Source organism: Xenopus laevis, chromosome 6L (assembly GCF_017654675.1).
Source record: "Xenopus laevis strain J_2021 chromosome 6L, Xenopus_laevis_v10.1, whole genome shotgun sequence".
Taxonomy (NCBI): domain Eukaryota; kingdom Metazoa; phylum Chordata; class Amphibia; order Anura; family Pipidae; genus Xenopus; species Xenopus laevis.
In genome coordinates this window covers 50406111-50478199 of record NC_054381.1, presented here as the reverse complement: position 1 = coordinate 50478199, position 72089 = coordinate 50406111, and the positions used below count along the sequence as shown (strand labels likewise).

At 37.8% G+C, this 72089-nt stretch overlaps 1 protein-coding gene and 1 long non-coding RNA gene across 10 annotated transcripts; both read left to right on the top strand.

Annotated features, from left to right (window-relative positions):
- Positions 1 to 39605: 39605 nt before the first annotated feature.
- Positions 39606 to 54863, top strand: LOC108718932 (P2X purinoceptor 7-like). 8 transcript variants are annotated; one of them, XR_005961806.1, is made up of 7 exons: positions 39606 to 40079; positions 43199 to 43270; positions 44870 to 45110; positions 47349 to 47480; positions 48366 to 48445; positions 49290 to 49373; positions 54530 to 54863. XR_005961806.1 is itself a non-coding variant. In XM_041566019.1 (2 exons), the coding sequence occupies exons 1-2, from the start codon at positions 53095 to 53097 to the stop codon at positions 54720 to 54722; spliced, it is 423 nt and encodes a 140-aa protein (XP_041421953.1). In that variant the 5' UTR covers positions 52307 to 53094; the 3' UTR covers positions 54723 to 54863. The 8 variants fall into 8 exon arrangements, 1 of the variants encoding a protein (XP_041421953.1); XR_005961803.1 differs by having other exon boundaries at positions 39615 to 41970; XR_005961805.1 differs by lacking the exon at positions 54530 to 54863 and adding an exon at positions 53003 to 54523 and having other exon boundaries at positions 39615 to 41970.
- Positions 54864 to 57374: 2511 nt separating this feature from the next.
- LOC108717599 lies at positions 57375 to 60673 on the top strand. 2 transcript variants are annotated; one of them, XR_005961801.1, is made up of 3 exons: positions 57375 to 58355; positions 60010 to 60090; positions 60512 to 60673. It is a non-coding gene; the product is annotated as an uncharacterized LOC108717599 (long non-coding RNA). The 2 variants fall into 2 exon arrangements; XR_005961802.1 differs by lacking the exon at positions 57375 to 58355 and adding an exon at positions 58907 to 59244.
- Positions 60674 to 72089: the final 11416 nt, after the last annotated feature.

The following is a 72089-nucleotide window of genomic DNA, read 5'->3' as shown; positions in this document are numbered from 1 at the left end:
ATAAAATCTTCTAAAATGACCAACTTGTGTTAAAATATATGATGATAAATATATTAAATATACTATAAAAAGTGTTGCAACAACATAGTGCATAAAGTGCTACTATTTAAAAAAGTGCTAATCATTTTAAAACCAATTTAGCTTCCTCATGGAGTAACAAATTACCCATAATCCTAGTCCAACTGACTTATTTACTTAAACATATATTTTGCGCATCAAGTCAAAAACTATTGACATATACTGCATTCCCAAATATTATTATGTTTCTCTAATGCCAAATGTATATTACATGGGACTATGGCACTACTGTCGGGTGAACCGCATATATCTTCAATGAATAGTTGCAGTACTGGGGGGTTCTTATCTGTTCGTTAGAAAACAGTTCAGTTGAAGTGAAGTATTGAGACCTTTCGGGGCCACACATCCCAATTCATACGTCCAAAACGCTTCTTTGCGGCGTAACATTTGGTCCATGTCCCCACCTCTCCGTGGGGTTTTTACACAGTCAATGGGCATACATTTAAATGCAGAAATAGGGTGCCTCGCATTGAACCAATGCTGTGCAATGGGTTGTTTTGATATATCTTGTTTGACTTTTCTTTTATCATAATTTATATCCAATGCCGCCCGTATCGTGGAACGGTGCATACTTATTCGTTCCCTTAATTCACGGGTGGTCTTGCCACAGTATAGTAGCCCACAGGGGCATTTGATCAAGTACACTACATACTGTGAGCGGCATGTAAGTCTATGTTTAATGCAGTATGTTTTTCCAGTATGGGGATGGTAGAATTTGTCACCCAGTATCAAAGTGTTGCACATAACACAATTGTTACATTTAAATACTCCACTTTTTAACATACCCCCTCCAGTAGTTTGGACATATTTGCTTGCCGGATCCGCTGGTGTGAGAAACTCCCTCACATTTCTATTCCGCTTGTATCCAAATTTCATTTTCTTCTGTATCAATTTGGACATTTCTGGATCCGTGCTCAGTAAAGGCCAATACTGCAAAAGAGACTTTTTATTAAAGGAGTACAAGGTCCATATGTGTTAATGTAAAACAAATCATCCTGATTTTTTGGTCTAACATCTCGATTTTTACCAAATAATGTTGTCCTATCCAAATTTAGGGCCCATTCTTTGGCTTCATTAATAATGTGTGTAGGGTAACACCTTTCACTGAATCTGGCCGACATAGCCTCGAGGCTTTTCATTCGTTCCTCAGGTGCACTCGTGATCCTAACCACACGAAGCATTTGGGATCTAGGTAATGAATTTAGGAGATGTTTCGGGTGACTGCTCCTGTAGTGTAATAATGTGTTTCTATCTGTTGCCTTCTGAAACAACTTAGTTTGTAGTGTATTGTTGGCTTTATCTTTATAGACTGTGACATCCAGATAGTTGATAGCCTCTGAGTCATAATGCATTGTTAATTTGACTGGCAGGGGCAATGCATTCAACTCTTCTGTAAATTTTGTCAGATCTTCCAGTCCACCAAACCAAATAAAAAACAGGTCATCAATGTAGCGCCTATAGTATCCCCCAAATTGACGAAACAGGGGGTGGTTCAGTATGTGCTCATACTCATAGTTATACATATATGTGTTGGCATAAGTAGGCGCTACATTTGACCCCATTGCTGTTCCTGATACCTGTATGTAAAATTGATCCTCAAATTTGAAATAGTTATTATGCAGGATGAACTCAAGGAGGGATATTATAAATTCTGTTGGGGGACCATTGTATTGTTCGCAATTGGTCAGGAGTTCTCTCACTGCCTCAAGTCCTTGGGTATGTGGGATACAGGTATACAAACTTTGTACATCCATGGTCACAAAGTAAAAATCCCAATTGCTAAAACGCATGCTGTTGACCACCTGTAAAAAATCATTGGTATCTCTTAGGTATGTACTTAAGCCCCGCACCATAGGTTGTAATATTGCATCCACATATTTAGCTAAATGTTCTCCCAACGATCCCCTTGCCGAAATTATTGGCCTCCCAGATGGCTGCGTAAGGTTTTTGTGTACCTTCGGTAATGTATACAAAACTGGCCTTACCGGTTGTGCCACATATAGATAATCTCTGACTTCCTCCGAAATCCAGCGATGAGTCACTGCTTGTTCTAAAATATTCTTGATCTGCAATTGAAATTTGTGAGTTGGATCAAAAAGCAGTTGTCGATAACAGGTGGTGTCCGAAAGCTGATGTAAAATTTCTTGTCTATAATAATGGTAATCTAACACAACTACTGCTCCACCCTTATCCGCAGCTTTAATAATGATATCCCGATTATTGCTCAGATCTTTAAGTGCTTGTCTCTCATCCAATGTGAGGTTATCTCTGTATGTTACTTCCCTCAATGCGTTATGGATTTGTTCATTAACCACTTGGGTGAAAGCCTTAAGGGAGACATTATTAGACATAGGATCAAAGTCACTTTTTAACTTGAACTTATTATGTACAGAGTCCTGTCCGGTTGCCTCCTTTGTTTTAATGTTTTTTGCAAAGTGTTCCTTTAGCCGGAGCCCACGTGTAAATTTGTAACTTTCCACCATTACATCAAATTCCCGTCCTTTATTAGTGGGAACATAGGTAAGCCCCTTAGATAACACGCTTACCTCAGATTGTGTCAATTGATGCCCTGAAAGGTTTATTACTGTTTGGTCCTGGTGGTGCGCCCGCCCCGACGGGGTGGCTTGCCTGTCACCGCTTTTGCATTTGTGCTTTCTGCCGCCGCGCCGCTTTCCTCTCCTCCTGGTTCTCTCTGAATATTATCGAGAAAAGAAAATCCCAAGGGGATTCCGCATTAATAATACCCCAACAATTGGATGCTCTAATAACGAGTTTTGCAATAGATGGTGTGCGGCTTTGGACCGCTGTTCGCTTGAATTAATGCTGCTGGTTATAGAGGAAACGGGACGTGATTTAAAATCATTAAGAGCTGACATGCACAAGTTTGAAACAGAGAATCTAACCACCATGTTGAGTGACAAGGACACCGAATGGCTCAAAAGATTACAAGATCAAGTATCCCAATATAGAACAGATATACTTGCCTTCAAAAGATCTAAACTCCTACGCGTCACACAGGATTACCGCGAGAACACAGTGTATCGATGGCGACACGGGGGAACTTCCGGCGCACAGAGACGGAGACCAGCGGTGCGCAGGGTACGGAAGCCTGCGGGATACCAATCCAGCAGCGGTGAATCGGAAGGTGAGGTTGAACGGCCACCGCAACAAACACAGCGTACGTTGGATTTTTTAGAGCGGCAGAGCGTGGAGGCATGGGAACCAGGAGGAGAGGAAAGCGGCGCGGCGGCAGAAAGCACAAATGCAAAAGCGGTGACAGGCAAGCCACCCCGTCGGGGCGGGCGCACCACCAGGACCAAACAGTAATAAACCTTTCAGGGCATCAATTGACACAATCTGAGGTAAGCGTGTTATCTAAGGGGCTTACCTATGTTCCCACTAATAAAGGACGGGAATTTGATGTAATGGTGGAAAGTTACAAATTTACACGTGGGCTCCGGCTAAAGGAACACTTTGCAAAAAACATTAAAACAAAGGAGGCAACCGGACAGGACTCTGTACATAATAAGTTCAAGTTAAAAAGTGACTTTGATCCTATGTCTAATAATGTCTCCCTTAAGGCTTTCACCCAAGTGGTTAATGAACAAATCCATAACGCATTGAGGGAAGTAACATACAGAGATAACCTCACATTGGATGAGAGACAAGCACTTAAAGATCTGAGCAATAATCGGGATATCATTATTAAAGCTGCGGATAAGGGTGGAGCAGTAGTTGTGTTAGATTACCATTATTATAGACAAGAAATTTTACATCAGCTTTCGGACACCACCTGTTATCGACAACTGCTTTTTGATCCAACTCACAAATTTCAATTGCAGATCAAGAATATTTTAGAACAAGCAGTGACTCATCGCTGGATTTCGGAGGAAGTCAGAGATTATCTATATGTGGCACAACCGGTAAGGCCAGTTTTGTATACATTACCGAAGGTACACAAAAACCTTACGCAGCCACCTGGGAGGCCATTAATTTCGGCAAGGGGATCGTTGGGAGAACATTTAGCTAAATATGTGGATGCAATATTACAACCTATGGTGCGGGGCTTAAGTACATACCTAAGAGATACCAATGATTTTTTACAGGTGGTCAACAGCATGCGTTTTAGCAATTGGGATTTTTACTTTGTGACCATGGATGTACAAAGTTTGTATACCTGTATCCCACATACCCAAGGACTTGAGGCAGTGAGAGAACTCCTGACCAATTGCGAACAATACAATGGTCCCCCAACAGAATTTATAATATCCCTCCTTGAGTTCATCCTGCATAATAACTATTTCAAATTTGAGGATCAATTTTACATACAGGTATCAGGAACAGCAATGGGGTCAAATGTAGCGCCTACTTATGCCAACACATATATGTATAACTATGAGTATGAGCACATACTGAACCACCCCCTGTTTCGTCAATTTGGGGATACTATAGGCGCTACATTGATGACCTGTTTTTTATTTGGTTTGGTGGACTGGAAGATCTGACAAAATTTACAGAAGAGTTGAATGCATTGCCCCTGCCAGTCAAATTAACAATGCATTATGACTCAGAGGCTATCAACTATCTGGATGTCACAGTCTATAAAGATAAAGCCAACAATACACTACAAACTAAGTTGTTTCAGAAGGCAACAGATAGAAACACATTATTACACTACAGGAGCAGTCACCCGAAACATCTCCTAAATTCATTACCTAGATCCCAAATGCTTCGTGTGGTTAGGATCACGAGTGCACCTGAGGAACGAATGAAAAGCCTCGAGGCTATGTCGGCCAGATTCAGTGAAAGGTGTTACCCTACACACATTATTAATGAAGCCAAAGAATGGGCCCTAAATTTGGATAGGACAACATTATTTGGTAAAAATCGAGATGTTAGACCAAAAAATCAGGATGATTTGTTTTACATTAACACATATGGACCTTGTACTCCTTTAATAAAAAAGTCTCTTTTGCAGTATTGGCCTTTACTGAGCACAGATCCAGAAATGTCCAAATTGATACAGAAGAAAATGAAATTTGGATACAAGCGGAATAGAAATGTGAGGGAGTTTCTCACACCAGCGGATCCGGCAAGCAAATATGTCCAAACTACTGGAGGGGGTATGTTAAAAAGTGGAGTATTTAAATGTAACAATTGTGTTATGTGCAACACTTTGATACTGGGTGACAAATTCTACCATCCCCATACTGGAAAAACATACTGCATTAAACATAGACTTACATGCCGCTCACAGTATGTAGTGTACTTGATCAAATGCCCCTGTGGGCTACTATACTGTGGCAAGACCACCCGTGAATTAAGGGAACGAATAAGTATGCACCGTTCCACGATACGGGCGGCATTGGATATAAATTATGATAAAAGAAAAGTCAAACAAGATATATCAAAACAACCCATTGCACAGCATTGGTTCAATGCGAGGCACCCTATTTCTGCATTTAAATGTATGCCCATTGACTGTGTAAAAACCCCACGGAGAGGTGGGGACATGGACCAAATGTTACGCCGCAAAGAAGCGTTTTGGACGTATGAATTGGGATGTGTGGCCCCGAAAGGTCTCAATACTTCACTTCAACTGAACTGTTTTCTAACGAACAGATAAGAACCCCCCAGTACTGCAACTATTCATTGAAGATATATGCGGTTCACCCGACAGTAGTGCCATAGTCCCATGTAATATACATTTGGCATTAGAGAAACATAATAATATTTGGGAATGCAGTATATGTCAATAGTTTTTGACTTGATGCGCAAAATATATGTTTAAGTAAATAAATCAGTTGGACTAGGATTATGGGTAATTTGTTACTCCATGAGGAAGCTAAATTGGTTTTAAAATGATTAGCACTTTTTTAAATAGTAGCACTTTATGCACTATGTTGTTGCAACACTTTTTATAGTATATTTAATATATTTATCATCATATATTTTAACACAAGTTGGTCATTTTAGAAGATTTTATTGCTATACAGCCATACAAAGGGTTAAAATAATTTATGCACATGATGTCACGAGCACCTCCTTGCCTTGTGGGTGGAGGCTATTTAAACAAGATTTTTGTATGTATTATTCACCTTGATAAAGGTCCCGATGAGGACCGAAACGTCGGTTTTGCATACTATGTAACAATACAATATTTTCATCACTGGAAGACCCTTGGTGCTGGTTTTTGTTCATTTGTCTACACATATACCGCCGTGCACAGGGGCAGCTACAAGGTAGCTAATTGGGAAAGCTGGTGCTGTCCACAGACCTGTTTATATATATATATATATATGTGTATATATATATATATATATATATATATATATATATATATATATATATATATATATATATATATATATATATATATATATATATATATATAGGGTAAGGCATTTTTACAAAATGTCTGTCTTAATTATATTTTTACAGACTCCACATTTCAGAAAAGACATTTGATGTTCCTGTCCTATGCATTTTTCCATGGTTTATGCATGTCATAATGTGTGTTCTTTTTTTATCAACCATTTGTGTGCGAGCAGGCACTCAATGGGGCAAATTCACAAAAGGGCGAACTTCCGTTAGCGTTACTTCGGCAGTGTTCATTTCTGCCTAGCGAAACTTCGTTAGTACGCTTAGGTCAATTTGAATAAGATGGGTACAATAAAGTTGTGCGGACATCTTTATTAGTGATGTTGGTGCAAATGTTTAAAGTGGCCACTTTTTATTAAAAATGTCCAAGGAACCTTAATAAAGATAGAACAGATCCTTTAATGCCCTACACATGAGCCCACCCTAAAACAAATGTGACATACTGCTTAAATGTGTGGAAAAAAAATGCAAAAACACAAAAATAGAAATAGTTCAGACTTTTGAAAGCAATTCCGCTTTAAAAAAAGTAAAAGTCGCCAGCGTTTTTTACAACTCTAATGAATTTCTGACATACAGGATATGATGTCACTGACATAAGATTTAGGAAGATCTAGCTAATTTTATCAGTTTGCCTGGTCTGAGGTGGTGAAGTAAACGCTGGCGAAAAAGGTAACATTCAGTAAAATTCGCATCTTAGTGAATTTGCAGAATAACGACCATTCGCCAGAACGAAAAGTCTCCTGGTGATAGTTCTAATATGTATGTATGAAGTTGTTCATTTAATTAGCAGTTTGTAGTTGAAATAGATATCAGATTCAAATGCAATTCTGACGTGTGGCCGATGGCTGTTTTTAATACAGTGCACACATAAATCAATGATAGGTGCTTATTTGGTGCATCATTGCAAGTGCATTACATGGATATTTTATACATTTAGTAAATCATCTTTAAAATAACAGCATTGTCCCTGTTTCTTAAATCTTTTCACAGGATAAGCAATATATGTTGTTTAAGAGATGTGATTTTTAAAGCCTAATATAGGCACTTTTTGCTAATGTGTGGTGAATAGCATTTTCCTCTGCATGCACATAGCACTTTTTTGGAGGATAAAAAGCACAGCTGTTTTACTCTATAGACACTGATAATAGAATTGGTGGCACTTCTTTGTATTTCTTAAATATATATGTATCTTGCAATATTGCTCTAGGCCTTGTATTTGTGTGACTATTGTTATTGGAGAAGCTACACTGGTGACTGTGAATAAAGTTGATCCTGTGCTCATCTGCAAGATCGTGTAACCTCCAGTTTATTCTCCTCTAAGTGTGCAACTACAAGTCCCCTTTGTTCTGTGACAGTGGTGTGTACCCTAAGGAGTTTTTTCAGCCAATTTTTACTCAGTGTTAGTGTGCCAATGGTGCACTTTCAAACACAAACTTCTCCACCATAAACTATGGTTCCAACCACTCTTCCTGGTTGCTGAGACAAAGGCATGCTTAATGTACAGTAGTTGATATGCAACAGAGGGTGCTATAAAAAAAGTGCTCGAATATTTATGTGTTGCTGGGTAGTGATGGGCGAATTTATTCGACAGGTGCAAGTTTGCGGCGAATTTGCGCAATTAGCGCCAGCGAATAAATTCGCGTAACGCCCGCGAAAATGTGCCTCGGAAAAAAACGGCCGCCGGCGACAAAAAAGGGCACTGCCGTCAAAAACGTTTCGCTAATTTTTCACCATTTCGCGCAAAATTCTAGAATATTCCGGCGAAACGGTGCAAATTCGCCCATCACTATTGCTGCGACTTGCAGGAAACCAGGAGCACTTCTGTTCTTAGTCAGGATCAGGAAAGACCCTGCTGCTAAATTAAAGAAGACACACTTAACAAGATATAATTGAATAAGCAATTGTGCCAGGATGAATTGATCTACAAATACTGGTATCTGATTGCAACCCTAGCTCTTTCAGGAATGACAGCTATGTTCTGTAAAAGCAAAGAACCATAGAATCCAACTGCAGAAATGAAAGAATGATCTATGACCAGATCCTGAAGACCCACAGCATATTAAGGCATTAAAAAAAAATCAGTTCCCCGCTCCAACTTTAAATATGGTGACAAATAGAAAAGAACATTTGATTTTGCAATAAGTTCCTCAGATTCCTTTCAGAACTAATTTAAGGCATAAAATAAAATAACTACATTGTGACTATTCCATATAACATTTTAACAGTGACAGAAATAACCTTGTGCGCCGCATTAACATTCAGGATTTGGTACTGAGTGCGATTAGTAAGCAGGGGATGAATTCAAATGCTTTCATTCCTCATAATCAACATTCAAATGCCGTCTCATTTTAGTTTTATATTTTTTCATAATTTATATTTAGCACTAGACATACATTATATTTTATTGTGAGGTCTTGGTTTGCATACACCTATGTTTACACACCAGTAAGCTAGACTTAATCAGTAAAGCATAACTATGCAATTTCTGAAGCAGCACTTTTTTAACTTCTGCCATTTAAAGGCAATATACAGTGTGGTGCACTGAGAGATGCACATATTAATTGGAACTGTCTACTGTATGGCCCCAAAAATCCTACAATATATTATCAGAAGATTAGTGGGTACTGAGAGTGACATATACAGGTGTCTTAGAGGAATGGTAAATATCCTAGAAACTATAAACTATAAGTTTTTTTTTTTAACTTTAATCCTTTTTAAAATGATGTTTTGCTTCTGGTTTTATTGAGATTAAGTACATTCATTTTAACCAAAGACAATTATAAACAAAGTTAACCTTAGATTTACCTCTATTTACCTCTATTTAAGCCAAAACGATCAAAATGCCATATTCAATTACAGAGACATCATCTAATCCCATTATTAGGGATTAGGTTTTAAAAAAATCTAGAACTTGGATTAATATAGAATTGGTTGGCATTTCTGCATGTAAACTATGGAAAATTCTGCAGCTGACTTGAATTTTTTTTTTTTTTAACAATTTTATTGAAGCTAAAAAAAGGAAAATAAAGATGTTTAAACATAATAAAGCAAAAGTAGGGAAAAGAAAGGAAAGAAAAAAGAAGGGAGTAAGGCAATTGGATATCTTAGAATACACTATACAATGTAAGTATCACACCATGATTGTTAAATCGTGTTGAAAAAAGACAAAGTCCATCAAGTTTAACCCCTCCAAATGAAAACCCATCCTCCATACACACACCCCTCCCTACTTTCACATAAATTATATATACTCATATCTAAACTAACTATAGAGTTTAGTATCACAATAGCCTTTAATGATAAAATGTCACTGGAAATATTTGGCGATTAGCAGTTACAATTAAAGCGTTACCATATGTAATCATCAAGGATTGAGATTTTAGGGGTAATCCCTTATTCATATCATCCCTTATATATTCATATAATCCCTGTTGGGAGACTTAATGTTTGACCACATGATGTAAAAGGTGGGATCCAAACCAGGCTGAAGAGCAGGATTTTTGAGGTACTGTATATTGCATTCAGGGACCATTTAGAGGCTAATTTGTGTTTGTATTTTAACATTTTCCAAATGCCTAAAGTTAATTGTGTGTAGATAGCAGCTTGGGAGGGTTTTTGGTGTGGTCATGTGAAGTCCAGATAAGTGAGTTTATGTGGATGTTGTCTGCTACAGCGCTTTCAATAAGGCCCCATATAGTGCAGGGGGTCCAGTGACAGATTTGTGCGCTTCATAATACCTTCTTAGTGATGGAACTCCCAATCCTCCAGACTGCGTCATGGTTGTTAATATTGATTGAGGGATCCGATGTCTGAGTTGGTTCCATATAAAGTTTCATATAAATATAAATATTTTGGAAGGACACACATCTTAATTGCTGCAATTCTTCCAAACCATGAGATGGAGCCCAAAGACCATTTTTGCAATATTGTTTTGGTAGATTTATCAGAGGTTTAAAGTTGCAATTTTATAGATGGTGTGGGTCTGCTGAGATTTGAGATTTGAATTGTTTAAGCTCTTTTAAGGCCAAGTATCATTTTGTAATGCCATGCAAGCCTTTGGCATTAATTGAAATTATATTAACCATAGTAAAGTTGGAGTTGATAGACTGATGAAGGTATAATTATAAATGAGAGTCTCCTGAGGTTGAGCGCCCCCTAATGAAAATAACATCTATTACAAACACCATAAACCATGGGTCTGTCATATCTTCCTATAACTGCATTCTGTGCATACATTGTCTATTAATATCACAGGATAGGAAGGAGAAAATTAATAAGAGAAAGACATAAGTAACGTAAAAGTGTGTTATAGAGTAATCTAAGTAATTTTACAATTTATTTCAGTTCACCAAGGTGGGGTTGAAAGTAATAGAACTAACTAGGATTATATTCAAGTATAACAAAATGGAAAAGGCTCAGTTATGGGTATCTGAGTCCAAATTGAACAAAACAGGCTCCATTATACTGGGGGTATAATGGTTGAAACCATAGCAGAAAAACAACAGAGGTATAAGGTTGTTGTGCAGATCTCCTCAAGGGACCCATTTTAAACTGTTGGGTGTAAAAATGGAGATTCCATCAAGGCTCTCGTCATGGGTGTGAAGGGCTGAGTTGTAGCCTGGAGGTCTGAGGATTATCCCTGATCTTACTCCATTGTGGTGTTAGTGGAGGAGAGCGTTTTTATATAGGGGCAAAGTGTTGAATTTGCGGTCAGTCCTAGAGCTTTGAGAAATTTATAGCCATCTTGGGGATGTAGTAGGACGTGAGTTTGGCCCAACCGATTGACTATTAATTTAAATGGGTATCCCCATCGGTAGGGGATTTTGAGTCCACAAAGTTTCTGAGTGACAGGTCTTAACCCTCTCCTTTTTGCTTTTTGATCGGCGATATTTGTACTTTATGATTACGGAACTTAATGGAGATGGAATTCCGTGTTTTCACCAAAATAGCTTCCTTGTATTCAAAATAATGAAAACACACAATTATCACAAGGGGTTTTGTTCCCACGGGCTTGGGGGCAAGTGAGTCTGATGGAAGTTCTGGACATATAGTTGAAACTAGATCTTTCAGGTATGATAAAATGTTCCATTGTAGTTACTTCCCATGGAACTCCTCTTATTCTAAGGTTCTGCTGTTTGGATCTATTTTCCTGATCCTCACATAAATTTCAGAGTTGTATTATTTCCTCTTTAAGATAGGCATTTCTTTACTCAAGGTTAGCCATGCGATGTATGATATAGTCGGTAACTTGTCGTTTGCTCCCATACGTCGATAATGTCTTAAAGGTTTTTATTTTGCATTTTAAACAAAAACAAAACAACACAAATATGCTTGATACTTACTTGGCTAATCCAGAATAAATGTTCCTCCCTAACAGATCAAAATGTCTGTAGAAGAAACAGGTTACAAGTCTAAGGAATTTTCCCTTGTGCTATTTTGCTATTTTGATGGTCACAACAGGAATCCACCCCCTTAATTTGGTAAAGGGTCCTGGAACTGAGTTTTCTGCATCAAGATGACCCTAAACCTTTCTACAATTTGCAAATGGAATGGTTTTATTCCTTTGATTCTTTATATTGTACTCAAAAGATGACCTCAAGACTATATTGTTAAATTGAATCTACAATTAGTACAATTACTAAGTGGGCTTATGAGGGTATCTGTAATTCGGGTCTGTCTTTGATTTACTGTTTTACCTGTACCCCCAAAAGTGCAAGAACATAAAGAGATTTTTAAAAAGGGCAAATAAAGCACTGAATTAACAATCCCTTGTATCATATTTATATTGGGATATACAGTACGGCAACTCCCCACTTTGCTTGCTCTAGAACTGCTCTCCCCTACTTAGTCACTGATATTTTTATTTTGTGATTCTGTAACCATTTAATTCATATTTGATTAACAACATAACAACTGTACAATGCCTACTTTACAGTTTAAAATACAGGTATGGGATTTGTTATCCAGTAACCTCTGAATTACGGGATAGCCATTTTTAATTGAATAACTCAGAATTTTAAACCGTATCTCCTTTTTTTCTGTAACAATAAAACAGTACCTTGTATTTGATTCCAATTAATAATTTACTATAATTAATCCTTATTGAAGGTAAATCAAATCCGATTTAATGGTTGACTGATTTTTTAGTAGCCCTTTATTCATATTTTTTGCAGATCATTGCATGAGGAGAATTAAAGTATCCTCCATGAGCTAAATGCTGTATATGTATAGAAACAGGGTCAGACTGGGGGGCCCGGGGCCCACCGGGACTGCTGGTCCAGGGCCCCCCGCCCCCCTACTGCGACTGTGCTTATGCGCCGCTCGAACGACGCCATGCGCATGCGAGAGTGGTGCTTCTTGGTGCGCATGCGCGATCGGCGACGCGCATAGCCGAAAACTTTTTATTTATACATTTTTATATTGGTAGAGGGGGTCTGGGGGGTCTTCTATCAGACATTAGCTGTTTGCTCCTGCCCTGCACATGCATCCACATAAACTTTACACGTAATGATACACAGAGATGTACTGGGTGTCTGCAGCAGTCCCCGATTTGTGGTGAGGCCACAAAGGCAGGGCCTAGATGGCAAATTTAGCCTCATAGCTAAGGAGCACTGGGGACTTAAAGTTCCCCAGTGCTCCAGTGCTTGACAGCACGCTCACAAACATGGAGGAAGGTTTGTGCACAGTTTTTCTTCGGTGCTAGGACCATGTGGTGGCAGGGGGAAGCATGCTACACGAACCCTGGCTCTCCGATTATGGAGCCTTGGGGCGCCGCACTATCAAACCCAGCCCTGGTCTGCAGCAGAACAGTGTCGGTATCTTATATTATAATGTGACTCAAATGTGTGACCCTTTTTCTGGTTACCACTATGTTACACTATGTATAACACGCCTGAGACTCTGTTTACTAATGAGGCAACCTGCTATGGGAACTTGGATACTTTCATCCAAACATACTCCTGCACTTCTACATGGTAGCCAATGCATTCATCTTACTTCTTCTGGTGAATGGTGCACAACTTTGAATAATGACACTTGGGATCCCTGAAAGGGGTGGTTCACCTTTAAATGAAATTTTAGTATATTATAGAATGCCTAATTCTAAGCAACTTTTCCATTGGCCTTCATTTTTTATAGTTTTTGAATAATTTGCATTCTTGTTCTGGCTCTTTCTAGCTTTCAAATGGGGGTCAATGAAACCATCTAAAAACAAATTCTCTCTAAGGCTACAAATTTGTTGCTATTGCTACTTTTTACTACTCATCTTTGTATTCAGGCATCTCTCATATTCATATTTCAGTCTCTTATTCAAATCAATGCATGGTTGCTAGGGTAATTTGGACCCTAGCAACCAGATTACTGAAATTGCAAACTGCAGAGCTGCTGAATAAAAAGCTAAATAACTCAAAAACCACAAATGCTAAAAAATTCAAATCATTGCAAAATGTCTGAGAACATCACTCTCTACATCATACTAAAATCATACTAAAAGTTAATTTTAGTTTAAAGTTAATACGGTGAACAACTCCTTGAAGCTATCACCAACCTGGATCTGGTTGTAGCTCCAGGGTTTCCCAGTTTCCATAGTCACAGTTGTGCACTAGTAATGTGTTGAACCCTAACCCTCAAAACCTTAACCCACACCCAACCCTAACCCACAAAATGTTGCCATTATAGAACCAGCATCCAGCCCGTACCTTCGTCTCTGTACTCTGTACGTTACTTACACTGCCACTACAGTGTGCAGACCTGTCTCCACGTCAGGGAGTCTTCGGGAGAAGTGCACTTCGCCAGTCTGACCTGCACCCTACCCTAACCTGGGCACCCAAATTTCAACATGAAACTGTCCAACTGGCAGTAAACCCACAGGGTTTCTGTGGGTTTCAGGGTCGACCCGCACATCATTACTGTGCACTATTTAGCAAAAGAGGTTGGATGGATGCATGGGCTACCATGTGAAAGTGCAGCAGGGTGTTTGGAAGCTTGGGCCTTAAAGGAGAATTCAACCTGTGGGGAAAAAACCCGTACCTCCCACCCCAGGTAGACCCCCCCCCCGGGAAATACCCCATACCTCGGCACAGATTATTCCAGCAAAGTTGCACGCATCCATCTTCCGCCTCCTCAGTAAGCTGACTGAGAGATCAGCAATTTCCGTGTAATTCTGTGCATGCGCAGTTGTCACAAACCAGCAAACTACTCCAACTGCAGGGCCCCCCGGCAGCTCGCGCGCATGCAGAAAACAGCGTACGGAGGGGGTGGGGGGCCCAGCAGCACGTCCGGCGCCAGGGCCAGCCCCCCTCTAGTTACGTTACTGGAGGGAGGTCTACCTGGGGTGGGGGGTATGGGTTTTTTCACCACAGGTTGAATTCTCCTTTAATGAAGTGTGTCAATGTTGATTGTAAAGTCATGCACCTGGGATGTAAAAATGTCCAAGCAACTTATACCCTTAATGGGACTGCACTAGGCAAATCCATTATGGAGAAGGACCCTGGAGTCCTTGTAGATAATAAACTTGGCCGTAGCAAGCTGGAGAAGAGGCGCTTAAGGGGTGATATGATAAGTATATATAAATATATAAGGGGATCATATAATAATCTCTCTAATGCTTTATTTACCAGTAGGTCTTTCCAGCTGACACAAGGTCACCCATTCAGATTAGAAGAAAAGAGGTTCTGCCTAAATATTCGGAAGGGGTTTTTTTGAGTGAGAGCTGTGAAGATGTGGAATTCTCTCCCTGAATCAGTTGTACAGGCTTGATACATGGTTACCCAGACCTTTATATTATCGCACAGTGCCATCTACTGCCACTGTGCAGGGGCAGGGGCATCGTTTAAGGCAGAATAGGGAATTAGGTCCCCATCCTAACTGTATTAGGACCCAGTTAGGCATCTATAGCACTGGGGATTTGCCTGCCAATATTATTAAGGGTGGCTAATTTATTTACCAGACCCCTACATATATATAATAATATATATAGGTATGGGATCGGTTATTTGGAAATCCATTATTCAGAAAGCTCCAAATTACATAGTAACATAGAAACATAGTAAGTAAGGTTGAAAAAAGACACATGTCCATCGAGTTCAACCTTTTTTTTTTTTTTTATTAACTACCTATCTGCCAGTTGATCCAGAGGAAGGCAAAAAAACCCATCTGAAGCCTCTCTAATTTGCCTTAGAGGGGGGAAAATTCCTTCCTGACTCCAAAATGGCAATCGAACTAGTCCCTGGATCAACTTGGAGCTATTTCCCATAACCCTGTATTCCCTTACTTGCTAAAAAGCTATCCAACCCCTTCTTAAAGCTATCTAATTAGGGAATGGTTGTCCCATAGACTCCATTTTATCCAAATAATCCACATTTTTTTAAAATGATTTCCTTTTTCTCTGTAAAAATAAAGAAATCCTTGTACTTGATCCAAACCAAGATATAATTAATCCTTATTGGAAGCAAAACCAGCCTATCGGGTTAATTTCATGTTTACATGATTTTCTAGTAGACTTAAAAGTTTGAAGATCCAAATTACGGAAATATTCATTATCCAGAAAACTACAGATCCTAAGCATTCAACATAACAGGTCCCATACCTGTGTATAAAACAACAATAATTATAGTTTAAAATATATAAAGTGTTTGTGAATTGTTACCCAACATTAAAAGTTAAAGGGAAATGGGAAAAGGTTGGTGTTCGCTTTCTGAAAGCACTTTACTGTTATTCTTAGGTGAAAGCGCCATCTTCTGGCAAATAGTTATCTGCACAGTAGAGCATAACCAAATTGTTTTAATGTCAAATATATTTATAACAGTTTTATACCTGAAATATTTCAAACAATTTGAGGCAGTAGGTTAATGCAGTTAGATGCCCTCCAGTTATTCAGGTAACTTTGTGTTCAGTAGAAATTATTCCATATTTATAACTGGGATTATTTTTACTTAATTTTTCTAAATAGTGTGTTTGTTACTGGCCAAAAAGCCACTGATAAACACTCAAATACTTATTCAAACCTGCACACCCCTTGGTACTAACCTACCCACTCTTTTGAAGCCCTGTCAGTCATGCACAGTACCTCCGTTAATATACACATACAGCCAAACATTGCATTCCTTCCTTTAAATCCTTACCCTTACTGAAATTGTCATGCTACAGAGAAAAAGGATAGAAAAAAACTTGATAGATATATAGACAGAGCAAGAGATAGATCATGCTCTAAGGTAAAATAAGTATATACAAAGTTTACTGTTACTATGTTTTTCACTGTTATTATGGTATGGTAATCTCAAATTTAATATGGTTTGGTAAAATCTCAAATAAAAATAATTGCACATAACAATGAGATGTTAGTTATTATATACCTTTTGGGCCAAAGCAGTGGTATAACTATAGAAGGAGATCCAGTGGCAATGGGTACCGGTTCTGCTTCCTCTACAAGAAGTGAGAGAGGGTCCACTGGACCTATTTATTTACTATTGGTCACCTGCGGGAGCCCAGGAAAAAAACATTTGTGGGGGGGGCAGGGTAGTATAGTTACTCCCCTGGACCAGAGATTATAAAATATAGCACTACAATTATCAATTAAAAATGCAGGCTTAAAGATAACAATTTTAAGGATTATTTATAATATAACACAAAATATATTTTGAGGCATCCATAAGAAATAGGTACTGTACTATTTCTAGGAACAGCACTGTAACTTAAAAAAAAGACATCACACTATCGATTTAGACTTTAAATTGTCCATTACAGTTTCTATGCATTCCCCAGTGCTGACTTTTAATGTAATGTAATGTAGTCTTCATCTGAGTAATACCCTGAATGTCTGCTTTCCATCTTTAAAGGTAGCTTAACGGCTATGTCACACACAGCACACGCTCTGTCAGTGGAGAAAACACACCAAATGGAAAGTTTTGTAGCTGAAAAATACACCATTTTGCCATGTGAGACATCACCAGCTCTGTGAAGTGCAGTACCCCATGAGCAAAATATCATGGGTGGCACCAATATTATCATACAAAACTAATTTTCGCGTGATTTTTGGTGCGTGTATGGTGGGAGATGAGCAGACCGATATTGGCAGAAGGCTTGGCTATCGGCCCAGGAAGATAATTTAGATCGGGTACATTTAAAAGGTACCTGTCTGTGTTTAATGCTGAATCGTCAGATACAGGTAGAAATTGTTTCTGATGATTCAGCTCTACACGTGTGTTGAAACAAACAATCTTTCTTGGAAAGATATTTTCCAGGACAGATCGTAATTGTAGCGTGTATGGCCACCTTTAGTACAAAAGAGGTTCACAGCAGCTGGTAGCTGAACAATGTTTACTCATGATAAAACATGGCTGAACTGCCAACAAGTTGGGAGGAAGGAATAGATAGAGAGGCAGATGCTAGGGAACCAATTACCAGAAGATCAGAATGACACATATCAGTTTAACATGTAACAGCGCTATCTACTGATCTTACATTAACAGTCAATACATAACCGCATTAGCACCTGGTCCCAGGGTGGACTTGAGTGTTTTTAATAGACAGCTTTATGCAGGGCTGTATTCTGGTCCAGGGCTGGTTCTGTACCAGACCTCTTTGCACCCATTGGTGCATGCTTGCTACATATCTTTTGTTGCGACCAACACCTGATATCCCCTACTCTGCCACCAGATTTCATGGGAATACAGTATATCCCACAGCAGGGGAAGAGTTTTTTTTACATTTTTTGCAAAAATGTATTCATCATACAGGCATGAGAGGGCCACCTCCTTAAAGTTGCCCTCCCCAAAGTTGCCGCCCTAGGCACAGGCCCTCAAATCCCCATATGGTACATACAATACGAACCTGGGTTTATGAAAAGGTTGGGCATAGTGCACTGGTTTAACTTTTTAAACCAATCACATTGACCTTGAAATATTTTTTTAGTCCCTTCTAAGGGGCAGATTTATTAAACACACATCACCAGGCTTCATTGTTTAAAAAAACTTTTTTTAATGTGTTTTTTTTCTGCCAGAACTTACTTACATAGATCTGAAATAATGTAAAATAATGATGGCAAATCTGGTAAAATCCTTCGACTTAGCGCTATTCCTATGATCGAACGATTCGAAGTATTTTAATCCATTGATTGAAGGATATTCCTTCGATCAGAAAATTGTTAGGAAGCTTACGGGGACCTTCCCCATAGGCTAACATTGACCTCGGTAGGTTTTAGTTGGCGAACTAGGGGGTCAAAGAATTTTTTAAGGACACAGTACTTCGACTATCGAATGGTCGGATAGTGGAACGATTTTTAGTTCGAATCGTTCGATTCGAAGTCAAAGGTAGTAGTCGAAGGTCGAAGTAGCCCATTCGATGGTCGAAGTAGCCAAATAAACCATTCGAAATTCAAACTATTTTTCCTCTATTCCTTCACTCGAGCTAAGTAAATGGGCCCCATAGTGTAAAATAAAACACACCTGGATAAATTCACCATTTATTTTACACAGCCTTTTACACAATTTTTTAAATTGAATTTCATTTTATACATCATTATAAATATGCCCCTAAGGATTTGTAGCAAGGTCAAGCATTTGGCAATGACAACAGTTAAGGGTACATAGTTACATAGTTAAATCGGTTGAAAAAAGACAAACTCTATCAAGTTCAACCCCTCCAAATGAAACCCAGCCTCCATACACACACCCCTCCATACTTTTCACATTAACTGAATCAGCCATCACAACATCATCCAGCAGTGCATTCAACAACCTCACTGTCCTGACTGTGAAGAACCCCCTACGTTGCTTCAAATGAAAGTTCTTTTCTTCTAGTCTAAAGGAGTGGCCTCTGGTGTAGTGATCCTCTTTATGTGTAAAAAGGTCCCCTGCTATTTGTCTATTATATCTTCTATTTCCCCTCACCTTTTCTCCAAAGAAAACAACCTCATCCATGACAGTCTACCCTCATAATTTGTATTCCATCCCCCTAACCAGTTTATTTGTACATCTCTGCACTCCCTCCAGCTCATTTAAATCCATCTTAAAGGAGAATTCAATCTGTGGAGAAAAAAAACAGTGCACATTCACCACCCCAAGTGCAGTTTACCTTGAAAGTGTAATTCAATTTTAGTATAACCTCAACAGTAATATTCAGAGAAATGCTACAACTGATTTTATTTATTTAAAGGGATTGTTCACCTTCAAATAACTAGTTGTTTTCAGATACAGTAGATCACCAGAAATAGTGACTTTTTCCAATTACTCTCTATTTTCTATGTCACAGTTTTTCTAATATTGAAGTGTAACGTGTCATTTTTCGCCGACCCTGTAAACTGTTCTAAATTGATACATTTCGTTGATACATTTGTTATCTTTGTCCCTGCTGAGCAGAATCTCTGGGTTTCATTACAGGCAGCTGAATTGATACAATAGTTGCTAATACTCTAGAGATGCTGCTGAGAAACTAAATGTTGCAAAATTGTAACAGTTTAGAGTCTGCACCTGAATTACTGAGCTGTCAGATTCAAACACCAGAGACAGGAACATTCAATTTTAAACTTACAGTAGATTTTGGAAAAAAGTCTTTATTTCTGGGCAACAGTCTGAAAACAACTGAACCAAAAAAAGTGTTCGGAAGGTGAACAACCCCTTTAATCTAACTTTATTTGGTTTTGGTTGTGCATTCTCTGCAGCCAGGCAGTGCATTGAATGAAAAATAAATATGAGAAGGGCTGACCAGAATGATAAATGATAATCAGTTTTAAAGGGAGTTCACTTTCAAATTAACTTTTAGTATGTTATGGAACACTACAACATTGAAGCACCATTCACTGGTATGAAAGTGTAGTGGCTGATGGTACTTCATAATGAACCAAGGCCACTGTAACTAAAATATCCAAAAAAGACACTGGAACACTAACAATAACACTGGAAGAATCTGCAATTGGACTCTTAACCTTCAACCATGGACAAGGCTAGAATCAAAAAAGTTAAGAGTGTTTTTGAACGTTGTTAATCATTAAAAAAAACTTCCAAACTAAGAACTTGGATTCTTGTGCAAGAAGTTGCTCAGTAAGTAAGATGCAACATGGGGGGCCCAGCAGGCGGAATGGTGATTAAATCAAATGCCTATAACACATAGCATACAGGGTTATGCTATGTGTACAAGGATAAAGGCCCCAATGCCGGCCGAAACGTTGGAGGCACTGTGATGTTATAATACAATTTTGCAAAAAATGAGGTGCTGGTCCCTTTCGAATTTTCATATACATGAAATTGACCAAGCACCTGGAAAGTGAAAGCTGGTGATGGTGTGCAGGTACCATCAGAATTATAATTTTATATATATATACATACATATATATATACATATACAGTATATATATATATATATATATATATATATATATATATATATATATATATATATATATATATATACACCTAAACAATGCACCATTTATTCATAATTATCAGGATGAATTCAGTTTTGCTCCAGAAGGTGGCAACAAAGTATAGCGTTTGAGCTTGAGTAAATACAGCAATTATTTATATATACAGTAAATAAACTCTTGTTCAGCATTGAGCACACAGTACAGTAACAACAGATTTGCCAAAGGGTTTCCGTGAATGCAAACATACAACAATCCTTACTTTTCCTTTACAGTTATGGATTGCATTTTGTAATGCTGACTGTTTTGTATAGTATTAACCTTCTAATGGGATACAGACAACCATGTGTAAGAGTCTCCTCTACATGCTGTTTATATAAGTTGACAGAAATGTATGCAGCTTAGTCAATTTTATATGTGGTGGCCTTTTGGAAAGCCTGGAAGTTATGGCTAATTTTATTGGTGTTAATTAATGTATCTTCCACAGAATGAATAACCCAATTTAACAGTTTTTTAAATTTGGTATTATTATAATATTTGCAGAACCAGACTTGGGTGAACATGAAATTAGTTTACAAGTGTGACAAAACCAAGAATAATATGTCAGACAGTAAAGGGAACATAGCCCATTAAAGCATATAAGGGGTCATGTTCTTATAAAGTCATGTTTCTTTGTGTTCGTTCTCACAACACTTGCAGCAGGGACATATTTAAACTTTGCACCTCATGCCAATGAAAAGTAGACAACATTGAATTCATTTTGGCATTGACAAGGGTATGTTATGCTGGGCGTGTGAATGTGCAATATTTAATGCATTCAACCCCCAAAAGTCTGTATTTGTTATTTAATGTAGTAGACAGTTGAGATATTGAGTATTGTTTATTGCCCAGGAATGAAGTGAATAAGTATAAACATTGGCAGCGTGCATTAGTGCCCTTTAAAGGGGTTGTTCAGCTTTCTGTTCAGTTGTTTTCATATAGTTCAGAAATATTTTTTTCAATTGTTATTTTCTATTTGTGACTGTTTTTAAATTTAATGTTTCACCTTATGTATTTCTAAAACAGCTCTGTGAGGGGCTCAGACTCTGCAAACTGTTGTTGTAAATTGATACATTAGTTGATATATTTCTTATCATTGGCCCTGCTGAGCAGAATCCTTGAGTTTCATGAAAGGCAACAGATAGTTGCTAATATTCCCACAGATGCTGCTGAGAAATGTATCAACTCATGTAGCAAACTGTAACACTTAACCGATTCTGCACCTGGATTACTGAAATGCCAGACAGGACATTAAAGGGGACCTGCTGCTTTAAGAAATAGTTCCCAATTCATTTTTACTGTTTGCCAAGCAAAATCAACTTTACTTAAACTATTTAAATCCTGTTTCCTTCAGTTCCTTCACAATCACAGCAAGCAGGCAGGTCCCATTTCATGAACACTGTTATTAAGGCAATATCTTATGTGCCATATGGCCATGCACAGGCTAAATTTGCCTGATAGATAGCTGCCAATTTTAACAAAAAATCATTAAAAAATGACAACCGAATATCAGCAAATTGTCTCAGAATATCACTCTACATAAAACTATAAGTTAAAGATCAACAACCCTTTAAGCAAACAATTCCTATATTACTTAATTCAAAGCAAAGCATGTTTTCTAGGGTAATCTGGACCCTAGCAGATTCATATTTCTGAAATTGAAAACTAGAGAGCTGCAGAATTAAAAGCTAAATACTAAAAAACCATAGTTAATAAAAATTGAAAACCAATTGTAAATTATCTCAAATTGTCACTCTCTACATCATACTAAAAGTTAAGTCAAATGTCAACAATCCCTTTAATTATCTGAAACCTTGACTCACACCTTGTTTATTGGATACATGTCTGTGTGTTTGTGTGTCAGGGCACCTTCAACCTTCTTTCTCCCCAGAGCCATTGGCTCCAGGAAGGGAATATACAGCCATGTGGCTTTGATGAATAAGATAAATAAGAAGAAAACAGATGTGTTTTTTTACTCAGCCCTGACTGACCATTTGCATTTTAATTTTCCCTAATAGAAGGGCCATTTACTAACAATCAAATTTTATTTGCCCATGAATCTCTAAAAATTTATGGTTTTCCTATTTCTTGAAAAAAGCTCTAAAAAATCAAGATTAAGTGGGCTATATACATATATATATTGGACCATTTTAAATCGATTCAGACTTTTAGACATTTTCAGATTTTTTTTTCACTAGGAATTTTCTGAAAAACTTAAATTTTTAGAGCTTTTAGAGGTATTTATTTGTTTTAGCTTATTTTTTTTTCATTCATACTGCTTGTAATTGAATTTTTTAATAGATTACATGCCATTCATAGTTTTACAGTTTATGAGCTTAGTCGTGGTTTCAAAAACCTGACCTTTGATAAATAGAACTCTTGATGTATGTGTCCTACTGCTGTGAGAGTTACCCCTCCAAAGACTTCAATAAAGAACAATGTTAACAATGTTAACAATGTTAAGACTGCCTATTACATTTGCAGTGTCTATTGGGAGCAGTAACACTACTAGCTAATAAACTGGAAAACAGGGAAAAGCAAACACATATTTAAACGCTTCTGAGGAAATCAGCATAAAAAATAGACCAAAAGTGTGAATCAAAGGAACAGAAAAACACATCATAAAGGCTATAATTATTCAGGCCAGTTTTATTATGTATTTTAAGTTTGGTCAAACAAGTAATACCCTTGTTAAACAAGTTTAAACCTTAACATACAATACAGTGTGGAATCTACAGAGTTCCATACTTTATTATTATCCCTCGGCACAGTTTCAGGCATCCAAGTTCCACGCAGCCATCTTCCGGGTTTTTGTCTTCCGGCAATTTTTAATTGAATTTTCATGAGTTTCAGAGTATGTGCAGTTGTCACAAACCGGCAAATTGCAGCAACTGCACATGTACTGTCATCGGATGCCAGAAACGGCGCAGAGGGATAAATATAAAGTATGGAGCATTATCCTGGGGAGGCAGTTAGGCTGGGGAGAAGAGGAAGGGGGGTATACGTGCAGGGGAGGGTACAGGTTTTTTTTGTTAATGGGTTGAATTCTCCTGTAAAATCCTATATATATGGTACTGAACTCCAGCTAAAATACACACTGTACACCCTAATGCTCCCAAACGCTGCTAAAAGAACTGTGAAGAACGAGATCCCCTACTACAACATATATCAATGATAACTAATAATGAAATCACTCCACAACTGAAAATTGCTCCACACAGCTACTAAGATTTCTTTTAAAAAAGACCAATGATCCATCTCTCTTTTTATTATATTTATTTTTATTATTTTCATTTTACTAAGCCAGTCTATATGGATGGCTGACTTTACCACCCAGACTGGTTGTGGGATTGATTTCAGGTTTGGGGTTGGGATGGGGGTGTGGGATTGACCTCCCTAAAACTAACCTAACACTGTCCCTATACTTAGTCAGTACAGGATGGCACGGTCACACACCCAGACTGACTGGAAGTCAATCCATGGCAGCACAAGGACCGCCAGATTGACCTCCCGATACATGGCATCACATTGGCTAGAGGAGCACACCAGCACCCTATACAAACATTTTCTAATCAATACATGGGAAAAATGATAAGAAAACATGATATGGGTATGTTTTTGCAAAAAACTTTTTGGCATAAGACAGTTATATCAACAGATGATTTCAACACAAGAATCAAAATGTTGAATATTTTTGGTAATGTGTAAAAAAAAGAAAAAGATGCGGCTGTTGACAAAGCGCAACACTATTTAAAGTCAAAAGTAAAAAAATTACCAGCGGGTCCCTTCACTTTGCTCCAGGATAATCCTAGAGCAAAGAAAGGGCAATGGAATGACCTGTGCACCAACCAAATGCTGCAGGCACACGGGTTGCCCCCGCCGATGCCACCCCTCTCCTCCCCTATATGTGCAATAAGACTTTAAATCAATAAATGGGACAAACAATAAGAAAACCTGATATGCAATAACCTTTTTTGCAAAAACATACCCATGAGACAGTTATATCAAAAAATATATCAAAGACAATAATTAAAACATTCAATATATTTGGTCATGTGTAAAAAAAGATGTGGATGTAGACAAGGCGCAAAACTATTTAAAGTCAGCAGTAAAAAAATCGCCAGTGGGTACCTTCACTTTGCTCCAGGATGAACCTAGAGCAAGCAAGAGGGCAATGGAGCGACCTGTGTGCCAAGAAATTGAAGCAGGCACACGGGTCGCACCCGCCGACGCCTCCCCTCTCCTCCCCTATATGTGCAATAAGACTCTAAACTTGCCAATTTGCACCTATGTCTATACCGCATCGAGTTCGGATGACCAATACAAGAACATAAATAACTATAGAAACCGCAAAAGCATACACTCTGCATCTAAAAGCATTTTTAGTGAACATAAATATACTTACTTTGAAATTTTTATCTAAAGAGAAAGAAAATTAATTATTGGGGAGTGAAAAGTGTGCGTGACTCCAGTCAATTTTGATGCCATGCCCCTAACACTGTCCCTATTCTAGTCCCTACCTCTAAGCCAGTCTTTACGGATGGCTGGCTTCACCACCCAGACTGGCTGTGGGATTGGAATTGTTTTCAGGTTTGGGGTTGGGATGGGGGTGTGGGATTGACCTCCCTAAAACTAACCTAACACTGTCCCTATACTTAGTCAGTACAGGATGGCACGGTCACACACCCAGACTGACTGGCAGTCAATCCATGGCAGCACAAGGACCGCCAGATTGACCTCCCGATACATGGCATCACATTGGCTAGAGGAGCACACCAGCACCCTATACAAACATTTTCTAATCAATACATGGGAAAAATGATAAGAAAACATGATATGGGTATGTTTTTGCAAAAAGCTTTTTGGCATAAGACAGTTATATCAACAGATGATTTCAACACAAGAATCAAAATGTTGAATATTTTTGGTTATGTGTAAAAAAAAATAGATGCGGCTGTAGAAAAAGCGCAACACTATTTAAAGTCAAAAGTGAAAAAAATTACCAGCGGGTCCCTTCACTTTGCTCCAGGATGATCCTAGAGCAAAGAAAGGGCAATGGAGTGACCTGTGCACCAACCAAATGCTGCAGGCACACGGGTTGCCCCCGCCGATGCCACCCCTCTCCTCCCCTATATGTGCAATAAGACTTTAAATCAATAAATGGGACAAACAATAAGAAAACCTGATATGCAATAACCTTTTTTGCAAAAACATACCCATAAGACAGTTATATCAAAAAATATATCAAAGACAATAATTAAAACATTCAATATATTTGGTCATGTGTAAAAAAAGATGTGGATGTAGACAAGGCGCAAAACTATTTAAAGTCAGCAGTAAAAAAATCGCCAGTGGGTACCTTCACTTTGCTCCAGGATGAACCTAGAGCAAGCAAGAGGGCAATGGAGCGACCTGTGTGCCAAGAAATTGAAGCAGGCACACGGGTCGTACCCGCCGACGCCTCCCCTCTCCTCCCCTATATGTGCAATAAGACTCTAAACTTGCCAATTTGCACCTATGTCTATACCGCATCGAGTTCGGATGACCAATACAAGAACATAAATAACTATAGAAACCGCAAAAGCATACACTCTGCATCTAAAAGCATTTTTAGTGAACATAAATATACTTACTTTGAAATTTTTATCTAAAGAGAAAGAAAATTAATTATTGGGGAGTGAAAAGTGTGCGTGACTCCAGTCAATTTTGATGCCATGCCCCTAACACTGTCCCTATTCTAGTCCCTACCTCTAAGCCAGTCTTTACGGATGGCTGGCTTCACCACCCAGACTGGCTGTGGGATTGGAATTGTTTTCAGGTTTGGGGTTGGGATGGGGGTGTGGGATTGACCTCCCTAAAACTAACCTAACACTGTCCCTATACTTAGTCAGTACAGGATGGCACGGTCACACACCCAGACTGACTGGCAAGTCAATCCATGGCAGCACAAGGACCGCCAGATTGACCTCCCGATACATGGCATCACATTGGCTAGAGGAGCACACCAGCACCCTATACAAACATTTTCTAATCAATACATGGGAAAAATGATAAGAAAACATGATATGGGTATGTTTTTGCAAAAAGCTTTTTGGCATAAGACAGTTATATCAACAGATGATTTCAACACAAGAATCAAAATGTTGAATATTTTTGGTTATGTGTAAAAAAAAATAGATGCGGCTGTAGAAAAAGCGCAACACTATTTAAAGTCAAAAGTGAAAAAAATTACCAGCGGGTCCCTTCACTTTGCTCCAGGATGATCCTAGAGCAAAGAAAGGGCAATGGAGTGACCTGTGCACCAACCAAATGCTGCAGGCACACGGGTTGCCCCCGCCGATGCCACCCCTCTCCTCCCCTATATGTGCAATAAGACTTTAAATCAATAAATGGGACAAACAATAAGAAAACCTGATATGCAATAACCTTTTTTGCAAAAACATACCCATAAGACAGTTATATCAAAAAATATATCAAAGACAATAATTAAAACATTCAATATATTTGGTCATGTGTAAAAAAAGATGTGGATGTAGACAAGGCGCAAAACTATTTAAAGTCAGCAGTAAAAAAATCGCCAGTGGGTACCTTCACTTTGCTCCAGGATGAACCTAGAGCAATCAAGAGGGCAATGGAGCGACCTGTGTGCCAAGAAATTGAAGCAGGCACACGGGTCGTACCCGCCGACGCCTCCCCTCCCCTATATGTGCAATAAGACTCTAAACTTGCCAATTTGCACCTATGTCTATACCACATCGAGTTCGGATGACCAATACAAGAACATAAATAACTATAGAAACCGCAAAAGCATACACTCTGCATCTAAAAGCATTTTTAGTGAACATAAATATACTTACTTTGAAATTTTTATCTAAAGAGAAAGAAAATTAATTATTGGGGAGTGAAAAGTGTGCGTGACTCCAGTCAATTTTGATGCCATGCCCCTAACACTGTCCCTATTCTAGTCCCTACCTCTAAGCCAGTCTTTACGGATGGCTGGCTTCACCACCCAGACTGGCTGTGGGATTGGAATTGTTTTCAGGTTTGGGGTTGGGATGGGGGTGTGGGATTGACCTCCCTAAAACTAACCTAACACTGTCCCTATACTTAGTCAGTACAGGATGGCACGGTCACACCCAGACTGACTGGCAGTCAATCCATGGCAGCACAAGGACCGCCAGATTGACCTTTCCGATACATGGCATCACATTGGCTAGAGGAGCACACCAGCACCCTATACAAACATTTTCTAATCAATACATGGGAAAAATGATAAGAAAACATGATATGGGTATGTTTTTGCAAAAAGCTTTTTGGCATAAGACAGTTATATCAACAGATGATTTCAACACAAGAATCAAAATGTTGAATATTTTTGGTTATGTGTAAAAAAAAATAGATGCGGCTGTAGAAAAAGCGCAACACTATTTAAAGTCAAAAGTGAAAAAAATTACCAGCGAGTCCCTTCACTTTGCTCCAGGATGATCCTAGAGCAAAGAAAGGGCAATGGAGTGACCTGTGCACCAACCAAATGCTGCAGGCACACGGGTTGCCCCCGCCGATGCCACCCCTCTCCTCCCCTATATGTGCAATAAGACTTTAAATCAATAAATGGGACAAACAATAAGAAAACCTGATATGCAATAACCTTTTTTGCAAAAACATACCCATAAGACAGTTATATCAAAAAATATATCAAAGACAATAATTAAAACATTCAATATATTTGGTCATGTGTAAAAAAAGATGTGGATGTAGACAAGGCGCAAAACTATTTAAAGTCAGCAGTAAAAAAATCGCCAGTGGGTACCTTCACTTTGCTCCAGGATGAACCTAGAGCAAGCAAGAGGGCAATGGAGCGACCTGTGTGCCAAGAAATTGAAGCAGGCACACGGGTCGTACCCGCCGACGCCTCCCCTCTCCTCCCCTATATGTGCAATAAGACTCTAAACTTGCCAATTTGCACCTATGTCTATACCGCATCGAGTTCGGATGACCAATACAAGAACATAAATAACTATAGAAACCGCAAAAGCATACACTCTGCATCTAAAAGCATTTTTAGTGAACATAAATATACTTACTTTGAAATTTTTATCTAAAGAGAAAGAAAATTAATTATTGGGGAGTGAAAAGTGTGCGTGACTCCAGTCAATTTTGATGCCATGCCCCTAACACTGTCCCTATTCTAGTCCCTACCTCTAAGCCAGTCTTTACGGATGGCTGGCTTCACCACCCAGACTGGCTGTGGGATTGGAATTGTTTTCAGGTTTGGGGTTGGGATGGGGGTGTGGGATTGACCTCCCTAAAACTAACCTAACACTGTCCCTATACTTAGTCAGTACAGGATGGCACGGTCACACACCCAGACTGACTGGCAAGTCAATCCATGGCAGCACAAGGACCGCCAGATTGACCTCCCGATACATGGCATCACATTGGCTAGAGGAGCACACCAGCACCCTATACAAACATTTTCTAATCAATACATGGGAAAAATGATAAGAAAACATGATATGGGTATGTTTTTGCAAAAAGCTTTTTGGCATAAGACAGTTATATCAACAGATGATTTCAACACAAGAATCAAAATGTTGAATATTTTTGGTTATGTGTAAAAAAACAATAGATGCGGCTGTAGAAAAAGCGCAACACTATTTAAAGTCAAAAGTGAAAACAATTACCAGCGGGTCCCTTCACTTTGCTCCAGGATGATCCTAGAGCAAAGAAAGGGCAATGGAGTGACCTGTGCACCAACCAAATGCTGCAGGCACACGGGTTGCCCCCGCCGATGCCACCCCTCTCCTCCCCTATATGTGCAATAAGACTTTAAATCAATAAATGGGACAAACAATAAGAAAACCTGATATGCAGTACCCTTTTTTGCAAAAACATACCCATAAGACAGTTATATCAAAAAATATATCAAAGACAATAATTAAAACATTTAAATATATTTGGTCATGTGTAAAAAAAGATGTGGATGTAGACAAGGCGCAAAACTATTTAAAGTCAGCAGTAAAAAAATCGCCAGTGGGTACCTTCACTTTGCTCCAGGATGAACCTAGAGCAAGCAAGAGGGCAATGGAGCGACCTGTGTGCCAAGAAATTGAAGCAGGCACACGGGTCATACCCGCCGACGCCTCCCCTCTCCTCCCCTATATGTGCAATAAGACTCTAAACTTGCCAATTTGCACCTATGTCTATACCGCATCGAGTTCGGATGACCAATACAAGAACATAAATAACTATAGAAACCGCAAAAGCATACACTCTGCATCTAAAAGCATTTTTAGTGAACATAAATATACTTACTTTGAAATTTTTATCTAAAGAGAAAGAAAATTAATTATTGGGGAGTGAAAAGTGTGCGTGACTCCAGTCAATTTTGATGCCATGCCCCTAACACTGTCCCTATTCTAGTCCCTACCTCTAAGCCAGTCTTTACGGATGGCTGGCTTCACCACCCAGACTGGCTGTGGGATTGGAATTGTTTTCAGGTTTGGGGTTGGGATGGGGGTGTGGGATTGACCTCCCTAAAACTAACCTAACACTGTCCCTATACTTAGTCAGTACAGGATGGCACGGTCACACACCCAGACTGACTGGAAGTCAATCCATGGCAGCACAAGGACCGCCAGATTGACCTCCCGATACATGGCATCACATTGGCTAGAGGAGCACACCAGCACCCTATACAAACATTTTCTAATCAATACATGGGAAAAATGATAAGAAAACATGATATGGGTATGTTTTTGCAAAAAGCTTTTTGGCATAAGACAGTTATATCAACAGATGATTTCAACACAAGAATCAAAATGTTGAATATTTTTGGTTATGTGTAAAAAAAAACATAGATGCGGCTGTAGAAAAAGCGCAACACTATTTAAAGTCAAAAGTGAAAAAAATTACCAGCGGGTCCCTTCACTTTGCTCCAGGATGATCCTAGAGCAAAGAAAGGGCAATGGAGTGACCTGTGCACCAACCAAATGCTGCAGGCACACGGGTTGCCCCCGCCGATGCCACCCCTCTCCTCCCCTATATGTGCAATAAGACTTTAAATCAATAAATGGGACAAACAATAAGAAAACCTGATATGCAATAACCTTTTTTGCAAAAACATACCCATAAGACAGTTATATCAAAAAATATATCAAAGACAATATTTAAAACATTCAATATATTTGGTCATGTGTAAAAAAAGATGTGGAAGGAGACAAGGCGCAAAACTATTTAAAGTCAGCAGTAAAAAAATCGCCAGTGGGTACCTTCACTTTGCTCCAGGATGAACCTAGAGCAAGCAAGAGGGCAATGGAGTGACCTGTGTGCCAAGAAAGTGAAGCAGGCACACGGGTCGCACCCGCCGACGCCTCCCCTCTCCTCCCCTATATGTGCAATAAGACTCTAAACTTGCCAATTTGCACCTATGTCTATACCGCATCGAGTTCGGATGACCAATACAAGAACATAAAAAACTATAGAAACCGCAAAAGCATACACTCTGCATCTAAAAGCATTTTTAGTGAACATAAATATACTTACTTTTAAATTTTTATCTAAAGAGAAAGAAAATTAATTATTGGGGAGTGAAAAGTGTGCGTGACTCCAGTCAATTTTGATGCCATGCCCCTAACACTGTCCCTAATTTAGTCCCTACCTCTAAGCCAGTCTTTACGGATGGCTGGCTTCACCACCCAGACTGGCTGTCGGATTGGGATTGTTTTAAGGATTGTGGTTGGGATGGGGGTGTGGTATTGATCTCCCTAACACTAACCCAGCACTGTCCCTATACTTAGTCAGTACAGGATGGCACGGTCACACACAGACTAACTGGCTGTCAATCCATGGTAGCATGAGGACCACCAGATTGACATGGCATCAAATCGGCTACAGGAACATACCAGCACACTCTCTGTACTTTTTTAAATCAATAAATGGGACAAACAATAACCTTTTTTGCACAAACATACCCATAAGACAGTTATATCAAAAGATAATAATTAAAATATTCAATATATTCGGTCATGTGTAAAATAAGATGTGGATGTAGCCAAAGTGCAACACTAGTTCAAGTCAGAAGTAAAAAAAAGTTGCCAGCGGGTCCCTTCACTTTCCCCTCTGTACGGCCGCATATGCCTGCATTCTCAGCGGCGAACGGACTCCCGGGGGGGCCCTGAGGGGGGTGCGGGCCCTGGCCAGCTCGCACCACCTGCTCCCCCGGTAGTTCCGCCACTGACTATTAAAACATATATAAAGAAAGATATAAACACCACAGATAATCTGTATTACATCAACAGAAATGCAGAACTGCAAGATCAAACAATGTACAGAAGCCGCATCTACACAGTTCAGCAGTATTGCCCCCTCCAAGGGTATAAAGTGACCCATAAAAAATCCGTAAACGTTGACAAGTCCATTCAGTTACTACACCCCTATGCGCTAATGCTCTATATATAAAGAATAAACATACCTACAGTTTATGCATAAAAAACACTAACAACAACTACATCATAAACTTTACTATCATAAACCTGCTACCACCACTAACGTTATTAAATAGGAATGATTTTGCAGGACAGATATTCCTGCAGTTGAATACATCATCCCGGGGGGTATGCGTGGGTGTTCTGACACACATAAACATCTTTCCTTGCCAATACCATTCCTCGCTGCTCTCAATTTTCTTTAAAGATGCTCCTCAAATAGCCTAATTTTCAACAAAATAAAGTATCCAATATTTGTGAATATATAGACAATGCACTGATATTGCCCCCACATCTAAACAGAAACAAAATCACAACTAAACCAATGAGGCAAGTTGAGAAACTTGCCTCAGGCTGAAACTTACCGCTCTTGGTAACTTTAAGAGCCAGTTTTCAAGCCAGAAATGTGGCTCTTCTAGCACATTGAGCACAATTAAGTTTCTGCGCTAGTATCATGGCCACTCCGGGCACCCCTCCAGCGCTAGAGGGGAGAGAGGCAGCGGCAGCAGCAAGCCACCTCAGAATTGCCCTTGAGCACTATTTATGGTAAACAAGATGCCCACTCACTTAAAAGAGTTGTGTATAAATCTCACAAGTAAGGTTGTACACTGATTAAGTCAGTATAAAGAACTAGCAATTTAGAGAGTCATAGGGATAAATATAATAAAGCATAAAAATAAAGCTTGCCACAGATCACTAGTTCTCTTTTCACTATTATATAGGATTTTTAGGAACTTACATATCAAGGGGTTAAAACAAAGTTTACTCTATTCCCCCGTTTCAAAAATATACCCCTAAAAGAATAGAGAACGGGAGTGTTCCCTTCTGGTGAACTAAGGTAAATTGTATTTATTATTTGATAAATATAACCATAATGTGTTTTTAAATCAATTTAGGAGCAAATAGAATACATCACAGTTCGCCAGAAAGGAACTTCCCAGCTCTCTATTTACCTGTGCAGGATTATGATGAGATATGCTCTGTATTAAATATGCTCATTAAAATGTAAACAAGCGAATAAAGAGCTGTGTATTCCATCTGGAAAACTAGGTTGAGCTCTGATTTTTACTATTTGTTAAAGGTTCCCAATTGTATCCCTATTCAGAGAACATAATAAACTTCATTTAGGGGTATGTACAGATGGTCATTAGTTCCTAGAGAACACGCAACTTGAAAATGAAGCAAAAGGGGTTCAATTCACAGAAATGGCAGGCACTTTAAATGCTAGTACAGCACTAAGGCCCTTAGCATTTGTTCTCAGGGAAGAGCACTGGCAGACAAATGCCCCTCATCACCTGTCACTGCTCTTAAGGGCATGGACACACATGCAGATCTTTGCCATGTTTTCGGCATGGTTCGCCCATGGTTTATAAACAAAAGCGACTGCTGCAAAGTTACCACTAGCAGTTTAAGCTTAGGTAATGGTAACTTACCCTAGCGTATTTAAGTGGTGGTCAGATATTTTAAAATCCCCGGCAAAGATCAGCATGTGTGTCCATGCCCTAATACTAATGTCAAGCCTGTAACTGAACACAGATTAACCCTAGGAAACTAGGTTTTTGGAAAGAAAAGATTCTGACTAATACATAATGGGTAAATATGTCTTTCGACTACAGAAGTTGCAGTTCTTTTCTAAAATTATCAGCTTTTTTAAAAAATATCCTTAAAGTTTCCAATTTACAATATCCTTTCTTATACAGGTGATTAAGTAACCAGATTAAACATCCTAAATATGAATGCATGGGGTTCACTGAACAGTTTAATACCCAATTTGCATAGGTTATTCAAAGTATGGGGCATGTAAAGACTCCATAATAGAAATATTCAGGTAGGAATTAATGCATAGGCTAGCCTAGATATTAGCAGTTAGGGGGGATAATCTGATGCATTCAACTGTCTATAATGTCTGTTAAACTCCCCTGCATTCAACTCATTACTAACCCATGTTTTTAATCAGTCCTTTTGGAGAAAACTGTGGTGTGGGGAACACTGGATCCACTTTTAGCACAATACCTAAGTGGTGTGAATGGCCATGATGCCCTCATGTATATAAAATCTCATAAAAATATGAAAATATTGAAGGTCTCTTACCTGCACATCTGCACTCTTCAGCTTCCTCTCTCACACTGACACAACTGAAAGATACCAGATATTGTTTAACTGGAGCAAGCATTATGACATCAATGTCATCATTATGACATCATTGTTGTTAATCTGCAGTGACCATTATGACATCAGTGGTCACATGATCCCGCATTGAGTAAGCCAGTTGTTTATCTGAAGTGACCATAATGACATCAGTGGTCACATGATCAATTATAGAAAAAGCCGGTAGGAAAATAGTAGAATGTATCTAATCAAAACAGTTATAAACCATATACTTGTTTTGGGCATATCAAGGAATATTATCGATCAGTGCTTCTTCATAAAGGAAAGGGCCACAAATCCTCTAGCATTAGAATTATTATATAAATTCATATATATATATATATATATATATATATATATATATATATATATATATATATATATATATATATATATATATATATATATATATATATATATTCTTTTGTTTTGTTCTTTGTTATATGAACTCATTTCTTAAGATTTCCATTAAAAAGCTTCCACAAGTTTAAGCAAGGCTTAAATCCTGGGATTAGCACCTCTTCAAAAATGGACCATCCCAAAGCTTTTCAGCTAAGTTTGCTGCCTATTCTCAGCCCCTTTCCTGCTCCTGTCCTTCTGCTACCTCTTTATTTCTGCTTTATGCCCACCTTTGCCTATTCCTCCCCTCAATGTAAGTAATATACTATCATGCCTTCTATTTGGATCTTTTAACCCTTGGCCTTCTAAACCACCACACTTCTCTGGTAATAATGCAGCTTTCCCCTAGCTAACAGAATGCTTAAACATAAATTCTACACTTTTGTCATTATGTTAACCCCTTTGCCAGCCACCTATAAAGTAGGTTGTTGGCAGCCAAAGTAAAGGAATTTGTTGTACACATCTTCCTGCTACTTTAAAAAGTTTGTCCACTCTCAGTCCACAGGAAAATTTTTATTTCTCTTGAATGTAAGGCACTGCTTTGGTTATACACAGACTAGCAAACTGGCTATTTTATCTGATGGACTGACTCACCTTACTAAATGTACATGCCATAGTAGTAAATGTATATGCCAGAGAGAGCAGACACCCTTGACCCTTCCTAGGCTGGGGTTTCAAAAAATACCCTTTAAATTATAGACTGTTAGGAAATAACACAAAATAACCTTGTAAACTGTATGTTGTTTGGTCTCTTATTCAAATCCTGTGAATGCACAACTGAATACAGTTACGCTGGCCATACACTGCAATATCCGCTCACTAGGAGTGGTCACTGAATGAGCATATCTAAGCCTGATTAGGCCACCCACATGCTGGGCCAAATAGGAATGATCAAATTAATGGTAAAGTGTCAGTAACAGAATTACTACATGGTCCCAAATAATCACAGACATAGCAAACAGAAGCACGAAACTTGCCATGCTGGGGAAGGTTTCTACCCCAAGAGGTTACCTTCCCAGACAGTTAAACAAGACATGGTGATTTCTACTTCTACCTCTACCAGAGAGGTTGTTGCTTTCCTTTTTTTATGTCACTATTCTGACTCATTTGAAGTAATGCAGGAGGTTTACAAAATTCACTTTTTGTGTGCTCAAAAGATTGTACACGTTTAACTACTTTTTTACAGTTTATACTATTTAAATATTAGCAGTTGGGGGGGATAATCTGATGCATTCAACTGTCTATAATGGCTGTTTAACTCCCCTGCATTTAACTCATAACTAACCCATGTTTTGAATTAGTCCTTTTGGAGGAACTGTGGTGTGGGGAACACTGGATCTTCTTTTAGCACAATACCTAAGTGGTGTAAATTGCCATGATGCCCTCATGTATATAAAATCTCATAAAAATATGAAAATATTGAAGGTCTCTTACCTGCACATCTGCACTCTTCAGCTTCCTCTCTCACACTGACACAACTAACAGATATCAGCTATTGTTTATCTGGAGCAAGCATTATGACATCGGTGGTCACATGATCACGCATTGAGTAAGCCAGTTGTTTATCTGGAGTGACCATTATGACATCAGTGGTGACATAATCAATTATAGAAAAAGCCGGTAGGAAAATAGTAGGATGTATCTAATCAAAATCATTATAAACCATGTACTTTTTTTGGGCATATCAAGGAATATTATCTATCAGTGCTTCTTTATAAAGGAAAGGGCCACAATTCCTCTAGCATTAGAATCATTAAACAGCATGGGAAGCAATCCAGGGTAGGTAGTTGCATTCTGACCATTGCCACAAGCCACAGCAATCAAAACACAGACGGTCTATTGATTATGCGGTGTAAAAAAAGAAGCATTCCAATTTGCCACACATTGGCAGGCATTGCCACATTAAACTTATCGAACTTTTGGCTAAACAACTTGTATTTGGTGTTGCAGGCATTATGATACATTGTATGAGATGATGCCTCCTTAGTATAGGACAGGTTAAGCCATTGTTGCCCAATCTCCTGTTTTGGTAATAGAACCAAAAATCACATTTAGGGGCAGATTTATCAAGTGTCGAATTTCAAAATAAAAAATACTTCGAAATTCGACCATCGAATTAAAATACTTTGACTTCGAATATCGAAGTCGAAGGATTTTTCACCGAATTTGGCCATCGAACGATCGAAGTAAAATCGTTCGAATCGAACGATTTTAGCACACGAACGAACGATTTTACTTTGATGTGTAAAGACTTAGAAAAATGCATTAGAAGGTCCCCATAGGCTAACATAGCGCTTCAGCAGGTTTAATTTGGCGAAATATTGAAGTCGAAGTTTTTTTTAAAGAGACAGTACTTCGATTATCGAATATTAGAATATTCAAACTATTCAAACTATAAGTAAATTCGAAGTCGTAGTATCCTATTCGATGGTCGAAGTATCCAAAAAATTACTTTGAATTTAGAATTTTTTTACTTTGAAAATTCCCTCAAATTCACTTCGACCCTTGATAAATCTGCCCCTAAAAGTCTGGCAGCTCAGTAATTCAGGGGTTACAATTTTGCAATATTTAGTTGATATTTTTTTGTTTTTTTGTTTAGTTGGTATTTTTCAGCAGCATCTCTGGAGCATTAGCAACTATTGTATCAATTCAGCTGCCTTTAATGAAACACAGTGATTCTGCTCAGCAGGAACAAAGATAAAAAATGAATTAACTAAATGAATCAACTAAACCAATCAACAAAATGTATCGATTTAGAACAGTTCTAAAGGGCACATTTCCTTAGGGTCGAATTTCGAAGTGCTAAAACTTCAAAATCCAACCATCAAATTGAAAAATTCGATAGTGGAAGTTTTTTTGTTTTGTTTAAATTTAGCTGTTTTCGATCAAATTAAAATCATTCGATCGATTGTAGAAATCATTGGAATCTAACGATTTAATCGTTCGATCGAATCATTTTAAAAAAAAATACTTCTAAAAACTTAGCCAAATGATGGCTATAGGTTCTAGGAGGTCCCCATAGGCTAACATAGCAATTCAGAAGGTTTAAGGTGGCGAGGTGTCGAAGTCGAAGTTTTTAAAAAGACAGGACTTTTTGAATGGTCGAATATTTGAAGTATTTTCAATTCGAATCGAAGTCGAATTTTGCCCATTCGATGGTCGAAGAACCCAAAAATTACTTCAAAATTCGAAGTTTTTAAATCCGAAAATTCACTTCGACCATTAGTAAATGTGCCCCGTAGTGTTTTCTACTTGTATATTGTTGCGCCATAAGTTTTGATCTATGAAAAGTGGATTCTTTTAGTCGATATCCCTTCAGTGCAGATTACTAAAGGGATCCTAGGATCCATATAGCTGCAGAGTATCAAAAATGTTTTGGAGCCACTTACACCGTTGATTTCAAGCCAAGGCCCATAGCTAAAAAAAAAAAACTGAAATACTGCGCCTTTAATAAGTATATACAATCATCTAGGGTCCTGTAGTCCACTTCCTCTGCCGGTGTCCAGTATCCGTTCTCCTTCTGATGTAACGATCAAGTATTGTGAATATCAATGGACCAGCGCTCAAAACAGCTTGAGGATAGATTGACTAATATAGTGTAGTATTTTTTGTTTCTGGGTGGTCACACGCTCTATAAAGGGGGATACTCCTTCTCCTTCACTTTTAAAGTTGTTACCATCACCTTTTATCCAACCAGTGTGATTTTTAGGTGGGTACTTACAAACATTTAAAATTCTTATGGGCCTTCAGGTATAGTTCAGGCCTTCACAGACAGTCTGCTCTTTTCCCTCCAATGTTCCAATAGCTCTAAAGGAATGCACTTAGAATAGTGTAAAATCCTCTTTAATAATAAAATACATATAAAATTATTGCACTCACATTTCCACAATGTTTAAGTGTATATATCAGGGTCCCTATAGTGTCACAGTCTGGACTTTTCACAAGGCGGTCTGTTGTTTTTTCGCCGGCGTCCAGATTTAAGAGGTATTTAGGCCAAACACAGTTAGTTCAATCTTCACAACAAGCCGCTCCTCCACTCCCAGACCCAGAAGTGCTGCAGAATCTACGTTATGTTCCATTTAAAGTGACTTTTCCACAGAACCTAGATTCTACATTCTGTGTCACTTAAAGGGTTTTAAACAATGCAGGGGTCAGTTAATCTCTGTAGTGATTTAAAGTTTACACATGGTTAGTGGACACAGCAGGCAGACTTTGATGTGGGGGCCACACAAGGAGGGGTCACAGGCCGCATTACAGCCCTGCTCTATATCATACAAAAAGATTTTATAAAAATGAACCTTTTTAACTGATAAAGGACATAAAGTGTCACAATGTAACTTTTGAGGAAAAAATAAAAAGCTTTTGGTTTGTCATGGAGACGTAATGGGATTCATAAGAAATAGACTAGGTTAGGTCTTATATTCTCCTTAGGTGTGCAATATACTGTGTTTTTAAATACTAAAGTGATACGTAAATAAACTGAGCACCCTAGAAAATATGACTGAGGACTCTACCAATTTCCATGTTGTACAAATCCCAGCAGGGCTGTAACTGGGGGGTGGGGAGAAGAGGCACGTGACTAGGGCGCAAGCTTGGGGGGCACCAGGCACGTACCTCATAAGCAGCCCACCCCCAACACTGAAAAAGGTTAAGTGGGGGCTAACACAGGCGCGTACACGCTCATTTGCGCACACTCGTCCCCGGTTGCGCATATGCGCCCTTGTTTGCGCACGGCCGCGGGAGGAGCGCGACGTGGCTTTACTGGGGTGCCCAACACTGAACCCCAGTGCTTAGACATTCTTTGGATTTGTTTGTTTTTCCTCTATAAGAAGTAGGCGGTACGAGCAGAGACGGGTTACATTTTGCGGGAAGCTTCTGACTGCGTATTAATTGAGTTACGGCGAATAGTCCCTCCCACAAGGTAGCTACGTGATGCGTCACTGCGCTTACGTGTAGTTGTGACGCCAGTCTCCCGTGATGAGACTTGCGGCGCTGAGATCTTCTGTAAGACTGGGGGCTAGGCGCTTGCCCTAAACAGGAAGCAGCGATTTGGGTCCTGGGGCAGTGTAGGGAAAGAACGTACAGGCACCCTAGCACGTTGCCTGGCAGCCAAGCCCCCTTAACACCTAAAACCTCCCGGGCGCTGGTAGACTGGGCCGCTCCCGATGGCGGACACCCCAGGGTGTTGGAAAGTATGTGGTGCAGTAGTGAGAGAAGCCTCTGTGTATGTACTGTCATATATTGTGTGTTTTATTTACAGCGTTAACCCTGTGATCAGTGTGACGTTGCATGAAGGAGAGTGAAAATGTATAAAGCTAATTGGGCCCTTGTAAGAGAGCAATTGGTTTAGTTGCGTGCAGCATAGCTATGGACATACAAATCAGTCCCACAATATAGTGTGCAGTGAGCAGCCGGGGAATAGTGCAACGCTGTGTGCTGCTGTATTGCTGCAACTCAAGTGCTATCAGTGCTGTACCACGTGCCAAAGAGTTACTTGAGCAATTGTCACATCAGCTTTGGGAGAGAGGAAGGTGTTGGCAATTACAGAGGAGAGGGAAGCTCATTCCTCCTCAATAAAACACTAGTCAAAATCCTTGTTTTCCCCCTTTTATATTTCACTTTGTGCGTTTCATCTGCATCAAGCATTCAAGCGCATATATAGAATGTTACATCATTATCATTTAAATAAATGCTCGGGGGTCCAAGTCCTAAGTGATTATGTGCTTCCATACACAATATTATAATAATTCATGTGTTTTACGTTGCATGAATATGTGTTGCCAAACTGCCTGACACTGGTAGCCTTACCCCAAATGATCTTGCTTCTATAAACTACTTGTTTCTTCTCAACTGCCCCCGCATCTGATATTTTTCATTCAGTTCAGAGATTGGCTCGTTTGTGTTGGGAACAGTGGATGATCAGTCTGTGTGTGCTCACATGCTGCACAGCTGAGATTGAGTTCAGCCCAAATACACGGAAGAAGATATTTGCAGGCTGACCTCCTCCGCTGTGTGTGAGCACATACTGGCTGATCAGATTCAAATCAATGGAGCAGAGACAGGGAGCAGATTTGTTTATCTCTGCCTGCAAAAATACGCTGACTGACAACAGCCGGAGCCTTCAGCCTGTGTGCCTATAACTTTAACAGAAAGTAGACATTGTCCTTCCTAAGGGGGTGCAGGCAAGGGCCCTTTTTAAATAGTTTAGAGAGCCAGGAATGCGGATCACTATGCAAACTACTGCCATCAACTAGCAGATGGCATGCCTGCTTTATGTCAGACATCTAAGTTTGATATGAAATTGCTCCAGAATCATGCAAAGTAAACAAAGCTATGTACAAAAATATTCTGTTTTAAAAACCCAGTTAGACAATGTTTTTTTTTACCCGCCTAGATGAACTTCCCATTTAAGAGCCTGCTAAGTATTCTGAAACGTTGGTTCCTATTGCAGACCCCCAGTGAAACACACTTCACATTTAAAATCTAGATACTAAGTGGATTATTGTTACATTTCTTTTTAGTGATCATCACCCATGCTCCCCTCTACTAAGTGATGCCCTTGGGCCAAGTATATGGGGGGGAGGGAAGACAAGGGGAGGAGAAATAGTTCACAGCATGGGGAAACAAGTGCTGATGGACATGGGGGATAGGCTACTAGTATATATTATCTAAATTGGAAACCAAGTATCTTGGTGGGAGACATAAGAGGAGACATACAATAGTAACATAATAAAGAACCTGACCTAGGGTATATTTAAAGCCAGAGGATGTAGCACAGATGACTAAACCAACAAAAAAAAATCAATGATACTTGGCCCAAGGGCATCACTTAGTATCTGCAGAGAGCCGGAGACTTTAACTATTACATTGCCTTTTCCATAATATCCATTATAACATAGTAACCATAATGTAGAGATCAGACGGGAGGGACTATTGGTGCATGTGCAATACAACCAGGAAGCTCGCAACCCTGAAAAAATGGCCGCCAGGAAAATGCTTGAATCTACCGAGAAAGAACAGAGTGGTGCAGGGAGCAGGAGGGGAATTTCGGTGCGAAACTAATTCGGTTCGGGTTGGGTTAAGGTAATGTATACAGGTATGCCAAAACTGGAAAAATGGTTAACATGTCCTTTAAAATGTCCTTTAAATAAGAGGGGAGCAAACTTGGCATGCTCAAGCCCTAGCCCTGAAGGTTTATGCTGAAAACAGGAAGTCTGATACAGAAGCCCATGAGTACACAATGGAAGATAAGAAAGTATGTGTTTCTTTTGACAGAGGAATAAGAGCAGCATTACTTCAAGGGATTACTGGTGTATTTATATAGAGTTAGACCTTTTTGATAAAGCTTACTTAGTTTTAACCTTTCCTTCTCCTAAGGATGAAAGCCTCCATGATATCAGTTGCTAGGACATTGCAGACGAGTCGCTGCTCTAATGTTTGTTAAAATGGTTGACTTACACGGGCCTAACTGTATTTTTTTTTTTTTTTTTTTTTGAAACCCTGGTGGGCCAGTCTGGCACATGCAAACTTTTCATACTGTGCAGGAACATTTCCTAATCTTTATCCTGATCCTACAGGATGGACATATTTTTTATACTCTCCTTATTTTCATGTGCAATTGGTGAAAAATGCATGGAATGAAAACATTAATAAAAATATGGGTAGCTGTATTATTATCACTTGAAGAATTAATAAGGTATATCCACAAGACGCGTGCAAGTGTTTCTGTTTTTACACCGCATTGTCCTTCCAGGTTTTTGAGCATTGAGCACAATTTATTGTGGAAAAATTATTCTTTCCAATGTTTGACCTTTAATTAAATCATCTGTATTTCTACTCTGTACTATTATACAGATTTCATGTTTGCTTGTTTCTATCTGTTTGTGACTATTTAAGAAATAAATCTTTATATTTTATAGGATTATTTGTGTGTATATACATTCTTTCATCCTGTTGTGTGTTTATTTTTCACCTTTCAAACCTTTGATAGAAATTATTAAAATGTAATTTTGATGTGCAATTATGAAGTGCTGACAATTTTGGCAATTGCAATTTTGTGTCCGATTTTTAGATTCATGTGGCGTTTTATGGACAGCTGTGTTTCTATTTATTTAATGGCACTAAATAAATACGCTTTATATAGATGTGAACACCACATGTTTATTCCAGTATAGTGTGTTGTTGGTACAAATGTTCTTAATACATTTCCAATTGTCTTTTCATTCTATTTAATATCTTGCTTTTTAACCAATTCTATGTTTTTCTGCACACTTTCTTTCCTATGATGCTTTCGTTGCCACTGACATTCTAGGTAGGCGTATTTGTCTGAAAACTCCTAGATCTCCTCAAAGACCTACAGGACCGTTTACACCACACAGACGAGGTGAAGATCCACTAATTCTAAATCTGAGAGTTCCCCCCACTCTCCAAATGTTCAGTCAGAGCGGGCAGGGTGGAGAATCCTGTCTGGAAATGGAATCGATTAAATTACTGACACCACAAAATGTCAAACTTTCTCATTAAACCTGTATATTTTCATCAACTTTAAACAATTAGCAGAGGTATTGAACCAGTCACTTGTTTAATTTGTAAACTATTACGGAAGGAACAGGAAGCCCCAATTCGCTGTGGGGGGGGGGTAATGCCAATATGTAGGGAATGCAGTATGTTAATATACGATATATAGGCAAAAGAGCTAAAACCACTATTTGTTGGCTTATATCCAAGACCAATATAGTAGAAATTCTCATTTTTTACACAGGGTTCTATTTTTAACATGCTACTTGTACTAGTTCTTTAAATCTTCAGCTAATATGAGTTTATGAGAAAAAACAGGGGGGCGGGCCCTGGTGCGTGACGCCCAGCCCCCCTCCGTATGGGCGCATTTGTGAGTGGCGCGTGATCTGCCGGGGGGCCCTGAGGGGGTGCGGGCCCTGGCCCGCTCGCACCCCCTGCTCCCCCGATAGTTCCGCCACTGCCTACTGTAAGGAGTTTTATTAGTTGTATTACAGCCGGCTACTTTTAAATATATATGTTCGATGATGCTAACCTACTGCTTTTCTAATAATGTGGTTTTTTTTCGATTAATTCTGCTATGCTTCACTGTTTATTCAGCATTTTTCTCTCACAATGCTACCTGCTCTACTTATACCCAGTGTATATAGTGAATAAAGTACCCCCTTTTGTAAATTTATAAGGATATTATAAGTAACCGAGTTTAATGACCATATAATACATGGAACAGGTCATGGAACTCTGAGGTAACTTCTAATATCCTCGTATTTTGCAACTGGGTGTACTTTACTATGGTACACAAATTTCAGTGAGTCGTGACCGAAATGACATCAAAACTCACCGTTTATAAGGATATAATTTACAAGATATTCATAGCTTTTGTGTATTATATAGTGAATAAAGTACCCCCTCTTGTAAAATATAAGGATATTATAAGTTACCGAGGAGTTTCATGAACATATAAAAGCACTAGATCAATGAATATCCTTTAAATTTTATCCTTATAAATGGCTCTTAGTGATGTCATTGCTTATAATTGGGGCTTAGTGATGTCGTTTCTGTCACATGACTCACTGAAACTTGTGTATTATAATAAATAAAGTACCCCCTGTTGCAAAATTTGAGGGTATTCAAATTCACCTTGAAGTTCTATGACCTGTGCTTCGGCCTTGTGCTTTTATATGGTCATGGAACTCCTCTGTAACTTATGATATCGTTATAATCTACAGTCTGGTCATTTCTCTATGGGACCAGACTGTAAATTATATCCCTATAAATGGCGCGTTTTGGCGTCAGAACGCGCCGTTTATAAGCTTAAAGTGACAGCACTTGCAGCTGCTGCTCTCTCCCTGCAGCGTTCTCTCCACTCGTAACCCCCTCCCACCCGTCTTCCACACATAGCTCTCTGACTTTACAGGTGCGCTGCTTCTGTCCCTCTCAACTATTGTCGCTCTTACTTTACTTTCAGGTCTCTCTCTCCCTGCCCCTCCGGTTTCCTGTTTCGCTCCGCCCACCCATGATGCCTCTCCTCACTTTCCAGCCTCAAAGGATCTTTCTCCTCCTCACAGTCTCTCGCTCCCCCTCCCACCATGGCAAAATCTCCCTCTCATGTTCAGCTGCCCCTCCCATCCTCCGTGTCCACAGTCTCACTCGTGTTGCTTTTCCTCATGCTCAGTTAAAGGCAGAGCTGATGATCTCACCCATGGCAGGTAAAACTAAAAAAAAGCTAAACAAAATCAAATGCAATACAAATAAAAGGAACAAAAAAGGAAGTACAGGCAAACACAAAAAAAAACATTAAATAAGGTGAACACACACAGGGGAAACAAACAGGGTTAATAGACACAAAACATAGTGTAGCATTTATAGACCATACATGAAAGCCAGGATGTAAGACATGCAAAAACTGTAGATTATAATGCATAATGTATCCCCTACTTAAATTTATAAAGATATCAGAAGTCACCTCGGAGTTATGTGACCTGTATAAAAGCACTCGGCCTGCGGCCTCCTGCTTTTATATGGTCACATAACTCCTTGGTGACTTATAATATCTGTATAAACTACAGTAGGGGATACATTATCCACTATATATTTCACAGTAGGGCTACATTATTCACTATGTATTGGTTTAGGTAAAAATTTTACCACGGCTGCCACTCGGGTTAAACACCTTTTTTGTACTGCTCATCAGTCAAGCAACTCTTATTGCTTTTCTGCAGTCTTTTAATTCACCCTAGTTATATTATTTTTTTACTTTTGTATGTAAGCTTCAGCAAAACCAGTCACCAAGCAGAGTCACAAAATCATGTCACAGAATAGGTGAACCTCTAAATAACCTTTATGGGGTTAAATGGCTTTTGAGGGAGCAAATGGAGTGAAATTTCTTATATAACAATGAATAACAAGAAAAAATTATTAAATTGGTCCTTGTACACAAAAAACATTTTTTTGTGCAGTGAAAGAATGTGATTTTGAGAAAATTACCAATATTAATATGTAGATTTTCAGTGGTTTTGAAGTTACTTGAAAATGTGGTTGCTATTAAGTGTCTGACTTTATATTCTCTGCACTCAAATTCGACTATTCGCCATCTAAAACCTGCCAAATTGGTGTTTTAGCCCATGGGGGACCTCCTACAATCCATTTGGAGTCATTTGGTGGACTTTTGAAAAAACCCTTTATAAATTTCGATTGGTCGTTATTTTTTAGAATTTCGAGTTTATAGGAGTTGATGGCAGTTTTTAGAAACTCCCATAAACTTGAAATTCGACCCTTGATAAATCTGCCCCTAGAACCCATTCTGATTTGTTTTAAAGGGGTTGCTCACCTTTAAACTAACTTTAATATGATGCAGAGAGTGATATCCTGGAGCGGGTCTGAATAGAAAGATAAGTAATAATAAGCCACACAGAGCAATAGTTTTTTTTTTTTTGCAGCCAGGGTCAGTTGGTTCACCTTAAACTGGCTAAAAAAATCTTTGAGCTAATTTTGGTTGGTCTTTTTGAATTTGAATTTCAAAGTTAATCAAGTTGGTAATTTGACCCTTGATAAATCTGCCCTTAAATTAATGTATATTGGAAGCTTTCTTAGAATCACATTTTGTTTCTTTGTGCAAAGAAGAGTTTTTAGGTGGAGGATCACCTTTAATATTCATAATTTTCACTGTAACAGAATATAACAGATTTTTCACAAGATATATATAAATAAATGAATGTGATTTTACTAGCTATATTGTGTTTTATGCAAATGACAGTTTTATGCATGTCCATTTTTTTGGGGGTCAAATATTGTGTCTATCCTGCTTCTCCACTTTTATTTTACGTAATGTAAAAAAAGCCTTGAACAGTCCTATTCGGTCTTTATCCTTGTTTGACAAAAGACCTCATAAATTAATTTAATTGCATGGCAGGCATATGAAAGCTATTGCGACATAGTATGTTTGTTTCCTTGCATGGAATTGCACAATTGATTTTTTTCCTTACACACTAATACATATTTTACCTGAAATGCCAATAATACAAGGCTGTTCTATTTACAGGCCTCTGCTTAGTGGCATTGTGGTATAGCTTTTGCTTTGTTTATATATGCCACACATACAGTATTTTCTTCATCTTATTTATATGTTGTTAACCTGTTTAGTAGTTCATTTCCTATTTTTCTTACTAGTTTATATAACCGTACCGGTATAACAGAATACTGTATAGAATATCTGAGTTATACTTAACTTCTCAATGAACCCTCAATTTGATAAACACCCCTACCGTTTACTAAAACTATTGCAAGCTTTAGCCATTGCTTCCTCCATGACAATTTCTTCATAACTCACTTACGTTCTTTTTGGTCACTTTTTTTGTATAAAATGCTATGTTGCTTCTTTGTGTTAACATTTAGTCATATTCTTGCCTTCTTGGTATAACCATCTTTTCCCTTTTTTTCTGTTGCAGAAGAGAAATTTGCGCTTTCCATATGCTTTCTGCTTGTAGATTTATATCTTCTGACATTCCAAACTGAAAAAGCTTTGCACCTGTTGGTGGTTCTTGAAAAAATGATTTTACAGGGGCACAGCAATAAGAATGGTAAAAATAATGAGTTATGTTCTTGTTTTTTTGAAAGGTAACTGTACGTTATTATTTAAGCTGAAATGTACAACTTGCCATGAGGACAAATGCTCCTTCATTGGCTATACAATTGGAATGTGATTAAGGGGCAGTATTAGAGGAGGAGCATACAGTATGTGGGACTCATGTTGACTCTATAATAAAAAGGTTTTTAAATAAAGGTAGGAAACCCATTTTCTGGGAAACCTGTTTTCCAGAAAGCTCCAAATTATGGGAAAGCCATCTCCAGTAGACACCATTGAAATCAAATAATTCATAAACATTTTCCTCTTTCTCTGTAATAATAAAACAGTACTTTTTACTTGATCCCAGCTAAGATATAATTAATTAATCCTTATTGGTGGCAAAACAATCCTGTTGGGTTTATTTAGGGGCAGATTTATTAAGGTTGGGTTGTGTTTTCCATGAAAATTTGGGTTTTCAAGTTTGTTTATTTTTGTCAAAACTCAATTTTTTTTTTAGAAAAACACCCCCCAAAAATGGCTCCCTTTTTCCCACTTTCTGCTGTAATGCTTTTCATTGGGTGCATTTGTAGATGGGTTTCCCCAATAATTTACACCATAGGGGACGGGGTGGGTACTCCCAGGTCTAGTGCCTCAGGTGGCACAGTTGGATACCCAAAAATGTAATGATCGTTGTGACATTGGCAGTTTATTAAATTTTTTAGGTTGCATTAACTATGCCACTATGTGGTTTGTGTTTTTTTTCTGATTCTTTTTTGGAAAAGCAACATACTGTAGCATTCAACTCACTGTTCCCACTTTTTTGTGTAGTTTGTAAAAGCCATTGTTATTGTCTGACTTTAATTTATAATGATGCACATTTTAACTTTCACAAACACAGCAATGCTAATAATAAAGAACCCTTTGCCCAGAGGGGTGATGGCGGAGTTCATGTAGAAGCAGCAAAATCGAAATCATCAGGTACTGATTGAATATTTTCATTTGCATTTTTAAACGTCATTGTACCAAAATGTTCTTTAATATTATCATAACTATTTATTAATGATGTTGAATCTCACAATCAGAATAGTACATGTTTACTTAAAGGAGAAGGAAAGGTTAAAACATGGGGGTTACAAATATTAGAACCCCCAGTTATTTTAATCACTTACCTTATAACCTGTGCCGGTGCTCCTGTTAGGGCAATAGCACACAACATTTTGTTGCCCCCAATAGTTCTTTGCTACCGTGGGTGACAAAACCCTTTTTTTTAAGCTAACATTTGGCAGCCACCAGTGATTCAACCTTCTCCTTTAAAATAAGTTACTTACAACTGAAGATGATCAGTTCCCACACCCAAGTTGTAATATAAATATAGCAGGCGCCTGACATCACTCCTAAAAAGCAGCCACAGATTTAAAGGTATTTTCTACTTGGCATTTTGACAGTTTTTTTTCTTTTTGCCCTTGAACCCCATCTCTAAGCAATTTATTATCAAGACCAATCTGCACATTCAGGGAAATGTTGTTTTTTTTTTTTTTTTACAGAACTTTAGAAATGAAAGAAATTCTTTGGTCCATCAGGGAAATTTATTTGCAAATCTATTCAAAAGCACAAAGTTGAAATTATGTCATTGAATTAGGTTTATTCATTTAGTAACATAAACTACTAAATAAGCAATGTGGTTTGGCTTTGATGCTTGTTACTGCTATGAACTACAGTTTCCGAGTGGTAGGAAACTACCTGCAATATTGTTCTTTTACATATTTAAAAGGGGGAGTTTTTTGACTGCTATTTTTACTGATTCAAAATTAATTTACCACAGTATAAGGTGAGAGCCTACATTCAAATGAAGTCTCTAAAAGCATGTAAGAGGGAAATAAAGTCCGTGATTAATACATCTGGAAAGGTGAGTATCCCTGTGTTTTGCTTTCATTTTACCAAGTCTGTGTATATCATTGTTTAGTGACTAGGAATAATGTGTGTTCATTCATTATTGTATAATGCATGAACATTTTTGGGCAGATAGATTTGCACACTTGTTAGCATTGTCTCTTTGCACCTCTGCAAGCCCGGGATATTTCTGACCAGGGTACTGGATGCATAAAAATTGTTGATTTTTCTTTTTTTTCTAATCTGGCAAATTCCTTATTTCTGCCCTACACCCAAACAATCGGATTACAATGACTGGCATACCAGCTGACAGGACATCTGCTAGATCGGGCAGGAAAATCAAACCTGCCCAATCGAGATCTGGACGATTTTTGGGCAGATAACTGTCTTATAGGCCCTTTGGATGCTCCATGCACTGCCCATGTACGGCCACCTTGGGTTTCTGGTTCCCCCAGTAGAGCTTCAAAGCCTTTATGGATATATTAGATTTTATCCCCACAATAGACAGTACAACTTGTAATGCACTGACTGATGACTGTTTGCCATTCTTAAATGGACATACAGTTTAATATCTGCTTGTTTGATAGGGATGATCCGATCATTGTCTGAAAACAGACAATGATTATTGCTATGGCCCTACTGAATTATTTTAAAGGCATACTGTCATGTGAAAAAAATGTTTTTGTTTTTTTGTTTTTTTTTTTAACAATAGTCCTGCTCAAGCAGAATTCTGCACTGAAATCTGTTTCTCAAAATGGCAAACATATTTTTTTATATTTTGAAATCTGACATGGGGTTAGACATATTGTAAGTTTCCCAGCTGCCCCCAGTCATGTGACTTATGCTGTGCTAAACTTCAGTCGCTCTTTACTGCTGTGTTACAAGTTGGAGTGATATCACCCTCCTCCCTTCTTCACCCCAGAAGCCTAACAACAGAACAATGGGAAAGTAACCAGATAACCGCTCCCTAACACACGATAACCGATGCCTAGTAGATTTAAGAACGGCACTCAATAGTAAAATCCAGGTCCTAATGCGACACATCCAGTTATATTATAGGAGAGACAACCGTCTGCCAGAAAGCAGTTCCATCCTAAAGTGCTGGCTCTTTCTGAAAGAACATGACCAGGCAAAATGACCTGAGATGGCTGCCTACACACCAATATTACAACTAAGAAAAATACACGTACTGGTTCAGGAATGAAATTTTATATTGTATAGTGAATTATTTGCAGTGTAAACCGTGTAATTTAGAAATATAAACTACATCATAAAAATCATGACAGAATCCCTTTAAGTGAACAGGAGGGAGTGTAAGAAAATTCTGCATGGAATTGGTGTCGGATTAAGCCCTGTCAGGCAACAATCTGTGTATTCTTGGCAAATACTTAAAGGAACAGTTCAGTATAAAAAATAAAAACTGGCTAAATAGCCTGTGAAAAATAAAAAAATTTTTCTAATATAATTAGTCAAAAATGTAATGCATAAAGGTTGGAGTGACTGGATGTGTAACAGAACAAAACACTACTTCCTGCTTTGCAGCTCTCTTGGTTTCCACTGATTGATTACCAGGCAGTAACCAATAAGCAGCGCTTATTAAAAGTGTTATTGGGACCATGTACCATTTTCATGTACACAATCCCACATTTATACTCATTTTTCAGGTCAATAGTGCTTGGATTAAGGTAGCCATGCACACAGGTTGATTTTGCTTGGTATCTGATAGATCAGCTCATTGGCTATACAAACACATTCTGTACAAGGGGCCATTTGTGGCATGGCCTCAATTATTTTTTTACCGTTCGTTTGCACTAACAACCGGAAGTGAAGAGGAGTCACAGCTGACATGCTGGAATTTTTAAAACCAGCCAGATCCTCACACTGACCAATATCCACAGTACATGGCTGTTGGTTGGGATCATCAGGTTAGCATACCCATGTTTAAAATCATACCAAACGTTGTACAATTTTATCAGTAAATGTATAGCAAGCTGTACTTTATGCATGCAGTCGCATCTCCCACCCCACAAACCATGAGCTGAAGGTTGTTCAGCAGTCGCTGTTTAGACATTGCTAAAGTGTTTTATAGTTACACGAGGCTCCATGTCGCTCCATTACGGGTAACAAAAATAACAGGAACCTCTGGCAACTTAAAGCACATTAGGGTAATGGTGAATGCTGCATTTCAAGAGCAGTGGGGTATTAAGTACACTCCTAGCACTGTGAAAATGCCATACCTGTTCTAGACATGGGCGTTTCCTATGCTTTCTGGTGCAAGATTGAAATTGGTACGATACCAGCACCACAGAAGTGCCTGTAAATAACTTAATACCCACTGCATGTAAAACTGCATGAGCATCCAAACAGGACGGGCCATCTATTCAGATATCAAAGGGAATGTAGCCAATATAAAGCTTATTAATTCTCACTGTACATGTTTAATGATTGGCTCTTTTTGTGAAAAGGCAACTTAAAGGAGAATTAAAGCTAAACTAAAGATGTAGGTTAGAAATGTTGTACATTATGTTTTGGACTTGCCCAAGGCAACCACAGCCCTTTATCAGGGAAGATCTGTGCCTCCAAAGATGCCCCAGTAGCTTCCCATCTTCGTTTCTGCTGATTCACTGCACATGCTCTGTGCTGCTGTCACATACTGAGCTTAGGGACCCACTCACAATATACAGTATACACAGAATATAAATATCACAATATAAGGCTGATTAGTAATTAATACAGATAATTACTACATGGCAGCACAGAAACCAGTTCAACTAGCATCAGAATTTATTCATCAGCCCTGTAGCATCAGCTTATATTACAGGCCAAGTCTCATTTTCTGCTTGATAATTAGCAACAACCACTGAGCTTATCTTCTCAACAGCTGATCACTGAGCATGTGAGTGTCACAGACACTTTCCAAGATGGTGACTCCCTGTGACAAGTCTGAAGTCCTGGATCATTGCAGCTACTGTGAAGCTGAAACTTTAGGCTGGTGCAATAAATTAATTATATAATGTACAGCATTTCTAGCCATATTCATTTTTAGAGTTAAGTTCTCCTTTAAGGCTCTGTACCCTATACATTTAAACACACCTTTGACTTGCAGTGCCCTCTTTTAACATTCAGTTGATGTCATTCTGGCTTGTGGTTTTGAACCCAGCAGTCGTGTAACAAACCGTGAACACAGAAAAAAACAGGTTATTAGTTATTTCAGTATTCATCATTGATCTCTGCTGCAGTGCTTACAGGCCCACACAATTCACACTGTCAAAATATTCATGCTGTGTATGATAGTAAGTTAAAATGTATAGTTTATTTTATAAATTTGGGTATTTACACATTTTTTCTTACGGTGTTGCTTGTCTCTTTCAAGTAGTTAACTATTTGATAGTTTTTCATATACCGGTACTTTTTATTAGTATTAAGAAATGGCAGAGGGAGTCGTTCAGCAAGTCGGGGATGTAGACCAAGAGTAAGCACTAGTAAGATGTGATATGATGATTTTATTCCCCTAGTATTTATTTATCCTGAGCTTCTGTCCAGAGCGTTGCTATATTTAATACAATATGGTGCACAAAGACCTGCATTGGTCATGTAAATTGTAAGACAAAGCCAAAGTTCATAAACTCTGCTCCCTTCTGCTAGGAGATAGGGTAAATGACCCTTGCTTTAAAAATGACCCAGAGTGGAGTGATCAAGAATTAGTTTCTATACAAAATACACCTCCAGATGAGAGAATGGGAAACACAGCATGGTGTAAATGTGGAAAGTGCATTCCTATGCCAACCAGAGATGAGTCCTGCTGCTGCACGGAAATCCAGGACGTAGCACATTATTTTGAAGGTGATGTCATTTGCATAACCACTGTGGATGATATGTTGGATATGTGCATGGAAGAAAATCGACTGGATTTCATAAGATGCAGCTGCCGTTACTCAAGAGCAGCATATAGTCGTGATCGAAACCGGTAATTTTAATAAAGATGATTAATGAATAGTGTATTATAGTGTAATGACATATCACAACAATGTTTATAACAATCTGACACCCCCAAAGCATTTAAAATTACCCATTTTATACTCCAGGACTTTATACTATCTGGCCTTTGTACTTTGCTACTGAGCAGGGGGGCATATGTTTTTCTATATTCCTAAGTGAAGTGTTGCTATGTTTTAACCTATATGTGCAGAACACTACAGGCCTGCACATTGCACAACAGGTAGGGAATCCTATTCAGTTTTGATCATGACAAGCGGCTGAAGTATGGCAAATTTGACAATTGAAGGATTAATTTGGCTGCCTCTTGTTTTATTAAAAAAAACTTTGCTTGCATGTATTCTTTTTTTTTCTTCAATTTTTTTTAAAGGGAGATAAGAGAATGTGACAGCAGTGAGCCATGCTGATAATTACAATGGGCCTGCATATCAATGTAGCACAGGCGAAAGGAACAATGTGATCCTTTTGAACAAATGTGAAATACACAAAACTAAAAAAAAAAAAGCATACATTTTTATTAAACTTTAAAATTTCAAATTAAAAAGTGTATACCATCCCCTATTTACAGATGTGCTCTTTAAAACAGGACAATAGTTTTCCACATCTAGAGTGTACACTCTGCCAGCCTGAAGCTGTTGTGGTGAGGAGAATCATTTGTATTCAAGCTATTAAAAACCATAAACCCATATTGAATTTCTGTTTAGAGAGATTGTGCTCTCTTACCAAAAAACTAGTTTGAAAGTGGTTGACTATGGCATAGCCCTATCCTGACAGGCCAGAATATGCCTAATCTAATTGCTATGCCATGTTCCCCTTTGTTTGCATTCCTTTCTGTCTGTTCTCCAATACTGATCTTTCTGGAATATGCTCAGTCAGATGTTGTGTGATTGAGCATATTCTGCAAGATGTATCCATATCAGTGAACTGAAAGAAGAGAATGCAAAGACAGGGGAAGATATTGTCTGGGAATTCGGCTGTGCAACTCTGCAGGGAGGGTGCTTGGAGGGGGCAATGGAGGCAGGTTGAGGGGGCTTAGGATGGGGGTTAGTTTAGAACTTATGTTTGGCTCCAAATGTATTATAAGTAATGTATTTAAGGAAATGTATCACTATATAATCTAAAGCATCTAGTCATTTTATCAATGTATATTATAGTCATTATTTTTTTTTTTATAAGGATCCTCAGAAAGGCATCTTACCAGGCCTTCTCAACATGGGCACACAGTTACCTTGAACTAGGGAACAGAATTCCGATACCTTCCTGTATGGTTGACTTAATTAGGAAGAAGTTTCCTGACAATCAACAACATTACGTTGGATTCTTTTGGAGCAGTGATTACCCTGCCATTGACATGGCTTTTGATTTCTAATTGTTTTGTTGTTCATTTTGTAAAATTTATAAATGGTACATTTTCAGTAATTCAAGTGTTTTCAGTGGACATTTTTAAACAATGTGTAAAATGTTTACTTGATTTTTTAGTTCTTTGAGCAATTAAATAATTCACACACTATTTATATTAATTGTGTATTTTTTCAAGAGAAAGCTAATTAAAGCAGATGCATTGTAAGTTATGTAAGTAAGGTTTCAAACCGTATGAACGATTGTAATATGATTATATTGAATCAAAGAAGCTGCTGCACTCAAGGGATGTGAGTTTATCTGGTTTGACAGATGTTACACAATGTTTCTGATCAATTTGAATGTTCAAAAATAAGAGATACAGAACTAGGAGCATTTCTTGCATTAACTAATTTAATTTAAAAAATAAAACTATTTATTAAACTATGAATTCTAGAGTATACCATACACACAATTTTAAATTTACATTGCATTTGATGAAAGAAAGAAAACACAACTGCAACAAGATGACGCTAAGGCCTTGGTCACACAAAGCGCTGTCTACGCTGCTCTCTGCATATGTTTTTTTTTTTATAGAGGCTAAGAGCAGTGGCAGCAGAGCAGTCATGCCATGACCCAGCTCCATTAATATGCTGATTTTGCCAGCAAGAAAGTGGAAGCGGCTGGTCAGCTGCTAATCAAGGTAAATAGGCTATGAAGTATAACCACTTCCCTCAGCCTGCAATAAATAAATAGGCTATGTGCAGGTCTATATCTATTGCCACAATGGGCTGATTTACTGTCAATATATTACTGAAGACAGAGAATCAACACCTACACTTCATTCTTCATTTTTCTAAGGATGTTCCAGGAATCTCTCCTTTGGCCAGGGTGCAAACATAAAGGGCAGATTATGTTGCCAAAAAGAATTCTGACTAGTGCAGTGTGGCCAGTGCAGCATAAACATGTGTTTTTTCAAGCATAGGGGGTATTTCACTGCCTTCATTTATTAGCTCAAGATAAAATAACAGTCCAGTGTGGCCATTGCCAAATGGAAGTATTGCATAAGTAAGATGTTTTAAAAGCAGCATCTGTTGGGTTTGTGTCAGAGCTTCTGCGCCGCAAATTGTCAGCAAGTAAAATATTGGTAATAATAACAATTCTCAAGAACACTTTTTACCTCAAGCAAAACAGAAAATAGAAACAATGTTTCAATGACCACTTTTAGGAATTTTTAAAAAATGCAGCAACCTATGGAATAGTAAAAGTTAAATTAATTTAGCTAAAAAATTACAGAACAATAAAAATGTACTGTGTGTGTGTGTATATATAAATAAATATATATATATATATATATATATATATATATATATATATATATATATGTATTAAGAGAAACAAGCAGCCACACTAAATCCTAAATTTCAGTGAAAGTGGGTGCATAAAAAAGATATCTTCAAATGAAGCCGCACTCCAGTTTGCGGGAAATCAAAATAAATTAATTAAATTTAATAGATGCATTTTTAACATCTGATGTTTTGGCCCACATAAAGGGCTTTTCAAAGATGTCAAATTGAAAAATATATAAACAAATATATATATATATATATATATATATATATACATATACATATATATGTGTTAATACAGTGCATTTAACGGTGCAATTTGCAATTCTGACTTATTTGATGACTAATAAGTGCAAGGTATATACATGTGTATGGATATAGACTATGGTTTGATTGATAAATAACGATAATACAATATATATATATATGTATAAACTCATATATTTAACATTGAAATTCAAGCAATAATTTCTAGTGCAGCTTGCATTTTCTAAGTGCTGCATTCTCAGTTGTTAAATTACACCCTTTAGGGGGCACTCGTATATTTAAATTTCCAGTCAATATACTGTATTATTAACATTTGTAAATATACATAAGTTTTGTTGATATATGAACCAATTTCTTTCCACAGATCAGATATGTAGTATTTAAAAAAAAAAAAAAAAAAGTCACCCTTTTCCAGTGACCTTCAATGACTCCGATAACTATGATGTTGCTCACGTCAATGACCGTTAAAGAAGAAAATGTAAAAATTTACATATTGTAATTTAGTGTATATATTTTTAAAATCAATAATGCAGATCCCAGGATTTCCAATAACTATAAAGGCATCACTCCATACCAATGTTCATCTACAACATTAGGAAAGAACATAAATGTATTAGCAAATCTTGCTCAGTGCATGAACACGACATAAGACCACACAGTGGAGCTTTGGGTAAAAGATGAAAAACAGTAGAAATGTAATCTGCAGATTGAAGCCTTTTAATTCATTTAATAATTGCAAATCAAGAATAATAGTAATTTAACTGTGAATGGATCAGACCAATTTGACATGTCCACATTGTATAAGAATTGCATTGGGGTGAAATATGTCTTCACAATATTTTATAAACAATATTATATGCCCATTGTATACAGCACCAGTATTGGTTATTACTCTTTAATATTTTCTTTTTTTTTTTAATCTTATCATTTATTGTGTTTTTTCAACAAATACATACATAGTATCATCATATATTCTAGTATCTAGTATTTTCCATAAATCTAACAAAACAAAACAGACAAAACAAAAAGGAAAAAAAAAAATATATATATATAATAAAAAGGTCCAATACAATGTAGGTTTTATGTTTTGGTCTTAGATAGCCAAATATTATGTGCTTCTTGTATTATTATTTTCTCTCTAAAACCTCTTGGTACTGCTTTTTCATATTCTAGATTATTTGTTACTTCTTGTTGTATTTGGTGTATATTTGGAACATCCTCTTTTTTCCAGTTTCTAGCTATTAGGAGTTTACAGGTATTTAATATTTGGAAAGTCAGCATTTCTAGGCTCTTATTAGGAAGTTTGTCATGTAGATTTAATAGCATTGCTTCTGGAGATAATGGAATATTTTGTTCAGTGACTTTTGTAATTAATGATCTTGCAGCTAGCCAAAGACTTTGTATATTTTTACAATTCCACCAGATGTGTAGCATATCTCCTATGTCTTTGTTACATCTCCAACATAGATTTGAAGCTTCAGGATACATTTTTGCTATCCTTGAGGGAGTTAGGTACCAATTATATAGAATTTTGTAATAATTCTCCTGGAGTGTGACACATTTAGTAAACAATTGGGGTTTGATAATAGCCTTTTGCCATTCTTTTATTGTGAAAGTTTTCTTTAGTCTTTGCTCCCATTTAATCATATGAGGTATTTTTAATATTTCTTTTGGTTCGCTTAGTAGATTGTATATCTTTGTTATACCTTTTTTTATGTTTTTACCATATTGAAAATAGATTTCAAAATTTGAGAGCGGTCTGAGTCTCCCTTGTATCAATGTTTCAAAGTAGTTCCGTATAATAAGGTATTTATGAAAGTCAGCTTTGTCCAGGTTTAGTTCTTTCTTTAAACAGGTAAAAGTTTTGAGATGTTCTAGGCAGAACAGGTCTATTAGTTTTAATGGACTCTCTCTTTTCCATGTGGATAGATTGACGTTTAATAAGTTTTCCAAAACTGAAATAGGTGCTAATGGAGAAGGGAAAGACGAACACCAAGAGTTATCTCGATTATCTCTCCAGATGTTTATTGCTGTCTTTAGAGCTGCAGGTAAGTTCATTATTTTCTTTTGGTTACATTTCTCCATTGTCCAAAATATAGATTCCAAAGATTCTGTCTTGAGGATAGTCATTTCAATATCAGACCATTTTGTCTGTGGTTGTAGGCAAAGTAGAGTTGTGACTTGGTTAATTATGTTGGCTATGTAGTATTTCTTGACATTTGGCATTCCAACTCCTGCTGCAGACTTATTCCTCTGTAAAATATTTGTTGACACTCTAGGAGTCTTAGTATTCCAAATAAACTGATTAAATATATTTGTTAGTTTAACAAAGAAAGTAGAAGGAATTGTGATAGGGATAGTACGTAAAACATACAGTAGCTTTGGAAGCCATATCATTTTTATCAATGCAATCCTACCCAGCCAAGAAATAAATAAGGATTTTAAATCCAAGATACCCTGTTTAATGGTATTTAAAATTGAGTAAATATTACTATTTAATAGTTGTGACGGTTCTTTAGTCAGCTTTATGCCAAAATAAAGTATATAATCTTTCCGCCAATCAAATTTAAATTGTCGTTTCAAGGAAAATTGATCTTTAATAGGGATGTTTAGCATTAGTGCCTGAGTTTTGCTTTCATTTATTTTATAGTAGGAGATATTTCCAAAATCTTGTAATATAGACATGAGTTTTGGGAGTGTTTCTGTAGGATGTGATAAAGCTATGATTATATCATCTGCATACAATCCTAAACGATGTTCTTTACCTCCAATTTGTATGCCTGATATTTCTTTGGAGGTTCTAATTTTTTGTGCTAATATTTCTATAGTTAGGTTAAAAATCAATGGAGAAAGAGGGCATCCCTGTCGCGTTCCATTTGTTATGTAAAATTTTTGAGAGAACAAACCTTCATTTATTACCCTGGCTGAAGGATTTTGGTATAATACTGAAATTGCATGTAAAAATGTATTATTACATCCAAGTTTACATAAGACCTTTTTTATCAATGCATGATAAATTCTATCGAATGCTTTCTCAGCATCGAGAGACAGTATTAGAGTAGGAACTTTTGATTGTCTAATAATATGTATTATGTCCATAAAACGTCTGGTATTATCTGACGCTTGCCGACCTTTAATAAATCCTACTTGGTCCTTATCTAAAATATTACCAACAATATCCTGTAGTCTGTTTGAAATAACTTTTGCATAAAACTTAAGGTCACAGTTCAGCAAAGAGATAGGCCTATAGTTAGATACCTTTGATGGATCTTTACCTTCTTTGTGAATAACCGTGATTGTGGCTTGTAACATTTCATCTGGAAAGTACTCTCCTAGTAATATGCTATTATATAGTTCTGTGAGTTTTGGTACTAATACAGATGAAGCCACTTGGATTTGTGAGTTAAATGCGTCATGACTCAGGATTAATTGAAGAAACTGTGTTACCTAAAGCCATCTTAACTCATTTAATGCATTTATCCTTTTCATTAGCATACCAAAGCACCATTGTTCACAATGGTGAATGCATTAATTAGATGGGATGCTGTGACGCAATTTTCTGTGTTAAATGGGAAAAGTGGGATATCTGTGTTTAGTTATTCTGTGTCAAACACACAAATCAAAGTGGCTGCATCTGTATCTGTTAAAAGGTTTTATAATATATTACTGGAAATCCATCCGGACCTGGTGTTTTTCTTATAGGTGATGTATTTATTGCATATTCTACTTCTTGATGAGTGATGGGGGCTTTTAGAAGGTCTTTTTGATCATTATTTAAACAAGGTAAGTCAATACTAGCTAAATATTCATCTATATATTGTGGATTAGGTTGTGTAACCTTGTCATCAGTTTTAAGTTATAAAGATCAGAATAATATCTTGCAAATTCTTCAGCAATTGTCAGTGGGTTAGAGATAATTCTACCATTTTCTGCTTTAATATTTTTGATCTTTGACTTAAGTTGTTTTTTTTTTAAATATTGTGCCATATAGTCTGTTGCCTTATTACCTTTATAATATTGTAAAGTTTCCATTTTCCTTAGATGAAACTCAAAGCGAGAAAGATCTAGTTTAAGTAGCTTCTCTCTAATTTGCTGTATCTCCTTAGATTTTGTTTTTGAGGGATTTATTTTATTTTGTGTTTCTAGGTTAGCCAGGTTTGATTCTAGCTCAGCTCTTTCTAACCTATTTATCTTTTTATAATAGGCTGCTTTTTGAATGAAGAGTCCACGAACAGAAGCTTTGTGAGCACACCATTGTGTCTGTAATGAAGTCTCCTTGGAGTTATTAATCTCAAAATAATCTCTCAAACTATTGTTATAAAAATCCCTGTCACTTATTTTATTTAATAAAGATTCATTTAACCTCCATGTGTTTATTGGAATTTTATTTAAAGGTTCATTTATGGAAATAGTTATTGGAGCATGATCCGATCATGTGATGGTGCCAATTTTGGCTTTTCTCACATGTTGCAAAAGTAATTTATCTACTAAGAGATGATCTATTCTTGAATAAGTGCCATGCGGGTGTGAATAGAATGTATAATCTCTAGTTGTGGGGTTAAGTATCCTCCAAGTGTCATAGAAATTAAATTGGGTTATAAATTTAGCTAAAGGGGAATCCGTTTCTTTCTTCTTATAATTTCGAGTATTAGAATGATGGTACTTAATTGAGGTTGATGTAGTATCTATTTTTTGATCTATAATATTATTAAAGTCTCCTCCTATTATAGTAAACCCCTGTTTTTGCATATTTAGTTTGTTGAATACTGATGTTAAAAATTTAATTTGCTGCGTGTTTGGAGCATATACATTACATAAGGTGTATAATTCATCACTTAATTTACATATCAAAAGTAGGTACCTTCCATCGGGGTCAGATTCACAGAATAATAGTTCAAAGGATATTCTATTGCTAATCATTATAGATACTCCTTTTTTCTTATCTGCTGCCATTGCATGAAATATATGTGGGTAATATTTAGAAGAGAATTGTGGTGGATTCTCTTTATTAAAATGTGTCTCTTGTACAAAGACTACATCTGCATTTATCTGCTTCATGTGAGAAAAAGTCTTGGATCTCTTAAAAGGAGAATTTAGGCCCTTCACGTTAAGGGAAACTATTTTAATTGGTATTGCCATTTTCATCAAATTTGTTAGGTGCTACTGACCCTATGGAAGGTTGAACAAAGATATATCTCATATATATTATCACTTTTTGATATTTTATTCCATATTTTTTAGTATGTTGTACGATTTCCCACATTGAGGTATATAAGAAGCTTGTAACGCTACACTGAAAGAAAGAATTACAATCTGTTACACAAAACCTTAAATAAAGAATTAACATAACCAAAATAGTAAATGTCTGACTATTCAAAGTCAGAAAACTTTGCTCCATAAGAAATTAATCCATATTTATACAAACATTCTCATTTTGCCTTATCATGAGAGTAAAAATTGGAGCAGTAAAACTGAGACGTGTAATTATTCAAACGTTAGATAACTTGTTATAAAGAAATAGACTAAATAAAATTAGCCCAAAAGGTGTCTACATCAGTCTCTTAGCTTTTCAGAGGTCTGACATAGAGAGAATGGAAGCAGCTTTCTCTTGCTGCCACAGGATAAACTCAATTTATTGGGATAGTTTCCCAATCTGCATTAAGCCTTGGTTTCTTTTTAGCTGGAAGGTCACTGCTGGAACCTGGAATGTGTAGATCCCATTCGCGTATTATAGAACTTGCTTCTTCTGGTGAATTTAAGACAAAGGTGTTGCTATTTCTGGTAACTATTAGTTTAGTTGGAAAACCCCATTTATATATAATATTGTTTGCTCTCAGAAGTTTTGTTACTTCTGTAAAGTTTTTGCGTTGTGCCAAAGTAGTAGCTGACAAGTCTGTAAAAATGCGAATTGTTTTAAATTGCTCTGGTAGCTCTTTCACATTTCTAAGTTCTTTAAGGAAAGCATCCTTTACATGAAAAAAATGGTATCTCACTATTACATCTCTTGGTGCCAAAGTAGGAGCATTGCGAGATTTTGGTAACCTGTGTACTCGGTCAAAGGTAGACAAGTGGTCAGAAACTTGTGGTAGTACAGCTAAAGTTATGGCTTTGAGAAAGCCTATTAAATCTTGACCTTTAATCTCTTCAGAAATTCCTCTAAAACGCACATTATTTCTGCGTGAGCAGTCCTCCAGGTCGACAACCTTTTTCTGCAATAAGAATATTTCTTCCTCTAAGTTGGTACATATATCTACCACTTTGTTATGTGCAGAAACAGTTTCCTCAGCTTTATTTTCTAACTGATCAATTCTGTCACCTAGGCCCCTCATTTCCTTCTTTAGTTCTGACAGGGTCTGTTTGATATCAGTTTGAAGAGTAATACACAATGTGTTCAGTAATTCTTTTAGTTTACCTTCTGTGACTGGCTGGTTAGCATCTCCACTTTGCTCAGTTATGTTAGGGAACGCCACACCAGTCTGTGAGGTAAATGGTGAAGCAACAGGTGTTTTGATGCCATCTTGTGAAGGCTCTGTATGCATTCCCTGTGAGGTGCATTTAAGTGCTGTTAATTTCAGTGGAGAACGTTTTTTTTTTACTCTGCCCATTTCTCTGATGGTGTTTGAGCCCGTCTCTTGCCTTTCCTCTTTTTGGTTCTCTGTTCAGACCGGGCTAGGCTGTTTAATTAAAGAGACTGATACGGAGCTCTCAGGCTATGCGTCCATCTTGCACAGCGCTAAGCCACGCCCTCCATGCTTTAATATTTTTCAACAACTACTAAATTACACTTAAGTTAGTTTGAAAAGATATAAGTCTACTATTATTATATGGATATTTTAATTCATTTTTTTTCTCTATTAAGCTTATAGTTTGAAAACATTGAGTCACCACCAATTTTAATTCTATTTTAAAATGATATTTATTTAATTCTATATACATACCTGATGATTAATTCCTTGGTTTAAAACGTGAAAGATGTTTTTCAACAGCTTCATCCTTGTTTGGCCTTGGCTTAAGTGCTATATTAGATGGCAAAGTAGCACAAACTGGTCTCCATTCTATATCTATGTCCCCACAAGCAAAGAAATAGATATCTTTGAGTATTTCAAAGAGGAAAGAGCTTGAATGTCGAGTGTAAATTGGCTTGACTACCCAGTCTTTTTTTTGTCTTTGTGAACTCCAATTTGTGCCTCGAATCGAGTCACATCCAGGGCCAGTGATATGAACTGTGGCCTGTTGTCTTTGAACATTGAAATTATGGACAAGTGCTCCTATTTGGGTTCTTGCAAGGGCACTGTGTGCACACTCATGGTAAAGATGTCCAGTTTGCCACTGATGTACATTTGTTACATGATATAACAAAGACAACCACTTCTCCTTCAATAAATCTGGGTTCCCATTGCATGTTCTTGAACACCACCACAGGTGATTTATAGTAGGTGTTATCCACTCTGAGTTCAGTGTATTTTTTTTTACTGGCTGCAAACAGTTTTGCTGTTAGGGATTTTGCAAAATGCCAAACATCAAATTGATGTTTTAATCTAGGATATTTATCAGTGATAATTTTCCGAATAGAGGAGTGGTGGTCAGTGCAGATCATCTTAAAGGGATCCTGTCATCAGAAAACATGCTTTTTTCAAAACACATCAGTTAATAGTGCTACTCCAGCAGAATTCTGCACTGAAATCCATTTATCAAAAGAGCAAACAGATCTTTTTATATTCAATTTTGAAATCTGACATGGGGCTAGACATTTTGTCAATTTCCCAGCTGCCCCTGGTCAAATTGATGTTTTAATCTAGGATATTTATCAGTGATAATTTTCCGAATAGAGGAGTGGTGGTCAGTGCAGATCATCTTAAAGGGATCCTGTCATCAGAAAACATGCTTTTTTCAAAACGCATCAGTTAATAGTGCTACTCCAGCAGAATTCTGCACTGAAATCCATTTCTCAAAAGAGCAAACAGATCTTTTTATATTCAATTTTGAAATCTGACATGGGGCTAGACATTTTGTCAATTTCCCAGCTGCCCCTGGTCATGTGACTTGTATACCTGCACTTTAGGAGAGAAATGCTTTCTGGCAGGCTGCTGTTTTTTCTTCTCAATGTAACTGAATGTGTCTCAGTGGGACATGGGTTTTTACTAATGAGTGTTGTTCTGAGATCTACCAGGCAGTGGTTATCTTGTGTTAAGGAGCTGTTATCTGGTTACCTTCTCATTGTTCTTTTGTTTGGCTGCTGGGGGGAAAGGGAGGGGGTGATATCACTCCAACTTGCAGTACAGCAGTAAAGAGTGATTGACGTTTATCATAGCACAAGTCACATGACTTGGGGCAGCTGGGTAATTGACAATATGTCTAGCCCCATGTCAGATTTCAAAATTAAATATAAAAAAATCTGTTTGCTCTTTTGAGAAATGGATTTCAGTGCAGAATTCTGCTGTTCACTATTAACTGATTCATTTTGAAAACATTTTTTTTCCCCATGACAGTATCCCTTTACCAATAACATTTTGCTCTTGAAGTTGGACAAGGGATTTCTCAAATGCTATAGGTTCCATGTTTGTCGATTTCAAATTTGGAATAATTTGTTCAATACAGCAATTAATAATCTTTTTGGTTGTCTGTTCCATCAGTGTGTAAATACAGTATTTTGGTGTGTAAATACAGTATTTTGCAGAAAATCCTGGGCTGGTTCTGTTCTTTCTCCCAATGAAAGTTAACTGCTGGAAACATGAACGTATTTTGATATCTGTAATATGTTGTTTGAGAAATATGATGAAGATTTAGAAGTTTGAACATTTGAGAAACTTGGAGTAATTAGAACCACTGTGTCAAATTGCAGAAACCATCTGAATGTTGCCAAAATCCGAAAATGATGTCCGGATTGACAAACAGCTCTGACAGAGAGAGAGAAATTAACCAGAAAATTACTTCTTCGTCGCTTCATAGTGGAATTACAAGTTGGAAAAAGTACACAGCGTGCAGCCCATAATAATTTATCCAGACATGATTCAAAAATGAAGAAGGCGCTATCATCCAAAGGATCTTTGTTTACTAAAGAAATGCCAACATCTGAGAAATCAAACATAATATCTAACTTTTCACTTTCAACATCATCATCTATTGTATCATCCACACTGATTTCTTCAGGCAGAAAAGATTCATCATTGTCATTTACTGATATGTCATTATCAGATACAATTTCTGGACTTGATGGATTCGCTAAATCAATCATCTCATCATTGCTAATGCTTTCATGATCTTCTGCAGTGAATTCAGTGAAACATGATTCCTCTTTGATTGTATATGGTGAATTAATTAATTTATCTACACAATTACATTCCAAAGCAGAAGGTGAACATAATCCAAAATCAGACAGATTGCACATTGTGCTTTTATCTTTCATTTTTATTGATGTTGAAGTAGAGGCATTTCTTTTTCCGAAAGTTGCAACCAGTGTGTTTTTTTATTCATGAAAAAATCAGTACTTATACCAATTTCTCTACAATGAGGTTTTGGAATATCATTGGTTGATATGCTTTTTAAAGATCCTTTGGGTTTCTTCCTTTTCCTATTGGCTTTTTTGGTAATGAAAGAAGTATTAAGCATGGTTGCTTCTGTGGTTGAAGACTCGTTATGGCTACATGTTTGCAAAGCTTCCATGTCTGCTGATATGGTAGACGGATGATTTGCTGACGCTGAAGTAGTGAATATACTCGGTATTGCATATTTTTTCAACTTTTTCTTTTGACCTACACAAATATAAGAATCTTCTGTAAAGTGAGCAGAACAAAGTCTATATAGGTCATTATGTTTACCACTTAGTACCTTATCTGCAAAGGCATTTAGATTTCCAAAATTTTGGTCTGTGGCTATTTGCCAAGATTTTATCTTATTTATGTCATTTGGGAAAACATGCATAATAATTCTAGTTGGTTTCCTTTTTCCTGAACATCCATGTGGGCAATCACGAACAATGCACTTGGGCATTTTGAATGTAAAAATGTAAGGGAAATGTTTAATACAATGTGCCTTCTAAAGGTAAATCCTTTTTTTTTTTAAAATAACTCTTTATTTACAATTGTTATTTTAAAGTTAACAACATTAATCTGTATCATATGCTAGTGGAATATGGCACACACAGGCAGAGTAAGGCAGGCAAAGTATGGGATGCATAAGCAGAGTATGGCACACACAGGCAGAAAAGGCTGAGAATGGAACACACAGGCAAAATATAGCACTCACTGGCAGAATAAGGCACACACTGGCAGAATATGGCGGTATAGTAAAGAAGTATTGTATAAAGATTTGTTGAAAGAATTTCCAACCAAATACATTTCTATGCTTGAAAAATATGGCACACACTGGCAAAGTAGGGCAGGCAAAGTATGGGACACATAAGCAGAGTATGACACACAGGCAGAATAGGCAGATAATGGCACACACAGGGAGACTATAGCACTCACTAGCAAAGTATGGCAAACAAAGACATAATACAACACACATGGCAGAATCTGGAACGCACTGCATAATATTACACACAGAGGCTGAATATCGCAGACAGAACATGGCAAACACAGGCAGAATGTAGCACACAATGACAGAATATACCTCACACAGGCAGAATATGGCACACACACAACAGAGTATGGCACACACATGCAGAGTATGGCAAACACAGAGAGCATAGGGTAAGCAGAAAAAAGCTCTCAGACAATGGAATATGACAAACACAGGCAGAATATCACATGCACAGATAGAGTAAGGCACACACAGGGAGAATGTAGCACTCATTGGCAGAATATACCTTACGCAGGCAGAAAAAGGCAAACACACAAACAAAGTATAGCAAACACAGGCAGAATACCACACACATAGACAGAATATAGCACACACAGATAGGGGCAGATTTACTAAGCTCGAGTGAAGGATTCGAATGAAAAAAAAATAGAATTTCGAAGTATTTTTTTGGGTACTTCGACCATCGAATGGGTCAAATTCGATCGAATCAAATGATTTGAAGTAAAAATCGTTCGACCATTCGATAGTCGAAGTACTGTCTCTTTAAAAAATACTTTGACTACATACTTCGTCACTTTATACCTACCGAGGTTCAATGTTAGCCTATGGGGACCTTCCCCAGCACTTTTCTACGTTTTTTGTGGTCGAATAAAAATCCTTCGACCGATCGCTTAACCCTCGAAATTCGACCCTTAGTAAATCTGCCCCCCAGTGTTTGATTGGCAGAGTCTGGCACACATATGCAGCGTTGAAGGAGTAGGACAAGGCAAGAAGGGTTGGGCTAGAGACCAAAAAAACACACCATTAGATGATCAGTACATACTTTATTACATACATTTGTCAAAATGTTAGTGTTGTTCCTACAGTCAGTGTGAGGTGTGAACAATGAGGACATTTGCAGTCGGAGTTTAAGGTGTGAACAATGCAGTACTCAACACAGCCATAAGACTTTTCAGAATTTTTGGACATTATTTCATTGTTTGTGAAGAATTTGGCATTTACTTACAACAAGATACATTTTTTAAAAATGCTAATCCAAAATATGTTGTTATTTCTTTTATGTAATATAGTATATCAAATGTTCATACAATGGCTGTATTGTAAAAAAAAAAATACAATACTATTAAGCCACAATAAATGATGTTTCACCTATTGATCACAGTTCTCCCACCTCCTCTAGAGCTGGTGAGTATGTAGAAGTAATTTAGCCTGAGGTTGATGGTTATTCTGCAATCATTCAAATATCCGCTGATTTGCATCGTGGGGGTGATATGGACATCTGGGTAGTTATACTGTATGTTGAATGGTGTGTTGAAATGTCCAGAGGTTGGAGAGCCAAGATAGCAGGGTGTTGGTGAGAATTGGGCAAAACATTTTTTTTATTCTTTAAATTTTTTAACGGCAAATAACTGGTTTGTCCCACAGTTAATAATGTAGTTGTGAGTTATCCACCTCATTTTAACATTATAAACAAGATGACAATACAATTGTGTGACAATACGAAAATTAAAGTAAAACTATTGACATAAGTGCTGACAGCAAGAGACCACATTCACAGTCAAGGTGTTACTCGTGAGAGGTCCCCACTACCAAGTGTTTCTTCCTATTAGAGTTTGTAAAAGCAGTGCCAATTAAATATAATACATTAAGTCCAAGGTTGAACCCACTGTGCAGACAGGTCTTAAAGTGCAAAAATCCCACAGATGTCAAAGGGGAGGTGAGCAAATTGACACAGCGTGCTCTGAAATCAATTTTAGAAACGTTGTAGTTTGAACTATTTGACACTGGTAGTTTGTTCAGACCTTTGTGCTGTCTCTCAATGGAAGATCCACTGAATGCACAAAATGTCACTGATTGTGAGCACTGATCTCTGCACTTTGGTGCAATGGAAACCCCGCTTAATTGGGGCAGGAGGACAGAGTCAACTGACCAAATTGTCAGCATTATCTTGGAAGAAGGGAAGGGAGAATTGGGGAGTAAGGTGGTGAGAATTTGGCAGGAGGGCTGGGCATAGGCTGATTTGGAAAAATGGTCAGAAGCGCAGGGAGAATTGGGCAAGAGGTGCTGCTGTGACTCCAGTGATGTCATCATGAGATTTTGCACTGAACATCCTGTGAGATTTCGTATGGGAAAGTTTATGAGCTGATCTGTGAGTGCCAAGAATATGTGTTACTGAGCTTTACCAGGATGGCTGTTTGTGCTGGGGATCAAGGTCAAGAGACAAAGTAGCTGCCATTCCCCCACCTGCTTGTCTGGTATGTGGGAATTATTTCATACTTACATTGCACAAAACATAAATAGCATCAATGTTCAATGGTAGTCCCATTGATCTATTGAGGTAGGTGTTCGCTGAAACTAAAAAAAGTGTAAAGGTGTGATGCAGTCATTATGGAACCATTGTGACCAGATCTCACTTTCACACCTCTGTGAATTTCAGCCAACACCTACCTCAATAGCTCAATGGAACCATTGTGATTGGATATTGGTGACTGTCTTTTTAAAGGGGTTCTTCACATTCCCAACACTTTTTTAATTGCTTTCCATCTTTTACTTTATACTGTTTTCCCAAAATTGAAGTTTAAAGTTTAATGTTCATGTCTCTGGGGTTTTCAGTCTGGCAGCCCAGTGACCCAGGAGCATTATGAGCTCTTACAATTTGCAACAATTAGTTGATACAATTAGTTCAAATATTTCTTAGCAGTATATGAGGAATATTAGCAACTATTGTATCAATTCACCTTCCTCGGAATCAGCTGCTAACAGATCAGTTCAGCTACTATCACTTACACACAAATGTGTTGATGGTTGAATGCAAGTTTATTTCTCAACCTCATCTACTGTTATATTGTGTTAATTTGAAACTGCAGTAAAAAGGCAGCTACTGTTTTTTTTGCAGAAAGTGAATTTGTGTTCAGACAAGTGAATTACAACTTTTGACAATGCTTATAATATGGGACTGAATCATCTGTTTCCCTGCCTCTGGAAAATTACAGGTGAAGAAACTGATGATGTAACATTAGACTTAGCCTACCCAAAGATAAAAATCACCCTCCACCTATGGGGCTGGGAGAATGTAGCAGGAAAGCAAGGAGAATAGCAGAAGAGCAGGGAGAGTGTAGTAAGAATAGGGCAAGAGAGCAGTAAGAATTGGGCAGGAGGGCAGAAAGAACTGGGAAGATTGTCAGTGAGAATTGGGCAGGATGGCAATGAGAATTGAGAAGGAGGGAAAGGAGAAATGGGGAGCAATGCAGTGAGAATTGGGCAGGTTGACGGTAAGAGTAAGAGAAGAAGTAGGGCAGGAGAGTAGGGAGAGAGATGAGAATTGGGCTGGTGTATGAGGAAAAATGTTCAAAAGTGCAGGGAGAATTGGGCAGGGAGAGTGCTGTTAGAATTGGGCAGGTGGGCAGTGTGATTTGGGCAAGAGAGCATGGAGAGTGATGAGAACTGGGCAGGAGCATGGGGTGAAATGAGCAGGTGTGTAGGGGGAAATGAGTTATGACCTGCCAATGGATTTTTAAGAAAACCCATTCTTTCCAAAGGTTCTAATGACTTCTTAGTGTGACATTTTCATTATAATTTATTCTGACCCTTCAACATAAAGTGACAAATTATCATGATGTCTTCTACATGAAAAAAGTTGCACAGTGTTGATCTGAATTATAAAATCATTTGAACTGAGCCATCACTATGTGTGCTAGTATGCATTCATAGATCACTGTGTATTAAAATTAAAGATAGTTGATTCTATATTGTATGTTAAAAGAAACAGAAAGGACAGATTTATAAAAATTAAATTAGCTAGACACTCACTTTTAGGAGAGGGAAGTGTATACAGTGTATACTTCTGTGACTCAATGTGACTTCTGTGACTCAATGTGACTCAGTGTGACTCAATGTGACTCATGTGACCCAATGTGACTCAATGTGACTCAGTGTGACCCAGTGTGACTCAATGTGACTCATGTGACCCAATGTGACTTCTGTGACTCAATGTGACTTCTGTGACTCAATGTGACTCAGTGTGACTCAATGTGACTCAATGTGAATCAATGTGACTCAATGTGACTTTTGTGACTTAGTGTGACTTCTGTGATTCAATGTGACTCATTGTGACTCATTGTGACTTCTGTGACTCAATGTGACTCAATGTGACTTCTGTGACTCAATGTGACATTTGTGACTCAATGTGACTTCTGCGACTCAATGTGACTTCTGCGACTCAATGTGACTTCTGCGACTCAATGTGACTTCTTTGACTCGATGTGACTCAATGTGACTTCTGTGACTCATTGTGACTTCTGTGACTCAATGTGACTCAATGTGACTCATTGTGACTTCTATGACTCAATGTGACTTCTGTGACTCAATGTGACTTCTGTGACTCAGTGTGACTCAATGTGACTCAATGTGACTCATGTGACCCAATGTGACTTCTGTGACTCAATGTGACTTCTGTGACTCAATGTGACTCAGTGTGACTCAGTGTGACTCAATGTGGCTCAATGTGAATCAATGTGACTCAATGTGACTTTTGTGACTTAGTGTGACTTCTGTAATTCAATGTGACTCATTGTGACTTCTGTGACTCAATGTGACTTCTGTGACTCAATGTGACATTTGTGACTCAATTTGACTCAATGTGACTTCTGCGACTCAATGTGACTCAATGTGACTTCTGTGACTCAATGTGACTCAATGTGACTCAATGTGACTTCTGTGACTCAATGTGACTTCTGTGACTCAATGTGACTCAGTGTGACTCAATGTGACTCATGTGACCCAATGTGACTCAGTGTGACTCAATGTGACTCATGTGACCCAATGTGACTTCTGTGACTCAATGTGACTTCTGTGACTCAATGTGACTCAGTGTGACTCAATGTGAATCAATGTGACTCAATGTGACTTTTGTGACTTAGTGTGACTTCTGTGATTCAATGTGACTCATTGTGACTCATTGTGACTTCTGTGACTCAATGTGACTCAATGTGACTTCTGTGACTCAATGTGACATTTGTGACTCAATGTGACTTCTGCGACTCAATGTGACTTCTGCGACTCAATGTGACTTCTGCGACTCAATGTGACTTCTTTGACTCGATGTGACTCAATGTGACTTCTGTGACTCATTGTGACTTCTGTGACTCAATGTGACTCATTGTGACTTCTATGACTCAATGTGACTTCTGTGACTCAATGTGACTTCTGTGACTCAGTGTGACTCAATGTGACTCAATGTGACTCATGTGACCCAATGTGAC

Excerpts from the sequence above, each read along its gene's own strand:
- LOC108718932 (XM_041566019.1), top strand. The coding sequence starts at position 53,095 with ATGGGAAACACAGCATGGTGTAAATGTGGAAAGTGCATTCCTATGCCA. Across the intron at positions 53,325-54,529 it reads TATAGTCGTGATCGAAACCG|GATCCTCAGAAAGGCATCTT; the intron begins GTAATTTTAATA and ends TTTTTTTATAAG.